General features: G+C 39.4%; 2 protein-coding genes across 9 annotated transcripts; one reads left to right on the forward strand and one right to left on the reverse strand.

Annotated features, from left to right (window-relative positions):
- Positions 1-558: 558 nt before the first annotated feature.
- Positions 559-23,703, forward strand: MFSD1 (major facilitator superfamily domain containing 1; the record flags this gene model as incomplete). Of its 5 annotated transcripts, XM_082687295.1 has the most annotated exons (16): positions 559-833; positions 1,397-1,449; positions 2,402-2,514; positions 4,615-4,657; positions 4,970-5,037; positions 6,601-6,709; positions 10,815-10,917; positions 12,724-12,822; positions 13,264-13,375; positions 14,478-14,534; positions 14,887-15,043; positions 16,540-16,637; positions 17,217-17,329; positions 18,799-18,846; positions 20,129-20,186; positions 21,887-23,703. In XM_082687295.1, exons 1-16 carry the CDS (start codon positions 662-664, stop codon positions 21,888-21,890), a joined length of 1,407 nt encoding a protein of 468 aa, XP_082543421.1. In that variant the 5' UTR covers positions 559-661. The 5 variants fall into 5 exon arrangements, with proteins under 5 accessions (XP_082543421.1, XP_082543422.1, XP_082543425.1 ...); XM_082687296.1 differs by lacking the exon at positions 21,887-23,703 and having other exon boundaries at positions 562-833; positions 20,129-20,190; XM_082687297.1 differs by lacking the exon at positions 2,402-2,514 and having other exon boundaries at positions 575-833.
- An 8,354-nt stretch (positions 23,704-32,057) lies between these two features.
- Positions 32,058-56,050, reverse strand: LOC309842715 (P2Y purinoceptor 2-like). Of its 4 annotated transcripts, none has more exons than XM_082687345.1 (2): positions 55,987-56,050; positions 32,058-34,716 (listed from the first exon to the last, which is right to left on the reverse strand). In XM_082687345.1, exon 2 carries the CDS (start codon positions 34,107-34,109, stop codon positions 33,006-33,008), a length of 1,104 nt encoding a protein of 367 aa, XP_082543471.1. In that variant the 5' UTR covers positions 34,110-34,716; positions 55,987-56,050; the 3' UTR covers positions 32,058-33,005. The 4 variants fall into 4 exon arrangements, 3 of the variants coding, with proteins under 3 accessions (XP_082543471.1, XP_082543473.1, XP_082543472.1); XM_082687347.1 differs by lacking the exon at positions 55,987-56,050 and having other exon boundaries at positions 32,058-34,075; positions 34,272-34,955; XM_082687346.1 differs by lacking the exon at positions 55,987-56,050 and having other exon boundaries at positions 32,058-32,617; positions 33,078-34,955.
- Positions 56,051-72,089: the final 16,039 nt, after the last annotated feature.

Below are 72,089 nucleotides of genomic sequence, written 5' to 3' on the forward strand. Positions count from 1 at the left end.
CTGCCCTGGCATGTCAATAAAATTTAGTGCTGATTTAAGTCACTGTTCTCACCACATTCATCCATTCATCCTAGTTCTTTAAAGTAGAAGTTTCAGTCACTGTTTCCAACTAAACCGTATACTCTAAGAGGTCTGAGAGCTCGTCTCGTTTTCATTTGTATCCCAGTACTGGCATGCCACTTGACATATCAATAGGTATTCAATCAAATGTGTTAATATGGAGAGCAAAGAGGCCGAGGAGAGCAACGCTGCGAGAAGGGCGGCGCGTCTTTTCGGGTCGTCTCCAGCCCACATCGGATCACGCAGGACCCTGGCGCCGAAGCGGACGCAAGGCCCGCATCTCTCCCGGTGGAGCTGCGCAGAGTCTGCAATGAGTGCAAGGCAGGAAACAGAAAGACAGTGTTCCCCACGGTGGAAGGCCGAAGGTGGGAACCTTAACAGAATCTCAGAGAGAACGAATGGCGAAACACCGTCTCCTCCTTACCTCCCGGGCGGGTGCTGCTCGCCACGTGATCATGGCCACTCACGTGATCTCAGCTTTGCTTGATCCGCCGCCGCGTCACGTGACCCACACTGGCCACGTGACCACAGACTTCACTGGATCCTAGGCGCCTGCTTTTCTCTCCGAGTTAATCTCGCGTCCTGGTCTTACCCCGGCCCAATGGAAGAGGACGATGAGGAAGCGCGAGCGCTGCTGGAAGGTGGCCTCAGTGAGGCTGGCAGAGGTGCCGCTGCCATCTCTCCTATCCCTGGAGCGCTGCCGGCCCTTTGCGACCCTAGTCGCCTGGCGCACCGGCTTTTGGTGCTGTTGCTGATGTGCTTCCTAGGCTTCGGTGAGGCATCTGGCCGGGTGGGAAGGGGCTGATGATCCCAAAGTTCTGATGTTGTGTGGTATCCCCGAAATCCGCACTGAGCTCAGAGCTGACACGCGGCCTCAGTGCAGCTTCCTAAACTCCTGAACTTCCTCCCCCACCCCTTCGCGACTCCATTCAAGTTTGCGGACGTTGCTAGCCCTTCGGCATCTAGGAGAAGTTAGGGGACTGAGCTGGGCGAGTTTTGTCCCACTCTTTTGCCCTTCAAGAAGTCCCCGAGGCTTGGCAGCTCGCCCCCTGGGGCCATAGATGTGAGGGAATCCCTATTTTGTCAAAGCTTTCGATACACTGTTAAGAAGGAATTCAGAGAGCTTGAACTACCCACCCCTAAGTAATATTCCCTTTTTAAATGACTAATAAGGAGCAGAAAATATTAGTGGAAGGGAAATGGTCAGTGGTGTCAGTCCTGGAGCCCTTCATATAAACATTGAAAGTAAATGTAAACATTGAATAATATTTGCAACCTGAAACTTCTATATGGGCAGTATTAGCACTTACAAAATGTTTGCTCTTCCTTATTCTAGGCAGCTATTTTTGCTATGATAATCCTGCTGCCCTTCAGACTCAGGTTAAACGGGTAAGTTGGTTTTTCACTTTGCTTCTCTGGAGTGAGCTGTTGAAGTATCACCAAGTCTCAGATTGCCTAGTCTGAAACATTGTTCAGTGAATCATTTTAACATCTGTAGTAAAATCCATATGTAGTAAGGAGTGTTCCTGAGTTGGAATGAGTGGCCACAAAGACTTTATAGCACTTCTGACTAGATACTGTTTTACACTTTAATTAGGTCCTATTTCCACAAAATTGCCAAAAATTATTAGCAGATTTTTGTTTGTTCACTTTCTAATTGCATAATCATCTGAATGACAAATGATTCGGCAGAATAGCTTTTTGTTTCTTAAATAAGTCTTTTTTATTCCTTCATTTTTATTTATTTATTTTTTTATTCCTTCATTTTTAAAATGTGGATGCCGACTGCAGAGGATTCTCCATGTCAGTATTTTTAGTTTGGTTTTGTAAAAATACATTTAATATTTATAGTTTCTTGTGTGTTTAGATAGTTTTTTTTCCTTTTTAAGATTTTTATCTTTGGACAGGAAGAAATAGATTGACCCTTCACATTCTAGAATGAAAGGGAAAGAAGGTAGGATTTAGTGGTGGGTGGGTAGAGATGGACTAAGATTATCTTTTTCCATGTTGGGGTAGGAGAGCACCAGTGTGTATAGTATAATGGGGATTAGAATGTAGAAGATACAGGCAGATGCAGATGGAGATGGTCCTAGTAATGGGGGATCTAATTGATCCTGGACTCCCTGAAGCCTCTGAAAGGCATGTGGATCCATCAAGTTTCCATGGATCCTAGGTGTGACCAGTTTTCTGGGGGAGGGGCCACAGCTGTCATGGGATTCTTAAAGCAGTTAGTTACTACAAATGATTATGAAAATGCCTGTCCTACACAAAAAGAATGTTTTGATTTGTTGATAAACGTAACTGTTTGGAAAAAAAATAGTTTCATTTTCTTCCCATATAGGATATGCAGGTGAATACAACGAAATTCATGCTGCTATATGCCTGGTATTCTTGGCCAAATGTAGTTTTGTGTTTTTTTGGTGGCTTTTTGATTGACCGAGTATTTGGAATACGGTAAGCTTGAAAAACATCTCACCTATGTGTAAAATATTACTAGAAAATCATAGAACTAGATTAAGGTATTTCTATAAAGAACTGACTAAAATTCTGTATTGACTATGATAATCTACATTAGTTTTTTTTTTTAATGGTTTTTATATATTCCTGGAATTGGCTTTTGAAACTTGGTTGGTATTTCAGTTAAGGTTGGAACTAGTAAGTACTACTCATGAAATATGGTAACTCAGTTATCTAAAAGTACAAATTATATTCTTATATAGGATCAGGCAAACCAGGGTCTGAATCCCATTGCTGCCACTTGCTCAACTTCCTATCCTGAGCTGTTGCTAGCTTCCTGAGTTTTAGTTTCTTTATTGGTAAAGTATGGTGATAATTCCTGCCTTACAAGGTAGTTATGAGGACTAAGAAAGATGTATAGTATTTGGCACATATATAGTATTTGCCTCTCACAGTCCCAGTGAGATTTTCTCTTTCTGCCCTTGGGCATTGAATTTTTTGTGGCCACTTCTGTTAGATGCTGAGGAAGGAATAGCGTTTTAAGCTTTGTCACTTTTCATCCTTATGGTTGTGTATATATTGTTAATGGAAACTTCCATGAGGGATGCAGAATATTTTCAGAAGGCAGAGGGAAAGATGATGAAGGATCTTCCAGCCATGTCTGATGGAAAAGGATTGAAGAAACTGAAAGTGTATAGACTTGGGGACTTAAAAATTTTGAAGGGTTAAGTATTAAAGAGGAATTAAATTTATTTTGCTTAGTCTGAAGGGATGGAATCAGGGATGGAAACTTCAGGGGAACAGATTCTGCTTAGTATGATGAAGAATTTCCTTGATCAGTTTGATGAGGGGCCATGAATTGCCTTGGGACTACAGCAAGTTTTCTAGTGCTAGAGAACATTCAGTAGAATGTGGGAATGGCCATTTCACAAGGATATGGAGAGGGATTTGAGTTTCCTAAGTATGGTTTACTCATAGAATCTTTAAGGACTCTTAAAATACTGGCGTTTTATTACTCTGGGGAAACAGACATTTGAAGTATAGAATGTGTGAGTAGGCAGATTCGTAATTGTATTAACTTGTATTTATCCTTTTAATTACTGTGATAAGTGGAATAAGTCAGACAGAGAAAGACAAATAGCATATGACCTCTCTGATATGTGGAATCTAAAAAAAAAATAAACCAGCAAATGAATAAACAAAAAACAGAATCATACCTGTACAGAAAACAAACTGATGGTTGCCAGAAGGGAGGGCTTGGAGGGTTGGCCAAAATGGGTTAAGGGAAGTGGGAGATACAGGTTTCTAGTTATGGACTGAATAAATTGCAGAAATAAAAGACACAGCATAAGGAATATAGGTAATATTATTGTAATAGTGTTGTGTGATGACAGATACTATACTTCTGGTGAGCACAGTATAATGTATAAACTTGTCAAATCACTGTGTTGTATACTTGAAAGTATTAAAATACCATATCAACTATACTCAAAAAACCCAAAACCAAAAATCAATAAAGAGTTTTTAGTTACCAGGAATTATGACCAGTTAAAATTACTTAATCTTGGAATAAATTCTAAACTCTTAATAGTAATTTTATAAAGAATGCCCATGCGCATGCGGGGGGAGGGGGGTGGCAAAGGGAGAGAGAGAAAATGTTAAGCAGATTCTTCACTGAGGATGGAGCCTGATGCCTGACCGATGCCAGCCTGATGCCTGATGCCACACTGAGATCATGATGAGCTGAAACTAAGAGTTGGACACTTAACTGAGCCATCCAGGTGTCCCAAGAATGTTGATTTTTAAAGTGGGAACCCTAGGAACTTCTTGAAGATTATTTGACAAGTTTTGTTTGTTTAAGAGATGATAATGGTTTAAATTAAACATGCCATTACTGAAGCCTTGAATCCCCTTAGAAGTCAAGACTTCTCTAGATTAACATTTAGCCTGGGAAAGCTGCTGACTTTAGAGGCAGACCTGTATTTCATTTTTCTTTCCTTGGAGGGAATATAGGGGTCAAAGAAGACTGAAGAATTATTACTGAAGGGTTTTGGTGACATACTCTTAATTCATACTCTCTCTCTCTCTCTCTAACAGATGGGGCACCATTATTTTTAGCTGCTTTGTTTGCATTGGACAGGTGAGAGGGTCCAAAACCTTCATTGATTATGTAACAGTGACTTTTGAATTCTTGTCTAATTCCACCAGCAAAAATGTGTTTATTGAATGCCTGACTTAATTAAGCAGAGTCCACAAATGCCTGTGTAGCATAATGTATAGTCCATTTTAAGCCTTGAGGTAGTTGAACATTAGTACTTAAATTTCACAGATTTACTAAGAGGGAATGTTAAGACTATTATAGAAGTTGTGATTCATTATAAGTTGCTTATTTCTCTTGAATACTTTTAAGTTTACTTTTTCATTGATTCTACATTTATATTCTACATTGTAGGTGATTTTTGCTCTGGGTGGAATATTTAATGCTTTTTGGCTGATGGAATTTGGAAGGTTTGTGTTTGGGTAAGTTATGAATAATTTCATTCATCCTAATATATTACTGTTTCACTGCTTAACTATCAATTTAATAAAGATTCACAAAAATATATTACTGTCTGTTGTGGAGAATTACCTCAAATCCTTGAAATCTAGCTATATATATATACAAGAATGTTTATTGTCTTACTTTTCCTTTAAAGTGAGCAACAATTTTGAGTGGTCATAGTTAACTCTGTTTGGGGTTTGAATATTAAGTTGTTCTCCAGAAATGATATTTTTCCTGGGTGTTTTGTCTTTTGTTGTACTGAAGACTGATTTAAACCTCATTTAGAAAAGTATAGACCAACCATTTCTAGGTTGGTGACTTATGGACATTTTGCTATTTCTTGGTGGATAACGTGCAGGTCCTTTTGAACCCTGTTAAAGAGGCTTGAATGAGCAAAATAACCAATAGAATGATTATTCTTTATGAATTTCAATGTCTGTTCAGTAAGTTCATTCTGAGTCTAGCCTTGGGCTTCCTGCCCTGAGAGATGCAGATGACATCACTCATTTAAGCTTTCTTGTAAGTACTGGGGACATGTAGACATATATGATATACCCACCAAAGTGCTCTAAGTGAAAGAGAAGAAAACAAACTGTATATAAAAATATGAAATGGATCCAGAGATAGAGATGTAGTCAGAAATGGCCTCATGGATGAAGTATGTCTTGACATCAGTCAGGGGTTTGGATTAGGAAAAGAGAATGGGAGTATTTTTGGATTAGGACAGAGTGAGAAGGACTCAGTGTTAGGATATGGAGGAGAATCTCCTAACTAAAGGCCTAGAGGGGGAGTGGTCTTACAAAAGTTATAAAACGAGAAGTTAAAACCCAAGAAATAGGAAAATTTGAAATATGGAAGGTATTGACCTGAAAAATGTGCCTTTTTGTCTTTCCACAAAGTATGAACCACTCTTCCCCCATGAACATTTTATATAGCATAGGTGGTGGTATAACCCAGACTCCTGTTATTACAGGTCATGCTTATTATTGCAACATACCACACTCCCCAAAACTTAGTGTTATAGAGCTGTTACAATGTGTTTGTGGACTTTGTGGGTCAGGAATTTGAACAGGGTACAGCATGGACAGCCTGTCTGTGCACCAGATGTCTAGAGCCTCCGCTCAAAAGATTCATGGAAGGTTGAGTGCTGGAATCATCTGAAAGCTTCTTGACTCATGGGTCTCATTCTGGGATTGGGACAGCTTGAAGACTAGCTCTGCTAGATGCATTTCCTAAATGCAGCCTCTCTCTGTGGCTTGGCTTTCTCATAGCATGGTGTGCTGAGGGTAGTTGGACTTCTTACAAGATGGCTAAAGGCTTCAAGTGTGAATGTTTGAATGAAAAGGCAGATGTCTGCTTTGATTACACAGTACCACTTCCACCATACTATATTAATTGAAACAGTCTCAAGCCCACTTAGATCCAGGGGTGGGGAATAGAGCCAACCTTTTGATAGGAGGGGTATCTAAATTTTAAATTTGCATTGCTAACTGTGGTGTTTCTGTAAAAGCAGTAATTTTTCTTCCTTTTCTCATTTTTAGGATCGGTGGGGAGTCCTTAGCAGTTGCCCAGAATACATATGCTGTGAGTTGGTTTAAAGGCAAAGAATTAAACTTGGTGTTTGGACTCCAGCTTAGTATGGCTAGAATTGTAAGTATGACAAACCTAATGAAGCCAAACAGAAAGTAAGAGATTTAATCTTGTAATCATCTCTTACAAATAATGGGATGAAATATGTTTTCGTTTGCCATATTAGGTCTTGATTTTTTATGTCTGTAGACTATAGTATAGCATTTACCTTTAGTTTAAGGCATTTCTAACCTTATTGCACTTAGGAAACAGTCTAAAAATACTATTAGAGCATTCATTAGTTAAAAAGAATGTGAGCACTGGGAGGGATCCTACAGGTTTTGTCATCTAATTCCTTTGCCCATTTTTGGACTCCCTGGGTATGCAAGGCCTCCGGACGAAACCTGCACATCTCTAGTGATTGGAAGCTCACTGTGTGATAGAGCAGCTCCTGTACTTCAGTCAACTTTGTAAAGTTTGGCCTCACACAGAGATAAAATCTGCCTCTGCAAGTAGCTTTTTCTCATTGCTCCCTCTTTTGCCCTCCAGTTAATATTTGTTTCCTCTTTCGTGCACTAGCACTTTGCTTATAAAGGCAACTTTTAAGTTCTCTGTCAGACATGCTCATTTCCTGTGGTTGTCTAAGCCACATAACATGGGTTTCAGCTCCGTGGTGCTGGTGCTCCCCTCTGCCTGGGCGTACTGTAGCCACTCAGTACTTTCCCCGGCATTTGGAACCTGGAGATGTTCATGGTGTTTCAGGTTTGGTCTGATAGTGGGTACCCAGGGAAACAACATTGTACTTTTATTAATGTAACCTGTGAAGTGTTTGGCCATCTCAGACCATGTTAGGTTTTTTTCCTTATAAACTTCTATGAGTAGAGGTTTTTTTAAAAAAATATTGCCTTCTGGGTGGCTCATGGGTTAAGCCCCTGCCTTCGGGTCAGGTCATGATGTCAGGGTCCTGGGATCAAACCCCGCATTGGGCTCTCTGCTTGACGAGGAGCCTTCCCCTCTCTCTCCCCACCTGCTTGTGATCCTTTTCTCTCTCTCTCTGTCAAATAAGTAAATAAAATCTTTAAAAAAAAAACCCTTGCCATTGAAAAATGAAGGTTCCAAAGACTAGCTAATGGCATGAAAATGGATGCACCATAGTCTTAGGGAAGAAATCCAGTACAAAAAGTTTTTAATGTACTATTTCATTATACATGTAATTTTCATAACATTTTGTGATTTTTATACATGTAGGTTCTTTCTAATTTTTCAACCATTGTAGATAGTGCTGTTGTGTGACACTATAAAACTTTTCTGCGTCTCTGATTGTTTCCTGAAGCTAGGTCGCTAGGAATGGGATTGAATCAAGAGGGTTTGTTAGGGTTTCTTAGGTTAGTAGTTTCATATTATCCTGTCAGTGATGTTTACATCTCCCATCTATGGGATATGAAAGGATCCTTTTTATTATAGCTTTGATAGTATAGACTATTATTACTTAGAAAAATCATTTTTGAGTGGAAACACCTAAATATGACTTTAATTTGTAATTCATAGCTAGTGTGTGGTTTCTCATATTGTCTAAATTTTATCCACAAGTACTTCATTATGTATCTTGTGGAGGTCAAGATATGTCTGTGACAGCTTGTGAATTTCATTGTCTAATAACTTATCGAAGAAGTAAGATACAATCTTGGTGACATCATTGTGGCTACTGGTGGTCTTCAGATTCTTTTCTGTGTGGTCACAAATTAGCTCTCATCCATTGAGCTGCATTCTGAGGAGCCCTAAGTTTTTAGAAAGGAATCTCAGGGGCTTTGATGCAGGGTGGAGGTTACTGGGGTGATGGAAGGACCTGAGGATGAGGTAGAGTAAACCAGACCTCAAGCAGCCACCTCCTCTTTAGCCAGGGCAGTTCAGCTTTGATCTGATTTCTGTGCTTAGGGTCTTTTTGAGAAGCATGGGACCAAAAGATTTCATTACAGAGCTGCTGGGGTAGATGGAATTTCAGTGCTTTTGTGCTTCCCTTTTCCCTGTGCATATTCAGAATGATCATAGAGATTCTGGCTTTACCTCTTCATTTTCCTATAGGCTGAGCTGTGAGTTTGTCTGGTTTTAGACACTTGATCTGTTATGTTACCATTCTACCTTTAGGCAGGGCATTTTTCATTTTTTATATCTTACTGGGGGTTGGAGTCCAGCACCCTTTGATTTTCATTTGTCATTTGTTTCTTTTAAGCTCATTATTTCAAAGTATATTTATTGAGGACTTGCTAAGCCATATCGTGTTAGGCGTTTTAGGATTAAAGGATTTTTAAGGCAACATCCTTGTCTTTGAGAAGCTTTTATTTTCAGTGATATTGAGGAAGGTTTCCATTAAGTCTCCATTTATACCTTTTTGCTCATTTGAGTAATGCCATAGGCTAGCATTTTTTAAGTAACAGCTGTGTGAAATTTACTACTGTGTTTGCTGTGAGAATATTGCTGAGGACATGTTCATTTCTCAGTCTTTAGTGTCTGACCTGTCAATAAAAGCATTTAGTGCAGTTGACATTCCCCCTACCTTGATTTCTTCTCTTCGGTTCCAGGACACTACAGTCTCATAGTTTCCCTCTTGTCTTTCTCTTTACTACTTGGCCTGTTTCACTAGATCTATCTCAGTCTTCTGAACTTGTAAATGTGGGGGTGCCCTAAGGCATGGTTACTGGATATCTTCTCTTTTCTTTTGACACTTCCCATCTTTTGTGATCTTACCTAGTTTTGCAGTTTTAAATAACATGTCTTTGCTCCTGTATTTATATCACTTGTCCAGGCCTTTTCCCTGAATTCCACACCCCTATAATGCAGCTTTCTACTTGACATTTCCATTTAGATGCCTAGTAGGCACATCACAGCTGACATGGCCAAAAGTCAGTTCTTGATTTTCTACCTATTACCCCCCCAAACCAGCTTATACTGCAGTTTTCTCATCATCAGTTATGGGCAACTCTTGATTTCCAGTTGCTTGGGCAAAACCTTAAGTGTGATCTTAAATTACTGCCCCTCTCAACATGTATTTTCCATTAGCAAGTCCTATTAGTTTTACCATCAAAATACATCCATATTGTGACCACTTCTCACCATGCCCATTGCTAGCTACCCTAGACCAAGACCCATCATCATTCTGGATTATTACAGTAGCCCCTTAATTTATGTCCTCACTTCTGCCTTCATTCCCACTTGTAGTCTCTTTTGACTATAGCAGCCAGAGCAAATCTATTAAAATGCATGGAATTCCTGCCACTTCTCTACTCAAAACCTTAGTGACTTCCCATCTTACATAGAATAAAAGCCAGGAGCCCATATTATTACCTATAGCCAGTCTTCCCACCATTTCCTCTTCAGGGATATCATCTCATGTTCTGTCTTCTTCATTTACACTGTTCCAGTCTCTGCCCTCCGTGCTGTTCCTTGAGCATGCTGCCGTATGCACTCTCACGATCTGTGCACTGGCTGTTCGTTCAGCCTAAATGCTCTGTCCTTCCCCCAGATCACATGTGGCTAGTTTCCTTCAAGTTTTTAACTCAGAGGCACAATCTCGCTTTATGTTCTCCTTCCCTGCTCCCCTCCTTTATTTTTAAAAATACTTACCACAATTTAATATGCTACATGTTTTACCTCTTTTACTCCACTGAAATGTAAGCTTTATGAAAGCTGGAGGTTTTTCTGTTTTGTCCTTTGTTATATTCCCAGTACCTGGAACAGTGATGGGCTCAATAATTGCTGAATGAACAAGCGAATGAGGATATTATCTTCTATAACTTTTAGTGTCTTTTTATGGATAGGATCAATTTTTTTTTAGATGAAACTATAAGCAAAGGCTGTGATTTTTCTGAGTGAAAGTTTATTTTATTCTTAGGTACCCTGTGAATTTTGTCACTTATTGTTTCATTTTTGCTTTTGCTGCTAGAAAATTCTAAATGTACTGTGCTGTTTTCGGTACTAGCATTTTCTACATATTAGCATTTTTTTGTGTGCAGTAATTTTATCTGTGGGTTTATCTTAGTTTGTTAGTTTTTTCCTAGTCATGTTTTTTAAAAAATGTATCTCTTGTTTAATCTGGATCCTGTTTGACCTGTTTCTCTTAGCCACCTCATATCCTTTATTGAACGAGGCAGAGTATATGTAAATGAAATGTTTTTTCTTTCTCTTTCAGGGAAGTACAGTAAACATGAATCTCATGGGATGGCTGTATTCTAAGGTTGAAGCTTCATTGGGTTCTGGTGGTCACACAACCCTTGGGGTCACACTTATGATTGGTTAGTGGATCCTTTTGTCCCTTGTTTTATCTTTTCTGAAAGTATGTCATAGGAACTATGTGGCAGAGCAGGAAGAACACTGGAATTGGGATTAGACCACTTTGTTTGTAGTTTTGCCTGAATAGTTCATGAGTTCTTGGACCTAACTAGAAATAGTGAATCATTCACGCAGTTTGTGTTACTATTTCCATTTTCTTAAAATGGAGGATTTTATCCCACCTTGTCTACTCCAGCTTTGTCATGGTGAGCAAATAAGAGAGTATATTTGAAAACTCTGAAAACTGACTTTATACATGTAAGGTGTTACTAGTCTGTAGCAGAGAGATGATTATTTCCTTTTGATCAAGGTTCCGTTACAGTACTATGGAGCTAAGATTTTAGAGAAGTTAGAAGGGATATAATGTTGTGGGAAATCCACTAAATTGAGAGTCAGGAGTCTGGGTTCTAGTACTAGCTGTAACTAGTTCTGTCATCTTGGACAAGGAAGTTAACCTCTGTGTCTCAGTTTTCTTTTTTGTAAAATTTCAGGTGTTTGACTAAAAGTGTATAGGTCCCTTCTCGCCCTAAGTTCTGTTAGGTAAGACTTGGTTGTGATGGTTGCTGGGTGGATCACTAAGAAACATACGAGGCCTTCTGGAATTCCCTGCGCTTTTCTCTGAGCAGTGGATTTTTGTAACTGTGCCCCATAATGGGTAAGAGGGTCACTTGCAGAGCCCTACAAAGACCTGTGGATGGTGAGGTGAACATTCTGTGCCATCTTTTATTCCTTATAATTCCTTGGTATAGCTTGGTAGAAAGAGGGCAGTGGAGAGGAAATCTTGAACAGGCAACCTGCATCTAGAGGCTTCTCCTTTCCTTCCTGCCTTCTCAGATCCCTTGCCTTATTTAAAGCTTCTTTTTCTTAACTCTCAGATGCTCTTTAGTATTCCTTCCAGTCTTCTCCACCCTGGAGAATTTGAGAATTTTAAAGAATTTTAGCACCAGAAAAGATCTGTGCCATCAAGTCAGAGCCTCTGATTTTACAAATGGAGAAGTTGAAGCCCTGAGAGATTAAGTTCTGTGTTCACTATCATTCAGCTTGTGGCAGAAGTAGAACCCGTATCTCCTGACTTTTATTTTAGCAACTTTCAGCTAGACTGTATTATGTAATTAAAGATTCATTTATTTTACTGAGCTTCTTTTAAAGATCTTGAGAAGTATAAACTTTATTTACTTTTTATCCTGATTTGCTTTAATGATATCAGGTCAGCATTAGTGAGTAATTAGTGAGCTGATTACACAAAGGAAGGAGAGCCTGGCTAGCTGTGCTGTGGGAGGGTGGGACTCTATGGGTTGCCAAAGGGTAGGAGCAAGGGTTACAGACTTTGGGAAGGAATCAAGAGGAAGATACGATGATCACAGAATCAGACTTTGCTTTCATAGTTTTTTTTCCCTTTGGCATCTGTCAATAATTAGTGCTTAGACTTAGTTAAGAGATTAGTACAGATTTGCTAGCTGTCATCCACTTTCTTAAAGTCTTATTCTGCATTACAAGACTAGCCTAGTATGTTCTAGTTTTTTCCCTCTAGTCTACAAACTTCTACTAGGAAATAATATAATAAGAGTGACTTTTGTTTGTTGAGTACTTATCACATGCTGTTTCTTTCCTTCTGCCCTGATTTAGTAATTGTAGGATTTTCTTCAGTGTGTCTAAATGCCATCCGTTTCATTTGCTAAGTTTTCTGTTGTTACTCTACGGTACTACCTCTTGGGATCCTTCAGTCGCTCTCTTTTAAAAATCTCTCTCTCTCTCTTTTTTTATTGTAGGGGGTATAACATGCATTCTTTCACTAATCTGTGCCTTGGTTCTCGCTTACTTGGATCAGAGAGCAGAGAGAATCCTTCATAAAGCACAAGGAAAAACAGGTAGGTCTAAATGCAGGAAAAGGGGGATTTTGGGGATTTGCAGACCTTTGAAGATAATTTATAACGAGCTAAGTTCCTAATGTAGTGTTATAAGTCCAGTGAGGCTTAATGCATGTTTTACTTTCTAATCTGTTCCTACTTATCTAAATTTTGGGGTACTTTTTTTTCCCCTTAAGTGCTTTTGGCAGAATTTGCATTCTTGATTGCACTTTGTGTATTTGCAAAATGATGAGTGTTCCTGGAAGACAGCAGGAGAGTAGACACTAATATTAGATTTTGTTTTTTCTAATGTCTTTTTAAGTTTTCCCATAAGCTATGTTCCAATAATTTACTGAGAAAAGTATTTTATAAACTGGATGGCAAAGGTTAATCACATGATAAAAACAATATTGACCTAGTTATGCAAAATTATGCTGATAGTTTCTTCCTTTTCTTTTCAAGGTGAAGTTATTAAGTTAACTGATGTGAAGGACTTCTCCTTACCCCTCTGGCTGATATTTATCATCTGTGTCTGTTATTATGTGGCAGTGTTCCCTTTTATCGGACTTGGGAAGTGAGTATTCTGTAGCATTGCATTTTTGTTGGCTAAATTATAATGAGAATTTAATCACACAAATACAATTTTGTTAGTTATAAGTTTTGATTTTTTGGTTATAGATTATATTTAAATAGGAATTATTTTATATCCTGGGATATAACTGATTTTCTTATCTTAAGGTTTACTATTTGGCATAATAACTTTCATTATTTTTTTGATGAAATACTTAATAGTTTTTGATGCCTAATGTAGATTTATTTTAATGCTTTGTAACAGATGGGTATTTTTTTTAAATTTCCTCTTTATTCTTTTGTTTGGAAGCCTATTCTTGAGAATGGAAACAGTACTTTGGCTCATTATGCCTGGGCACATTTCCATTTGCTAGGACTATAATTATGCCAGGGTTCAAAATCAAATTCTTTTTTGTGTTACCACTTACCTCTTCCTTTCCAATGGCAGCTGTTCGAACAGAGCAGTGTGTGAGTGTGTTTATAGGGGTGTGTCTTTATAATCAGAACCTTTAAATTCAGACTGTTTTCAATAATTTGAAACTCTGTTTTGCAAAGAACCTGTCCAGTCCCACTTTAAGGAAAAGAAGCACTCTTAATTTTATGTTGTAATAATTCATTTGGTTTTCTGAAAAGTTTGGTGCTTATTTAAAATGAAAAAAGTCAGGGTGCCTGGGTGGCTCAGTCAGTTAAGCGTCTGCCTTCAGCGCAGGTCATGATCCCAGGGTCCTGGGATTGAGCCCTATATTGGGCTCCCTGCTCAGTGGGAGCCTGCTTCTCCTTTCCCTCCGTGCTTCCCATCCACTTGTGCTCTCTGTGTCCCTCTCTATCTCTCTTTCTCAAATAAATAAAATGTTTTAAGAAAGAATAATAAAATGAAAAAAATCCACATCAGCGTATTTTATTTAACTAGTGAAATATTTATGTAAACCCTAAAGCTTTAGTGCCAGTTGCTTAAAGATGAATGTTATATAAGGTGGGAAAACAGTATTAAGAAGAAAAAGTTGAGTAAACTTAGAGTTACTTTTATTTAGTTTCATTTTGCCTTTAATTATTAAAAACAGAGTAGTTCTCTAAAGTGCTTATTTCTCTCTCTCTCTGTATTTTAGAGTTTTCTTTACAGAAAAATTTGGATTTTCTTCCCAGGCAGCAAGTGCTATTAACAGGTATTTCATTAATTCTCTTGAGTGCTTATTGTGTGCATAGTGTGCATCTTTAATTATAAGCAAATGTTCTAGGAGGCAAGGCATGTGACTTAACATCTGTAATGTGAAACCAAGAGCATATTGCCACTCGATCCTGAGAGACCATCTATGCATTAATGGAAAATCGAAGAAATCTTGGACCACTCTTTAATATTTAAATTTCTGTTTACTAATGACAATTTTAGAAGAATAGCTTAATTAAACGAGCTAGGATTTGCTTTGCCTAATGGTTTTAGGAAATTTTTGGATTTTTTTTTTTTTTTTTTGGTAGCTGTGATACATTTCATTAAGTATCTTTTGATTTTCTGGGCAGTATTGTATATGTCATATCAGCTCCCATGTCCCCAATATTTGGGCTCCTGGTGGATAAAACAGGAAAGAACATCATCTGGGTTCTGTGTGCCGTGGTGACAACTCTCGCTGCCCACATCATGCTGGCCTTCACGTTGTGGAACCCTTGGATTGCTATGGTAATGTCACTGCGGACGCTCACAGGGCACAGGGCTTTGGGGAGGACTCTGTCAAGTTTACATCAGGAGCCATACTCCGCTCCTCTGAAAACAGAGCTTGTGACAGTAGGAAGAACAAGACAGTAGTGAGAAGTTTGAGTTCTGCTGTGATTGCAGTCTCTACAAAATAACTGTTTTTAAAGTAAATAAATGTTAATTATTAATGAATAAGATATTTTAAATTTTATTTGGCTTATTTAACACAGTAATCTCAATGCTGAAATAGAATTTGAAATAAAGTAGTCTTTTAAAAGCCAAATTGCTTACCAGTTCCATTTATTTTCCTGTATTTCTTTAAAAAATTCTTCCATCATAGGTGGCGCGTAAAAAAAAAAAAAAAAAAAGTCTGTCAGCCCTGGGTTCATGATTTTGCATTCTTTTGTCTTTGACCTTTAGGCGATTAAAAAGTGATAATGAATTCATCATCAGGTTTTTGTTACTGTCCTTTAGAATATCAATTTAAAGACCACATGCTCAAGTTCTTACCTATTAATAAAAGAATATTTTGGGTATATATGTTTGTGGTACACTTAGTAAAATTTCTGTAAAACAGATTCCTGGAGGTATAAATGCTGTAGCAGAGGCTTTGCATATTTAACATCTTGATAGACATTGTGAAACTTCTTCTCTAAGAAGTTTTACCGATTTATAGTTTTACCAATAATATACGAATGTGTGTGTGTTTTTAGTATTCTAGCTATGGTGGGCATTGGCCCAATTTCAATCTTTGCCAGTATGATAGGTGTAGATGATCTTATTTAAACTTAAATCACAAGGTTTCTTTTTTTTTTTTTTTAAAGATTTTATTTATTTATTTGACAGAGAGAGATCACAAATAGGCAAAGAGGCAGGCAGAGAGAGAGAGGAGGAAGCAGGCTCCCTGCTGAGCAGAGAGCCCGATGTGGGACTCGATCCCAGGACCCCGAGATCGTGACCTGAGCCGAAGGCAGCGGCTTAACCCACTGAGCCACCCAGGTGCCCCACAAGGTTTCTTTTTTAACTAAAGAAAAAGTCAGCATTAGGTGATAGTTTTTTGCCTTGCCCTCCAGTTCGGTGTTGATGATCTGAAGTAAGATAATGGACTTTGGTGTGATGTTGCCTTGATTGCTTAATTTGTAGTTAATAAATACTGGAAAATTACCTTGCCTGAAACAATGGTAGTAACTTTTTGCAAATTAGCTTTATTTTCTTGCTTAGTCCTTGATTGTACCCTGGGACCAGTAAGTTATATGTGCATATAATATAAAATGGTTAAGATGGTGTGTTTTGTCACTAGAGGGATACTGTTAGTGTCTAGACTTCTTTCTATCAAATGAATTTTAGCAAAATTGCAATAAAATTTGCATGAATGTTCATATATTTGCTGTTATGTCACTCTGGCTAATCTGCATCAAAGGAAAATCACCTTTTGGTTAATGTTAAAAGACTTTTACATTTTTCTGTGTCACTTTCTGCAGTGTCTCCTGGGACTCTCTTATTCGTTGCTTGCTTGTGCATTGTGGCCAATGGTGGCATTTGTAGTTCCTGAACACCAGCTGGGAACTGCATATGGCTTGTAAGTGTTTACACCATAATGTCTCTCTGCTATAGCAATTTAATTATCATATGAAACTCCAGGTCTCCTGAACCTAGTCATCATTGTGCTTCTGGGACAGCTCTGAACCTGGAAACCACCAGAAAAGTCAGTTAACCTACTTGTGATATTATTGTGGCAACAGAAATGCCCCAGTCTTCCAGCAAGAGAGTTGGGATTAAGCTAACCCAGAAGTTATTTCTGACATTGCCATTGACTGCCTTTTTATCTGAGGGCTTCTTAGTGAGAAGTTTGAGTTCTGGTGTTTGACCCAAAGGGCAAAAGGGGGAAACTGCACCCATGGTTGGTATTCGCTTAGCTCTTAACTTTCAATCAATAGGAAAATGTTGAGCTTATATTGCATTTAATAAGACAGGCTCCCTTACCTCTGAGCATAACATCTAGTAGCAGAAATAGTCATGGGATGAAAATACCTGATCAGGTCGTCCCTAGGTAAAAACACCTCTTAACACTAATAGTATGTCATTTATAGATACTAATATTAAAAGTGAATTGTTACTGTGTGTATGAAGATGTGTCTTTATATTTCTTGAATTGTAGCATGCAGTCCATTCAGAATCTTGGGCTGGCAATCATTTCCATCATTGCTGGCATGATATTGGATACTCGGGGATATTTGTTTTTAGAAGTTTTCTTCATTGCCTGTGTTTCTTGTAAGTATGTGATATGGCAACATTTAGTTTCTTTTAATGGATAACAATGTTTTCATTTATACTTCTGGGTTTTTGTTGTTTTTCCCTCTTTTAAACCAAATCCCTAAGATGTATCTCCCAGATTGCCTATTTCTTAGTCTGTGCATCAGAGTTTCCCAGCTGGTGGCTTTCTGGTTCTGTGAAGATTCACAGGCATTTTTTAAAGGAGATTCTTATTTTTAAAAGTAGTAGTAGAGTCTGTTTCGTATTCTATTTTAGATATTTATGGTTTTTAGAAAACATTATCCTCTTTAAAGTGAATCCATTTTAAAGAGTGGTAAGTATGTCCCTGGTGTGAGTGTGTGGACATTGATAGGATTCAGGTGTGAGTGCTCATGGTTTATCCATAAGGCAACTTTACGTTGCTTTTATTCTTGGCCGTGTTACTTAACATTTACCTGTAATGATTTATTGGTTAAAAATAGGAAGTATAAGGAAACTGTTGAAAACTACAAAAATAAATTAACATTTTTCCTGTGGTAGGCTTCACCATACAGATAGTTGTGTTCATCTTATAAATTTTTATAAACATATCAAGTTGTCTTTTATGCTTTAACATGTGTTTAAAATGGCAAACCCTAGCAATGATTTTATCATTTACATTTACATGAATAAAAGACAGTTATACTTGAAATGTGGTTTATGATGTGTCTGAATACATTTTATTATCCCATAATTTTAGAAGTAAGCACATCAAATTTTAAAAATACGTTATTTGTTTTTAAAAAGTGAGTCATGTAGACTTCAAAATACTTAGGTCATGGAAGTGTATGTCTCTTTGATGCTGCGACGTGTGGTTTAATTTCAATCCACAACTCTCTATATATTTGGTTCTTAAACCAAATGCCATGCCATTTAAAAATGTTTTTGTTGCCATATTAACCTTAAGTAAATTTAGTGTGCCTTGTTAAGGTAAAAAGACAAGCCATGACTTTCTGAGGTTTCTACTGGCTCTGGGCTTTCTGGGCTTCTGGGAGTCAAATGACCACATTCTAACACTTGGTTAAATTGTAAAATGGACGTGGTGTTTTCAGACTTAAAATCCTCAAAGGATTGTTTCTGTTTGGTTCTCTGTAAAAGATAAACAGTCAGGGGGCTGGCAGGAGTTTTTGGAAGTACCAGGAGAACTAACACTTAAACTGGAGAGTAAAGAGCAGCGGGGGTGATCTCCGGGTGGCTCAGCTCCCTCCCTTCTCTCAGCTGCTTTTTTTCTGGTCCTGCTAATCCCTGGGCTCATGTAGCCCACAGGGAAAAAATGGTGTGTAAATAATTTTTAGTACTTTTTGGAATATAATGGGAATAGTGTTTTTTATTTTTAAATGCCAATCAATGAAGATTTATCTGAGTTTTACTTTGTAATTATGATTACATAGGAATTGTTGGGAAGAGGTACATGTTTTTTAAGGACCTTGTGATTTTTTCACTTGCAGTGTCACTTTTATCTGTGGTCTTACTCTATGTGGTGAATCGTGCCCGAGGTAAGTAGAATTCAGACATTTTCTTCTTCAACCATAGTGGATCATCTTGTGGGGTCCCTGGATTGTCTGCATGCCTCTTTAGAGGCCAGTGCTTTAGTTCATGTAATAATGACAATCTGTTCATATGTTCATGGAAACACATTTCATTATGTAACATAGAACTATGCATTTTGGAACTTCAGACTTATTAATAAAATCATTGTCATGTTCTTTCTGGCCAGTTCAATTTAAGTTTTGTAATAGAAAATTTTAGATGTTCTTTTTATGTTAGCATAAGGAGGTATGGCAGTTTTAAAATGACCTAAAGCCATTACTGTGTTATTGTTTCATATTTAAAAAAATTAGTAAGCGGAAGTGGGGGGTGGGTAGAGGGGCTGGGAGGGATGGGGTCGCTGGGCTATGGACACAGGGTAGGGTATGTGCTGAGGTGAGTGCTGTGAATTACGTTAAGACTGATGATTCACAGACCTGTACCCCTGAAGCAAATAATACATTTTATGTTAATAAAAAAATAAGTAAGCAAATTTATAGTTATAGTTTGTATTTTAAGGTTGAAAGTGTTTGATACAGAATGAGGTGTTACAGATTTTTTTCTTTGCTAGTATTTTTTAAATGCATTTGTACTTCTTTCTTCTGTATAAGATTTTGATGTTACTCTTATTAATTTTTCTAATGAGGTTGCCCCTAAAGGTTGTTAGGTACTTAGTAAAATGTGTATACCTGCTGTTTAAATGATTTTAGGTCATTTCCTTTCTTTTCTCTTAATTTCCACTATTTACTGATTATTTATACAATGCCCGAGTTAACAAGATGTAAAGAAGTATGTAGATCCAAACTTAAAAAAAAATGCTCAAATTAAGAAGTGGTTATTTGTATTTGTATCATATAAAGATTCTTTTTTTTAAATTTTTTAAAAGATTTTATTTATTTATTTGACACACAGAGAAATCATAAGTAGGCAGAGGGGCAGGCAGAGAGAGAGGGGGACGCAGGCTCTCTGCCGAGCAGAGAGCCCGATGCGGGACTCAATCCCAGGACTCTGAGATCATGGCCTGAGTGGAAGGCTTAACTCACTGAGCCACCCAGGCGCCCTCATATAAAGATTCTTAAAAAACATTTTTTCCCTTGGGAAGGCCCCAGGAGATAAACCATTTCTTTGTCATCTCCCATTGCCTTTTCTGTTACTTTAAGGTATACCAATGCATGTGTGTGTGTGTGTGTGTGTGTGAATTTTATTTTTAATAGTTGTATAGAAAAAGTTCTATGCTTATTTGTATTTTAGGGGGGAACCTAAATTATTCTGCAAGACAAAGGGAAGAAATAAAACTTTCTCATGCTGAGTAAGTACTGAAAGAGAAAAGTTCTCTCCTTTTGCAAATCTGAAACATTAGCATTTTATTTGCAAGTATTAGGTTTGGGCTTTTTTTTTTTTTTTTTTTAAGATTTTATTTATTTATTTGACAGGCAAAGATCACAAGTAGGCAGAGAGGCAGGCAGAGAAAGAGGAGGAAGCAGGCTTGCAGAGAGCAGAGAGCCGGATGCGGGGCTCAGTCCCAGGACCCTGGGATCATGACCTGAGCCAAAGGCAGAGGCTTTAACCCACTGAGCCACCCAGGCGCTCCGAGGTTTGGGCTTTTAAGAAACTAGTCTTCTTGAGATTCGAGAGCTAACGATTATCTGGGAACTACTACAAAATTCTTGTTTGTAGAAAATTTTTTTTTTTTTTTAAAGATTTTATTTATTTATTTGTCAGAGAGAGAGTACAAGTAGGCAGAGAGAGAGAGAGGAGGAAGCAGGCTCCCCGCTGAGCAGAGAGCCCGATGCAGGACTCGATCCCAGGACCCTGAGATCATAACCTGAGTCGAAGGCAGCGGCTTAACCCACTGAGCCACCCAGGCGCCCCTTGTTTGTAGAAAATTTAAATAGGGTAGATATCAAAGGTTAAAGTGAAGGGGGAAAAATAACTGGGTTTTAAATTGCTTTTTGAGAGAAAGGGAGACCTGTTGTATTTGTAATTTATTAGAGGAAAGGTCTTTGTCCTAAACTTGTGTTCTGGGCTTACCCTTCCATTGTCTGATCCTTTGTTTTTCTTAACTATTTGAGATAACTTTTCATTTTTCCCCGGTACTAATATTCTGTTCTTTGACTTGGAACAAATTAAGTATCTAGTGTGGCATTAAGTTAAACTTATTTTTTCAATGAGTGTATGCTAAAGCGTAATAGTGATTCTATTTCCTGTTATTATGATTTCTGATTTTTCAGATATTCAGTTTTTTATGACTTAAAACATTTATTTGTAAACATATACTATGTAACTATAAGTTTTGTGAATTTTATATAGGTTAAAATCTTGTAGAACAAAGGATTTTTTGGGAGGTGATTCTTGGCCATTTCAAATTTCCTTTTAACATAGTAATTCTAGAAATACATCTTGAGAAGATAATCAGAAATGTTATAGGTTTTTAGTATCTTTATGACAGTCTTGTTTGTTATGTCAAAAAACTGGAAACAATGTGAGTGTCCCAAAGTAGGGAAGTGGTTAAATAGATGATGACACATCCATATAATATATTGTTAAAACCATGTTTGAGGATTTTAAAAGTCAGAAGTAATTCCCTCCCTGCACCAAATCAGAGTTGCTTACCATGCTACATGTTAAGTAGACAAAAGATTAAAATGCAAATGTAATATTCTAATTTTGTTTAGGAAAAAGTATGCAGGCACATGTATTTCTTATTTATGTACTTGTATATAATAGGAGAAATACTGAAAGAAAAAAACCCCAATACTAACAATTCTATTTGAATGGTAAGGTTACAGGCATACTTTTTCCTTTTGTTTTTCTGTATTTTCCAGGTTTTCTATGTTGATCTTAATGTTACTTTTATAATCAAGAGGATTTAAAGAGTTTATTCAGCAAAGTGTGCAACCTTTAAAATTTGGCAGTATGTGTTTTGTAATGCTAATGGTTTTTATTTTGTACACCAGATGAGGCTGCTGTTTCCCCCCTTCTGATAATTTACTGCATTGTGTTTTGCAGATGAGAAACTTGAATGACTGTGTCATGAGGAGCTGCACACATCATTGGTCTGAAAACCTCACTTTTTTTTTTTTTTTTTTAAATCTAGAGTTTAATCAGGAATAATAATGGTCTGGAAATTTATATTTATATTTCAAAAGCACCTATTTCAAAGTATGTTTGTGAGGAATATCTTAGCTTGTGTCTTATATATTGTTTATTGCTAATGAATTCCACTTTAGACTAGGCTAATCAACAGTAAAGTTTAGAAAGTTCCTCTGGAATATGCAGGTGAACTTTGGTCAGGACAGTAAATAATGGAAAACTTGGATCTGGCATTGAGATAATTTTCAGAAGATGTTTCTTAAGGATATGGCTTTTTTTTTTTTTAAATCTTAAAAAAAAGCTTTTGAGAGGGTAGAAGGGATATTTTATACAGAATAAACAATGTCATTTTAATAGGCATTCCATGTTTCTGTACGGAATATTTGAAAGATATCTTTTATGCAGTCTCTTCATTTTTACAAATAGCAGATTGTATTCTGCTATCTTTAGTTATAAGAGGTTGCTGAGCAGTGACCCTCTTGAGCTTCTTTATCTCTCCATTACTGAGGACACTGATCACTTAGGGATGTAATTTTATGGTACAAACTTTCTGTACAGTTTTTTCTTATAGTCTAATTAATTACTAAAAAGTGTCCTTTAAATTATGATAGTTGCATATCTACCTGAATAAAAACACTGCAAAAGGAGTACTTGTCTTCTAAAACTTTATTTTAAAAAATACTAAAATACTGATTTTAAGTCTTATTTATTTGGAAGACTATTTCTGTAAGATAATCAACGTCAGAGTAAAGAAAATTTGTCTTTGAAAATCAATGGAGTACTTTTTTCTCCAGAGTAGAACCTAAGTAACATGTATGATTTCCAAGTTAAATAAAATACAAGTGTAAAATTTCTTTTGACAAACTTAAAAACTTTTTAATTGACTTAGCTTTAGCATAAAGTCAGAGAATTTTTCATGTGTTTTGTTCTCCAGGAGTATGCAGGTATTTTAGACAACTGTTAAACTGTCATATTTAGCTAGTTGTATTGTTCAAAATAGGACATAACATTGTATGCTTGAAAGTTCTGGAACAGATTGAAAGTACATTCCTTGTTCAGATCAAGTTTATTTACATCCATTTTTCTGATTGTAGTTTTATTGTGTCATTATTCAGTTGTTTGTTTTTTTGGCTTTGACTGTCATGTGACTTTTGTAGCCCAGATTATTGAATGTTGGTTTTACCAGCTGGTGAGAGTGGAAGAAGCCAGTTGCTACTGCTGCTGGAGGGCTTGTGTGGTCTGGCCCCTGCCTTACTCTTTCCATCGCCTCTGTGCCTCAGCCATAATGAGCTGCTTCATTACATTTTTTCAGATGGGTCCTCTTTCTTGCCTTTTCAGGGGCTTTGTCCTTGCTGTTCCCTTTGCCTAGAATATTTCATCCGGGATTCTCTACAACCTGGTTTTACCTGATTTACAACAGAAACCTTAGTCCCAGCTCAGACGTATTTTTCCCAGGGAAACTCTTCCAGACCTTCAGGCTATATCAAATTCTTCTAAAATTTTTGTGATTTTTTAAAAGCCCCATATTTTTCCTTTGTTGACCTCAGCTTATAATGAAGAATTTGTAATAGTGTGGGTGGGGGCATCTCTCTCTTCCTTTAGATTGTAAGCTCCATGAGGGCAGGGACCGTGTCTAATATGTTCATTATGATTGTGTTGATAGTTCCTAGCGAAAGTAGGCACAAAATAAATATTTTTTTGAATGACATATAAATAAAAAGAATAAAATGAAATAACTTTTTGGAGGATAATTTGACAATATGAATAAAAAGACCTATAAAGGGAATGATGGTGGGCTTCATGCCTTTTGGCTTAGCAGTTTCATTTCTACTAATTTATCCCAAGAGAACCACCAGACAAATATACACATAAATGTATTTTAAGAAAGTATTTTCAGGGGCGCCTGGGTGGCTCAGTGGGTTAAAGCCTCTGCTTTCGGCTCAGGTCATGATCCCAGGGTCCTGGGATCAAGCCCCGCATCAGGCTCTCTGCTCCGGGAGAAGCCTGCTTCCTCCTCTCTCTGCCTGCCTCTCTGCTTAGCTGTGATTTCTCTCTGTCAAATAAATAAATAAAATCTTTAAAAAAAAAAAGAAAGTATTTTCATAGCAAGATTGCTTTATAATAGCCTAAACTAGGAAATCACCCACATTTATAAGAATAGGTGATTTGTTAACTACATCATATCATATGCTTTAAGTGAAATATTAAAACAGTCATTAAATGGTTTCATTAGAGAGCATTGACATGGAATGATGGCATTATTATATGAAGACTCAGAGTGCTGCTTTTTTTTTTTTTTTTTAAAGATTTATTTATGAGGGAAAGAGAGAGCCTGCCTGCATGGTAGAGAAACCCAAGCAGACTGCGCTGAATGTGAAGCCCGGTTTGGGGCTTGATCCCACAACTCCCAAGATCTCGACCTGAGCCAAAATCTAGTCAGATGCTCAACTGACTGAGCCACCCAGGTGCCCCCAGAATGCTGATGTTTTTATAAAAACAAACAAACGTGTCTGAAGGATATGTATGTAAATGCCTCTGGATGAAGACTTTCTTTTGGCTTATTTATATTTTCTAATTTTTCAACAGTAAATACTGTAGTAGAAGCTTTTAAAATCCCACAAAGAAGAAAATTCAACACAAGGTTGAGCGCTACCTTTGAGGAAAGTGGTAGTTGGTTTTCAGAAAGGAGGAAGGTAACAGATAGTGTTTCTCAAAGAACTTTGGAGATGTAGGTGGGAATTAACAGGCCCCTGAGTTAGAAATAGAATTTGCATTGACTGGAAAAAAATTGCATGTGAAGGGAGCCTTGAGAGACAAAACAGAATAGAGAATGGAGTAAGGGCTAATAACACTCTTTCTGATCTCATTGGTGGCACAGAACAGCTTCAAGTTGTCTGCAGACTATCTGTGATTTCTGGACTGCCTCAACCTCAGCCTCATACTCCCTGGCTTCTTCCATTTACTTGTTCTTGGAATGCACCAGGGGAAAATTGAGTTCAGGCCCCGAACAGAGATTTGCTCTCTAGAGGTTAATGGGGGGAAACTTTGATCTTTTGTAGGAAATATTGAACAGTCCTTGACATCATGCAGGTAGGCCAGACAACCAAACTGTTTACAAACTTATTACCACATAGTCCCATGAGCTGTTCCTATATAAGGTCATGTCTTCTCCTTGGTGGATCTTTATCAGTACCACATGTTGTCAGTGACCCTGCCTAACTCACTCAGCTTAAAATGATTTTTTCCCCCATATCTTTGCAAATTAATTGTGTAATGAAAATCAGTGGTATTTCTGTTTGGGATTAGTCTGTCCTTCGTAGGAGTGTGTCTTTTTTTGTCTCTTTGAAGAAGATCATCTATGCTTGTGTCCTAAGTTTTAGTAGGTAGCAACTTTCTGTGCTTCCATTTCCTGATCAGTAAAATGGAGTATCATTAGAGTTTCTTCTAGCACTCATGTACTTAATTTATGAAACATACGGATATGGTTGATTACCACATATTCGATACATATTCATTGGTGGGTGATGACCTGAAACACTGTCTAGAGAAATACCCATCCATTCCTTGCATTTAGTTGATGAATTGGAGAGGATGGCTCTCCTAGGATTCTGCTCAGATTCCTTTGGGCACTCTGGCAAATAAATAGAGCATGCTGAGAAATTTCTAGGACACAGTGGGTTGTTCACGAACAGATGAAAGTGTGGGCTGATGACACTTTTAAGCTTCTTGCAAGGTTTATCCAACTCCTCCCCTCCTCCCCCAATATTGAAGCTTGTTCAGTTTTCTGAGGGAAATCTGACTATTTCAGGGTTCTCTGTCTTATCATGTTCAGTTAGTTTTTAACCTTTCCAAGCAGATCCTGCCTGCCCTGGGGAAGAGGTAAATAAAAGTGTCAGGATGCAAGGTGAACCCCTCTTCTTTTTTCCCCCTCCTGCCTGCATTAGAGCCCAGATTTCACAGGGTACAGTGCACAAGAGTTGGATAGTTGATGGAGTGAGTGAGGAGGAGGTTGAGAAGAGAACGGCTGGGCTTGAGCAGCAGCTGCGCCGGGAGAGAAATGACTGGAAGGAGAACAGGCTCTGTATTAGCAAAAGGAAGCCTGGGCTGGAACACAGAGGAAGTGGGCAGATGGGCCTGGAGACAGGTTATCACAGATTTTAGGGTCGCTGATCAATAGATGGAGTGAAAGTGTCAGAGGAGAAATGTGTTTTCTTTGGGTTCTGGTGGAGTCTTTGGAGGTGGAGTACAGACTTGGTGGATGGAAAGTGGGGGAATGGGCCTAAGAGGACAGTCATATTTAGTGGATGTTTAGAAGTATTTTCCATGGCTTTAACTTTATTTTACAGTTCTGTGAATTTTAATAGGTAGAGATTTGTGTTCAGGCTACCACAATTAGGATACAGAACAAACAGTTACTCAGTGATCATTTCATAGGAAAAAATATTACAATATTTTAAGGTAGTGTACATGTGATATCTTCATTTAAGAATTAAGTTTGATTTATTTTCTGCACTTGAACCTGGAAAATGCTATTCTAGTCTGATGGCTACATAAAGTTTTTAATGATCATGTTACTTAATATGCTGTATCTTATAGACTATAATATTTCACCTTAAACATCTCTGAAATTGGGATGTATGTTTGACATTATCTTATAATTCAAAGGAAAGCAGTTGTGGGAAAAACCAAGCATGATGCTGTAACAGTGTGATGAAGCTTGATAATATAACATATGCATAGATTTCTGTGTCATCATTTGTTTCTGGCATCACTGAACCTAAAGTTCCTTACTGGAGGTGGCTGTTGAGAGATGTGGAAAATGTAGACTGTCTTCCTCAAGGGTTGCGTGGATACATGGGGAAATGGGCAAAGGATCAGTGGTTCTGTGATTGTGTTACAATGTGATGAGCACTGTCCTAGAGTGATGGCTAATGGGGTTCAGAAGACCTAGAATACGTCAAAGATTCCCAGAAGAGATAGTCTTTGAACTGTATCATAAAGAGTAAGGAGGATGATTCACTAAGCAGGGAAGGAGTGAGGAGAGAGTGGGGAGGGCAAGAGGTCATGGAGCTAATCCCAAGTGAGCCTGCTGGTAATGAAAATGGAATGAAGGGGATGCTGGGTGAGTTTAGCTTGAAAGTTTTGATATGAGGCAGGTTGGTGAAGCCCTTTCATTCCGTGTTCAGCATGGTTTTTTGTTTTTGTTGTTCTTTTTAAAGACTTACATATTTATTTTAGAGGGAGTGTGTATACAAGTGCAGAGAGAGACAGGGTGGGGGAGAGAGAGAAGTAGACTTCCCACTGAGTGCAGAGCCTGACCTGGGGCTTGATCCCAGAACCCTGAGATCATGACCTGGGTGGAAACCAAGATTTGGAGGCTTAACTCACTGAGCCACACAGGTGCCCCCGTGTTCAGCACGATTTTAATCCTGAAGGCAAATGGAAAATTTTGGAAGAAAACGGGAATTTTTGGAAGATACTTCTGTTGGGGATTAAGAGAGGGTTTACATTTCAGAAAGGTGACCCTAGGAGCAGAAGGAAGGAAATGAAGTAGAGGTTGAGGGAACAGATCTAGAGTCAGGAGGATGTTTAATAGGTTGGAACAGTGACGCCCACGAGAGTTGATGGGAATTTGAACTAAAGCAGTGACAAGGATATGGAAAAAACAAGTTCTAGTGATGCTTGGGAGGTTGAACTGACAACGTGATTATGGGAGATGAGGGAGAGGCTGGGATTGAGCACGACTCCCAAGTTTCCAGCTTCAGTAGATGGTGGGGCTATTTAACTGGAAAGAGCCACCAGCTTGTAATGATCTGGAGTATGAATCCATGGTAGAAATTACACTAAAGAAGTATAGCCTATTCTTGCAAGAAAGTAGGCTATAAAGTAAGAAAACATAAGGAGGAGTCTTTAGTGGCTGTTTTTTGTTTTTTGTTTTTTTGATCGTTGTTAGTGTGATTCTCTACTTGTAGAGTGGAACATTCTCAGACTCTGTGATTCTTTAATTTTCTTGAAGTGGCTCTTTTTGCTTTTTGTTCATGGTTAAACCACTTTAAACATTCCCAGCTATAGCTAGCTGCAAGAACATAAGTTCTGTTTCTCATCATGAATTTCTTCTTAAGGCCATTACCTTTGAAATTGTTTGATACGTTAAAAAAAAATCTCAACAAAACAAAAAGTTGAGAAACTGGAATACTAAAGAGATTTGGCTGGTTTACAAGAAAGTAAAATATAATGAGAATACATAACTTTATAAGGTTAGGTTAAGTTATGCTTAAATGCAAACAACTTTGTGAAACATTTCCCTTCTTTTTTTATTGTTTTTAAAACATGGGCTAAAAAGTGACCATGCTTACAGGTGTTGTGTATTCTGGAATTGCTTTGAATTGGAGTTGGTGAGTGTTGGAACAAATAAATCCCAGACAACTTATGATTTAATTTTATAGGCACACATTCATAAATTGGATTTAGGCAGTAATTCCAGAAAAGCATACACAGGAGTATCATTTGCTGTGTGTTCATTTATTCTACAAAGATTTAGTGGGTACCCATATGTTGAAGTCTGCTAGATCCTGTAGGAGGGGAAGTAAGAGGATTTAAATATTGCTGCTCATACATGGTAGAAGGGTAGATGTTTCTTGGTAGAAGGGGAGATGTTTCTTGGGTGTGGATGGTGGGTGGGAGAAGGGAAAGGGTGTTCCGATGCAGGATCAGGGAAGGCTTCTTGGAAGAGGTGGCATTTGAATTGTTTTCTGAGAGACAGCTGTTTATTCTCTTTGACTCATCTGTTTCATGTGACATCTTTGGTTAATTACTCTCTTTCTTGAAACTCTTCCCTCATTTGATTTTCTAGCACTCTAGAATCCAGCACCACCTCCTATCCCTGTGTTACCTGTCAAGACTTTTATGGTTCCCTTATCTCCTAGGTCCTTCATTCTTTCTTTCGTTCTTTATCAGTGGTACCCTTTACATCTTCAGCTTTGAATATTTCCCTGGATGGTTAACTGTAAATTGAGTTTGAGCCTAAGCTGTCTCTGAACCTCCATCCTGCATTTCCCGCTGAGGCCTCCCTAGCCGCTCACATTCAATTTGTCTGAATCTGAACTCTCCCCTGCAGTGCACAGATTCCCCCCTTCCTCCCCCTCTTCCTTTTTCTTTGCCCATTGACTGTTGAGTGCCTACTATATGCTAGTTTATCATTCCTTTGATTCCTTAGGCTTGGAGTCTCAGAGTCATTTTTGTTCTGTCTCCTTACCACCCGTCTAAAGGAGTATTTTATTTCTCTTAATTCTATCTAATGTTTTACAGTCTTTTTAGTTCTGTTCAAGCCCATTATCTGTATGCTTGGATCACTGCAGTGGTCTTCTAAATGTGGACTGCCTTCTTCATTATCAGCATCACCATTGCTTACTGAGTGTCTACTGTTTTCAAAATGTTGCTAACATGGCATGTTGTATAGATTGGAAAATGGACTAGTGGGTGAGAGAAAACAGACCTGGAATGAGAAAGGAGACCATCCTCAACTCCACGGTGATAAGGCAATGGCAGAATTAGCAGTGCAGAGTGAGACTGATGGCATCTAGAGGAGGAAGGGTACTTAAGCATGTGGAGAAGGTTTGGGGGAAGGTATTGAGTGGTCAACATGTGAGGGGTAGAAGTCCACATGGTGTGGCAGGAGAGCTGTGAATTGAAAAGTTCAGCTGGGACTGGACTGTGATAGGTGTAGTATGCCTGCATGAGAAGTCTGGGCTTTGTCCTGTAGAAGTGAGGATATAGAGAAGGCACGGACAGAGCTGGGGAGAATGTTGTATAAGAAAAATGCTCTTTTAAAGAAAATGTGGAGGTGGTGTGTAGGCTGGCTTTGAAGGAAAGGAAGGCCAGTTAGGGCCTCACACAAGTTGGCTGTGACAGTTTTGTTTCTTTTCTCTAATTCATTCAAAACATGGAGGCTGCCAGGTTAAGTTTCTGGGTCACAGCTTTGATCCTCTCCCTCTTCCACTTAAATGCCCCCAAAGATTCCCTGTGCCTTGAGTGGTTCTTTAGCCGGCTCTGGGGTGGCCTTTGTGATCACAGTTCAGCCCACCTTTCCAGCATTATCTTATCCTCCTCCTCTTCAAGCACCAGCATGGGCTCTCACAGATTTTCCTTTTCTCGAACACTGTTTGGGAAATTGTGCTAATTGAAATTTCACCAGCCTTCTGCATGCTCATGATGCCTTCCATGGCCCTCTCGGTCAGTAGTAGTATTCTTACCCTTGCTCTTCCCTAATATGTACTGCTTGTACTGTTTATTTTTGGTTAATCAACAGCTGGCATGGTTTCTTCTGTAGCTGCTGAAACTGTTGAATTAATGTTCATATTGCTGTTGAACATTTCAGTTTTGTTTCTCCAATAGTCTGTAATGTCCTTAAGGGCTGGCCCCATGCTTGACACTTTTGTATGTGGCTACAGCCAAGATACGGGTATCTGCTACTGCCCCAGTCATGCTGTTTGGAACATGGTAATATTTGCTGACCTTCAGTTTTTTTCCGAACAGCCAGACAGATTTTGCAAGATTCTTGAGGCCCAGGGCAATAACATATTTGAAGATCCCAGCTTTTATCAGGATGGTAGGCATTGGATGACTAGATCCAGAAAAAAACTTTTGTTTCTTCTAGTCTTATTGTACCTTCTGTGGGTGAGTTTTTTTTCAGTGACTACAGAGGAGTTGGGAACATCCCCTTGACTTATATTGGGTTCCCAGCTCCCATTACAAGTGGGTCTTTTTTCCAAAGGGAGTAGTCTAGTTTGATTTTTGTCTTGAGATAATCGTCCCTGAAACCCAGGATGTGATGTCAACCAAGTTAAACTTTTTTTATCCCAACTATACAGAACTAAGTTAAAAATGGATGCTTATACTTTGCTGTTAAGTAGGTCGGAAGACTCTGCAGAAGCAAAATTAACATTATATAGATCAGAGAAATAATTGCAAGCACCTAAGTTAACAAAGACTAAAGGCTGGAAAACTTTGATCAGGGGTGTTACAGCACGTGCTTTTTAGATAAAGGTGATGTAACCTGAGGATTCTAATTAATTTTCTTCCCACCTTCAGGGTTGGCAGGCTAGTGTGCATTCGAAGTAACTGCTAAGGGGACACACGGGATGGCTTTATGTTTTTATTGAGGAGTCTCGTGCACCATTTTTCCAGTAATGTAAACCGTATTAATTTGTAAGGTGTGACAATTGGGACTTTTGGATACCTGACTCTTCTGTGTGTGCTATGCAAAGGAAGGGACAAAAGTGAATAATAGAAGCAAGAGAGCTGAGAATATTCAAACGAGCAAACAGTTTTAAGTTCTTTTAGCTGCTATAGAGACACTTATGTGGAAACAGCTGACCTACTAATTAGAAAACATCCTTACCTATTCATTAAATTAATTATCCTAAAGAATTCTGCTAGGCGATACTTTATCTAGTTCTAATTATTGTGTGCCTTTGAAAGCAATAAACTGCACTTTTAGAATGAAATTTTATAATATAGACATATACGTGGCTTACTCAGAGACTTCCTGTAATTAGAGTGGGGTAGTAATGATGGGTTATTTTTTGGTTTTTATTAAAAAGGCTTATCCACCTCCTCATAGGGAGATTATAATGAATTATTAAATAATGTATATTTAGATCTGAGAACTCCCTGGAGATCATTATTGTTCAAATATGAGAGGTTTTTAAGGTTATCTTTTCAGATTACCATGGATTTTTATTTATTTATTTTACAGATTTTATTTATTTGTTAGATTGAGAGAGAGAGACAGAGAACACACAAGCAGGGGGAATGGCAGGCAGAGGGAGAAGCAGGCTCCTCACTGAGCAGAGAGCCAGATGTGGGAGTCAACCCCAGGACCCTGGAATCATGACCCAAGCCAAAGGCAGATGCTTAGCAGCTTAACCAACTGAGCCACCCAGGTGTCCCCTTATATATATATTTTAAGAATGAACATCATATTATGATTAAATACAGTGGTAAAACTTTTCTGTCATAAACATTATGTTCAAATAAGAATAAGGAGAATCACCATTCATGCACTTGTGGTGCCTTGCTTTTTATTTCCCACTTTGCCCTGCAGAGCTTTTATTCTAACCTTAGAACCCTGGTTAAGAAGTATAGTGAAAGATCGCACACTGTATACCCAGTGGTCTGCACCTGCGATCAGCTATGTGAGAGCTGAGCTGACGTGAACAAGTAGCTGGTGCTGCCGAGGCACGCCTGGCTGGCTCTTGACCAGCGTTTGGATTGGGCCATATGCGTCCGTCTTAGGAGCCTATGCTTAAGAGGCCAGTGCCTGGCTTCAAAGCTTCCATCCAGCATGAGGATCTAACCATTCTGCAGCTGGGTGACCTTGGGCAAGTTACTTAAGGCTCTTTGCTTATCTGTAAATGGGGCTAACAGTAGTTCACACCTCCAAGGGCTGTTGTGAGGAACAAATGAATTACTGCATGTAAAGTGCTTTTCCGTGGTAAGGGCTTTGTTCACTTATCCATGCATCCACTCATTACTTATTCATTCCACTCCTGTCGATTGTACACTCACTGTGTGCTGGGCCCTGCTGCGGAGGCGCCTTAGGGGTACAGCAGTCAGATGAGGTCCCTGTCCTGTTGGAACCTAATTCTAGGGGGAAGAAACAGACTGTACATGAGTAAACCAGTTAACAAGGTCAGGCACTAATAAGTGCTAAAAAGACAATAGATAGGGAAATAGTGACTGGGTTATGGGGAAAGAGGTCAGTATTAACTAGGGTGGGTAGGAGCTTCTGAGGAGGTGATGTTCAAGCTTAGGCCTGAGTGATAAGAGATAAATTTCAGCTCTGATTAAAATGAGAAAGTTTTCCTTTGTGTTGGTGGCTGTCTCCATACTCTTCCTTTACAATCTCTTAACATCAGTATAAAATCCTTTGTAGCAGGATACTGCTCAGAGATCTTAAGCCCCTCTCCTGATACCACATGACTGTGTTCAAACAAGTCATTATCAACATCTTGGAGCTCATTTTCCCCAAACTTCATCTTGTCAGTACCCAGATCTGGCCATCCCTGGGTCTCTCTCCCTTGGCTCCAGCTGGTTGCTCACCCACCTTATTATGCCTGAGTTCCTGGAGGAGCCTGACTCTGTTATTCCCAACTGATAGAAAGTACAGGACTGGGTTAAGGCAGCTGCTCATGCTCACCAGAGGCCTCCATATCTTATAGGCCACGCTGGCCACCATTAAGAGCTGGCAGTCCTGTGAAGATAGAAAGCGGAGTGTGAGGTAGAAGGAACGTGTGATGTGGAAGGGGACAAAGCAGAGGGTGAAGAGGCCGCACACCAGCAAGATGGTCCGGATGGACTTGGCCCGGGCTGCATTGCCCGTCCTCCTGAGGGTCTCTCCTGGCTTGATCAGGCTCCTCACCATCAGCGAGTAGCACACCAAGATGACCAAGGAAGGAAAGGCAAAGCCAGACAGTGTCAGAACCATGCCATAGGCAAAGAACTGATCAAAATTCTCTGGGCCGGTCATGTCGTAGCAGACCATCTGGCCATCGATGTAGTCTGTGTGGGAGAAGAAGAGGGTGGGCAGTAGCTGGAGGACCACCAGGGCCCAGGTGGTGGCTGTGCCCAGGAGGGCGTGTCGGCGGCTCCTGTAGGGCAACGAGCGCAGTGGGTGGCACACGCCCAGGAAGCGGTGTGCGGAGATGCAGGTCAATAGCAGGATGCTGCCATAAAGGTTGATGTAGAACAGGAAGCGCACCAGCCTGCACAGCAGCTCCCCAAAGGGCCACCTGTCACCCAGGGAGTAGGTGATGATGAGGAAGGGCAGCGCCAGCACGTAAAGCAGGTCAGCTACCATCAGGTTCACCAGGTAGATGGTGGCACAGCTCCAAGGCTTGGTTTGGCGCCAGGAGAGCCACAAGACCGTGCCATTCAGGGGTAGCCCTAGTATGAGGATGATACTGTAGGTCAGGGACAGGTAGATTTGCTTGTAGTCCTCCGAGAACTTGCAGACTTGCTGGTCCCTCGAGAAATTAGTATCCAGCGTCTCCATTTCCTGGGATGCTCCCTCTGGGAGCACAGCTGCTCCTGCTTGTGCTTTACCTGGAAGGAAACAAAATGGGCAGCATAGCATCATGAACTTGGCTGCGTGTGTCTTAGGCTCTCCCTTGATCTGTCATTCCACTCTGTGTTCCCAGTCTGGTCAGAGTCCTTGTTTGACATAGGCCAGATCCAGGAAGAAAAAAAAAATTAAACCCAAGGGCACAGGAGTCTTTTAAAGCAGGGCTTATAGACTTACCAGGTCCAAAGGCTGGCCTTCCACTATCCTGTATGCTTTCTGCTCTAGGCTGGGATGTAATAGGAAGCTGGAGTACACATGCTGCAGGGAGGTGCTGTAATTTCAACAGGGCATACAACCTCAAGCACTGTGACTCCTCTGCCTAGAATCCTTTGCATAGAGTCAGGAAATCTCCAAGGGCATTTGGATTTGTATCTCTTTCGAGATTTCTTAACTGCATATTTGAATACTGAGGCTGATTTTCTTATTAACCACCTCAGCATCCCGAACATCCAAAACCAAATCTAAGCCATGAGGTCAGGTGCAGATTCTTCCGTACTCCCATCTCTGCTGAGGAAGCAGATCCAGTAGGCAGATCCAGATAGCAGAGGAAACTGTGTGTGGAGCCTGCACGTTTCTGTTACGCTGGGAAGCCAGTGGGTTGGTCAGCCAACCACCATGGAGCCTATAGGAATGAAAAGGAATTTATTTCTAGGGTTTGACATTCAGAAAGACAAGCTAATACAGGGCAAGAGAGAAAGGTTTCAAAGAGGTAACTGGCATAGATTGAGTGTTGACCAAAAGCTATAGCACAGCATTACCAAGGGCTGACTATAAGCTGTAACACAGAGCTTTATTCACAATAAAAGGAACAGAGACCTCATTCACTCTGTCAGTCAACAAACATTTATTGAGCATCTATTGGGTCTGGCACTAGGGATACAAAGATGAATAAAATAGAGCTCTTGGGGCACCTGGGTGGCTCAGTGGGTTAAGCCGCTGCCTTCGGCTCAGGTCATGATCTCAGAGTCCTGGGATCGAGCCCCACGTCGGGCTCTCTGCTCAGCAGGGAGCCTGCTTCCTCCTCTCTCTCTCTGCCTGCCTCTCTGCCTGCTTGTGATCTCTGTCTGTCAAATAAATAAATAAATAAATATTAAAAAAAAAAAAATAAAATAAAATAAAATAAAATACAGCTCTTACTCTCCAGGATTTCAGTCTGGTGGGGAAGACAGAAACCAATACAGCTAATTGTAACAATGTGAAGAATGGTCAGCAAAATGCTGTGAAGACCAGCAGGATCAGCAGTTCTCTGCTGAGCTGCCGTTTGAGCTGCTTGGGGAAAGAACAGAGGAGCTAGCTAGGCAAAGAAGGGTGAGGGGCCTTCCTTGGGGTTGGGGAGGCAGCCCACGAAAGGCAGTGGAGCTTAAGGCCTCTGCATTTCCTGGGGTGGCAGGGAAGCCAGCGTGGGGGTGCCCCCAAGAAGGAGGGTGGGTGTTCTTCAGCAGGATGGTGATGGGATGGGCTGTGTGTGAGGAAGATCCCCAATAGCAGCTGAGAGCCGGGCCTGGAGCGGCCAGACTGTGATGGAGCTGTAGCAGTGTATGCAGGTGAGGGTTGTTCACTTCCCCAAGTGAGGCCGTGCGGGGTGGGGAGGGTGGGTCTCTGGAGATGCTGCTGAGACAAGGACAGAACTGCATGGACATGGGGCACGCACCAGAGGAGGAGTCGAGGGTGTCCCTGAGATGGAGTGAGTAGGTGGTGAGGCCAGGGCCTGAGCCAAAGCCTAAAGCTTGAAGGTTGGGCCTGATGTTCTGAGGTTGGGGGACAGTGGCTCTCCGGCTGCAGCTTGCCAGAGGGCTCGCCTCCTTGTTAACTGGCTTTACACTCTACCTGACTAAGGAGAGCAAAGCTTTTTGGCTGGGTGAGTAAAAGGAATGTAGTTTTCTCTCATTTTGTTCCCCGTAATCTTTCATGTGGGGGGTTGGCAAATGCCTAGTTATTTTCGGCGTAGCTGCCTTCCCAGCTTGGTGTAGGCTCTCGGAAGACAAAGTGGGGAACCAACTTGGCTTAGTGCAGGCTCAGCCAGTTAGTTCACACTGTGAGCTTATTTAATCTTCAGAACAACCTTGTGGAGGAAGCATTATTAGCTCCAGGTTACTGCTGAGGAAATTGAGGGTCAGAGAAGACCCCTCTATGGGGCTCACTAGGCCCTCTAATCTAGTATGCTGGTTCTTGATGTGGATTGTGGGTTTCTGCTCCCTCAGAGCACCTTGTAGCATGGTGGAAAGTGCTCAGATCTAGCTCTGCCAGGAACCACTAACGCAGTTTGAACTAAGCCACCTTGTCTCTCTCAGCTGTGGTCTCTTCAGCTATAAAAATGAGACAGTCTCTCTGTGAGGTGAGGTTGCCGTGAGAATTAGCTAGAAGAAAGGCACACAGCACCCACTGGCCTGCCGCAAGGGAGAAACCCAACATATTTTAGCTCTCTTCTCACACCTTCCTCTCTCTTTTGCTCGGGACTATGGTACCCTGAAAACCTGAGCTCTTTTGTTTGTGTGGGAGGATGGGAAGGCATCTCCAATTATGCTACCCCATAATTGGAGAAAGTCCTTTTTTCTCTGTGGCTATTACCTTCTGCTGTGGTATGAATTATATCCCTACAGATTCAGGTGTTGAACCCTTAACCCCTAATGTGACTGAAGTTGGAGTGAGGAAGTAATTAAGGTTAGATGAGGTCATAAGAGTGAGACCTTAATTCTTTAGGATTAGTGTCTTTGTAATGAAGGACAGCAGAGCGTTGACTTTATGTGAGGACTTAGTGAGAAGGTGGCCTGCAGGCCTGAAACAGAGATCTCACCAGGAACCAAACCCTGCAGTTCTCGATTTGAGACTTCTCACTTTCCAGAACTGTTTCCACTATTTAAGCCACGCAGTCTGGTATTTTGTTACAGGAGCTTGAGCAGGCTAAGATACTGTATATGTACTTCAAGGCCTACCTATTGTGGAGGGACAGCTTTTCAGGTGAGAGGATGACCATCTTAGTCAAGGGATAAGTGTAGAGAACTTACACTTATCGTGTTTAGACTAGTGTATCATTGAGGTTGCTATTATGGAGAAAGGAAGAGGAAGAAGAAAAAGGTGAGGTCATAAAGGGTTAATTCACTAGCTGAAAGCCCTGACAGTGTTGACCACCTCCCCCTCCCAGAAGCCTCCCTTTCCTGGCTTGTGTCACCCCTGGATTTTTTTTTTTTTTTTTTTTTTTTTTTGGCCTCCCTAGAACTCCTAATTCTCCCATTCACTGGGATGCAGAACTGAAGGGGCATGTAGCTATTCATAGAATAAAGGAAAGGAGTGGAGGAGAGGCAGGCTGGGGTTTTAGAATAGATGAGAACTGAGGGAGCATCTGCCATGATGAATGGAATTCTAAGGAGAAGTCCACACTTTTGGAAAGTGTGTACTGCAATATACAGTTTCTCCTCTTTATCACCATTTCCCCCAAGAGCTTTCAAAAAGACTGACACAATTTAGGGTTGGAATTTGTTTCTTTTAAATGGGCTCAGCAGGAAGATGGGCCTTATGGAAAGAATGAAGCAGCTGTCCCCAGTGTATAGTTAAATGGGTATGACAGCTTCTGACCTTGAGCCCAGGGTCTTCCCACTGTGAGTCTCCAAGAGCCTGCGTCTCTTTGTGGCCCCCTGCTGTACAGACAGGGGCCTCATCAAGCCTTCCCAAGAGCAGTAGTGATCTCGGTATCACACTGGACATCTTTCAAAAGGGATGGGAAATCTTCGTCATCTTAATGGCCTAAAATAGCTATCATCCCCCAGGGAAAAGCACACCTATGATGAAAGAACTGTGCTCTCTCCTTTAACAAGTTTATAAGATACATATTTCAAGAGTTCAGAAAAAGGAAAAGTGACGAATAAATTTGAGTAACGACAAAATGTTACTTAAAAAAAAAAAGATTTTATTTATTATTTATTTGACAGAGAGACAGAGGTCACAAGTAGGCAGAGAGGCAGAAGCAGGATCTCTGCTGAGCAGAGAGCCCAACGTGAGGCTTGATCCCAGGACTCGATCCTAGGACCCTGAGATCATGACCTGAGCTGAAGGCAGAGGCTCAACCCACTGAGCCACCCAGGCACCCCTATGTTACTGCCTTTTGATTGTGGAGGAATGATTGTTGAATGAGAAAATCTTTAAAAAAGATTCTAGGCCAAAGGAGTGAGCATTGCTCATTTTCATTTTAAAATGCCACTATTGTATTATACATGTTTAAAATCTTAATATTTAATATTTTACCTATATCTGGAGAATTTTCTTGCTTAAACAGATGGAACTACTTAATAGAGTCTCATAAATACCTTCAGACAGTAAAAGTTCATTTTTACAAGTTATTCTGCAAAACTTTTGATTAATATGTGTATTTCTTAATTTACAAAGATGAATTACACAGATGAATTTACAAAGATAAACTACAGAGATGAATACCACAGTGTAATTATTTGATTTTTTGACAAGTTTTTTTTGGAAAAAAAAATGAGGCCCCCAGGTACATTCTATGAGGTGGTGGATGAAGGTTGGTGGTTTACTTTGAATTACTTTTCCTATGTTTCAAATTCACTAGATAACTTGGTGTTATTTGGCCAGCAGACCAGTGGGTGGCAATGAAGACCAACTGGTTACAATCCCCACCCCCTCCCGCGGAAGGAAGTAGAAACTGGGGTTGGGCTCAGGTCCAGGAATAGCAGCTGTGGATGAGGTATAATTCATTGAGGACATATAGGAAACCCCACCAAACAACCTCTTAATTGTCTTATGTCTACAGTTACTATGCTCGGTTCACACAATGAAGTGGAGATACAGACAGCCAAAAGCAGCCTGGTATTGTGATAGATTTTTAAAAAGATCTCGTGAGACAGGCAATGTGGCAGGTATTATTCTCCCTCACCCCCCATTTTACAGCTGAGTGAGCTGAGGTTCAGAGAGGCTGATGGAAGTCCTGTCTGTGATGATTTGGGGGAAAGTCTGGACTTCTTTTACAAAGCAGAGACTCAGCTCATTCCCACATTTCCAGGAAATGTTTTCTCTCCCCTAACCCCCAAGTCATACAACAAAGAAGACAGGGAAATAAAAGAGCAGGTCATCCCTGAAGTAACTTTATGTAGTGCCTTTGTTATAGATGACAGAACCCTAGTTTAAAAAGCATCATCTGACCTGGCGATTCACAGACCTGTACCCCGGGGGATAAAAATATATTATATGTTTATAAAAAATAAAAAAACTTTTAAAAAAGCATCATCTGGAAATAATGGCAAAGAGAGAACAGAATAAATAGAATTTTAAAAAGCCTATCAAGAATAAGACCTATATAGCAGCCTTCTATCCAGTTTTAAACTATATCCTAGTCTTAAAATGAAAGGCACTGACATTAGCTATTTAATGATTTTTTACTATATTTTTATACTGTAGGCTTTCCTCAGCTGTGTACCTGGATTCCTCTTACATATTTCAGTTGTCCCAAAACATTGGAATCCAAGGGCTTTTTTTTTTTCCTTCAAGGAAAGCAAATTGGATTCTTTAAATAATTTAGAGGACTGTCTAGAGACAGTGAATACTTAATTTCAATAATTAATTTATATAGCAGCTTGCACATTTTTGTTTTCTGTTGACAGGGATCTGACATAATTGGCAGCTTCAAATTAGTGTAAACATGGGGAGTGATTGGGAAGCATTGCTCTGACATTGTAATGTCACAACAGCCTAGGTGGCTGCTCTGAAAGCGAAGTTACTTTGTCTAAAAAAATAATCACTACTAAAAAAATAATTTTTCCCCCATCTGTACAATTGTGTGATCTCCTCAAGCTAACTTTGAAATTGGAATTTTTAACATTAATGTTGTAGTAAAAATAATTGTAGCTATATTGTCCTGTGCTTGTAGAAGTTCATCATTGCCTTTGGGCTCACAACCTTGAAAGGGGATCTTTATGAGACTTTTTCATTTTCCTTTCATTTGGCATCAGACAAATATCTTTAAATGCAGTACAACTCAGTCTGTCTTTCCCTGTGTTCTGTGTCAAGAAATGTAGAAAGCTGGTTTAGTTTGGGGCAAGAGCAGAGATCAGTAGCAGAGCCTGGGGCTCTAGGACTAGTGGGGAAAGTTGCCTAAGGCATCTGCTGAGTGGAGGGCTTGCATCTGAGGACCCCTCCTTCCATTCACACTTACCCTCAGGCAGCAAGTTCCCCTCACAGATTGCTGTTTAAAACCAGTAACATGCTGACATGCTGTCCATCACTGGAGCCCTTCCTGTTGCTGTGGTGTTGCTAAGGTGGGGGGCAGTGGTAGAAAGAATCCACAATGGCTGTGGACACTGAGCACATGGGGGAGTTGGGAGAATGCTGTTGTCTTAGCTTGAGTCTCCCAGAAAGCAAAGTGGAGGTTTAGTGTGCAACTATTTTATTAGAAGTACAGTCCTAGGGAGCAAGAGTGAGGGACAAAGGGGAATTACCTGGTGAATGAGGGAGAACTAATAGGAGGACTCAAAGATGGGTTATTGAGTTGGCCCCCACAAAAAGCAACTTAGTGCTCAATCCCAAGAGACTGTCATCTTGAATCAACCATATCCAAAGGAGGTTCTCCCAGGGCCAGAAGAAAGGAGGCATTTGTCTACCAGTTTCTATCTCCCACTGGCCAGACCATGGTGGTGGGTGTGTCCTTTGAGTGGAGAAGAACATCAAAGAGGAAACACACTGAAGAGAATGCATATTGTCTCCAAACCCATTTTTCTTCTGCCCTATAAGGTGTTGGCTTCTTCCTTTACATGCACTTCTGTGTTGCTTTTGCATGGGAAATGAGGGTCTCTTGCTGTATCTGACTCCCTATCTGTGTGAAGCAATTCTTCCAGTTTTTTCTTGTTCATTTTTCTATATTGAGTTGTCTTATTTTTGTTGTTACTGATTTTTAGGAGTTATTTACACATTTTGGATAAGTCTTTTCAGTTATTCTTAATATATATATATATATATATATATATATATATTTTTTTTTTTTTTAACTCTGTGACTTTGCTGGCTTAATGACGTGTATGTATATATGTATTATATGTATTTTTTAAGGAATAGAAGTTCTAAATTTTAACATAGTCGAAATGATCAATTTTTCTTTTATGGCTTATCTTTTGTGTCTGGCTTAAAAATCTTTCTCTTTTGGGGAGACTGGTTGGCTCAGTCAGTTAAGCATCTGCCTTTAGCTCAAGTCATAATCTCAGGGTCCTGGGATCGAGCCCCACATAGGGCTCCCTGTTTAGTGGGAAGTCTGCTTCTCTCTCTCCCTGTGCCCCTCCCCACTGTTTGTACACTTGAGCGTGTGCTCTCTCTGTCTCTATTTCAAATAAATAAATAAAATCTTAAAAAAAATCTTTCTCTGTCTTGAGGTCATAAAGATATTCCCCTATATTAGCATATTAGCTTTCCACATAGATCTAAGTGATTTTGTCCCATTAATGGGTTTAATGTTTGTATATGTGTGTACACATAAGTGTATGAGAAATGCACAGCATTAGATTAGATACTTTTTGAAGAGTGGAGAACAGGCAGAATTGTAAAGTAGTTCGGAGGCATATGCTCTAGTTTAAGAGGAAAAAGATGGTAGCTTTAGCTTGAGTGGTAAGGGTGGCAACAGACAAATGATGGATTCAGCTGATACTTAGGAAGTAAATGAATGTGATCTGGTGATGATTAAATATGGAGGTGTAGGAGGGGTTAAGGACGACCCCAGTGACTTTACTCTCTGTTGCTACCAGCCAATGCCTTCATCCTTTTGTTTATTATTTTTCTATTTTATTGCTTCTCTCTAGTCAGTTTCTGCTTCTTCCTTGCTTCTTCTGACTCCGGTTTCCCTCTGGGCATCCTTTGGCTTCTACTACTATTGCAGATGGCTAACTCTGTGCACAGAGCCAAAGAAATGTTCCAAGAGACTCTGATTGACCCAGGTATTCACTATTACTCAGAAAGAGAAGACCCACTTATGAGAATGGATTTTCACCAAGCATTCTTTAATAATGTCTAAATTATAAACTTGCTTTCTAGACCACATACTTATAATAGAAACTTCTCATGATTCTAAAACAATTGTGGATAGCAAATATAATATTTGAAGCTGGTCTCCAACACAGAGAGTTTCAGTTATTAATAGTATGCCTGTCAGAGCTTTGACTCTGAGATATTTCGTTCATACGTAAACCATAAATTTAAGTTGATAGTTCTACTAATGATGGAATGCAGTTATGTATGTATATGGTAAAAGAACAAAATGGATATTTTTGAACCTTATTATATGCAAGACAGATTAAAAACAGTAGTCATAGAGAATGAAAACAGGGCTTGATGTCATGTTCAGTAAAACATGTTAGAGGTGAGGTCTCAGAAAGTACTACAGTGAAATATGAGGGGAAGGTGTTGGAGTGGCAAGGGGTTTCATTTAAACATGAGGCTCCTGTATTAATATTTTCATTGATTTATTTTCATGCCAATATGTTCTGACATAAATATGGTGATCTATAATGTATCGACCATAAAAGTCAACATTATTTTTAAAGCTGACTCAGGGAAATAAAACCTGATTGTTAGTGCTGATATATACGGTATGTTACCGTGTTGAAAAATTAACCTCTCCTCTTCTACTCCCGATTGCACTAAATAAGGAAAATGCATTTCTTTTTTTTTTCTTTTTAAAGATTTTATTTATTTATTTGACAGAGAGAAATCACAAGTAGTCAGAGAGAGAAGAAGGGAAGCAGAACCCCTGCTGAACAGAGAGCCCGATGCGGGACTCAATCCCAGGACCCTGAGATCATGAACCGAGCCGAAGGCAGCGGCTTAACCCACTGAGCCACCCAGGTGCCCCAGGAAGATGCATTTCAACACTGCTGACCTTTTGTGTATGTTTTCCTTCATGGCCAAAGCTGAGTTTGCGATGGGACCAGTGTGCGTTGTGAAGTAAAGAGCAATGCACATTCAACATTCTTCAGAAAAGACTTTGACAAGAATGAAAGCTGATTTATTCAGCAAAAATCTTTGCCTTTCAGAGGATCAAAAGACCTGTAAAAGTCTCTGGGTGAGATACTGCGGAGCTCATTACTAGTATCTTCAGTAAACTCTGAGACCAGCATGAGACCCTAAGACAAAGAGGATACTGGGGATGTGTCAGCCATGGGTGACCACAGAGGAGAGACTCAGACTGGAATGCCAGAGGCAGGGGCACAGCCTTGTGGTCTACACAAGCCAACCAAAATGATGATAAGGCATTCAGTGAAATGATTCTACAAAATGAAGATTGAGCCAAGGAGAGTTTAATTTAGCAGCAGAGGAGAGAATGCTAAGAAGACCCAGGTGGATTTGGATGACTACTTCTTCCCCTACGTTCCAGAACAGAATAAATTTGCTGAAAATAAGAACATACTAAGATTTTTAGAGCCTTAGGGGCCCCTGGGTGCCAGGCAAGTGTAATCACTTGATAGATGAGGAAACTCTCAAATGAGCAATTTGTCCAAGCTCAGGTAGATGGTTAATGACTGAGCTGTGTCTGATTCCAGATGTCCCGATTCTCTGTCCAGGGCCCTTTCTGCTCCGTTATACCAGCTGGGAGCCATGACTAATAATGCATGTGCTGGGAGGACATTCCATAGGACCACTCAAATCTGGTTTCCAACCCGCCCCTGTACTGCAGCTGATCTTGTCAAGGCTCTCACTAGCCTGCATGTTGCCAAATCCTATGGGAACTTTTCTGACTCCATTTAAATCTCTAATCAGCATATGCTGCAGTCACTGAAACAGTTTTCTTCACTAGTTAGGATTTCATTCCTGGTGAGGGAAACCCATGCCAAAGGTGACCAAGTAAAACAATAATTTATTGCTCTTATAATCACTGACCTCATAAGGCTGGCTTTTATAGATGGTGATACCAAGACTGCTTTCTCTGTATATTTCCTGGCCTCACTTTTTCCAAATTGGCTTCATTTTTATATGTACTCTCTGGTTTTAGTGACAGGATGGCTGTCACAGACCACTCTTTCATTTAATGATGTGCAAATCCAGCAGGAAAAATTATGCCTCAGCCAGGAGTTCCTGGGATTAGCACTGATTGCTCCTCTTGTCTTGTTTTAAGTTCTTTGTTTATCTCTGAACCAACCATTGTGACCGCATTGATTGGCGGAGGCTTTGGTTAAATGCTCCAACCCTCTGACCCAGTGGAGAGAATTGGCTTCATCCAAATTCCGTATATTTAGAGCGAGGGAGTGGTGGCTCTCCTAAAACACATATGGGGTCTTCTTACAGGAAAGGGAATGAATACCAGGCAGCAAAAACAACAAATGCCTAGAACAACTTCTCTGGTGTGATAATGCCTTAGTATGCCTCCTACTTCACTCTTTTCAGTCTTATTCACTGTATTGCCCTCATCAACTTGATCCTCAGGGCCCAGTTCCAGACCTTGTCCCTTCCATGTCTATATTTACTCTCAAGGTGATTTTATTCAGTCCATTGTGAAAGCAAATTGGCATAGCCCAGGACATTTTGAGTTAACCTTGACTAACATGGTAGCTGAAATTGTAGGCATGGAATTTAGTAAGAGTGTTGAATGGGAATTCTTGATAGAAGGGATAATTGTTGACATAAATGTATCTGAGAATGCAGAGGACCAAGCTTTTCCTTATCCTTTGCTCCAAAGATAAGGGACAAGATTGGAAAATATTTACAAATACTTACGTAAATGCACAAAGAATAAACCGTATTAGTCAGGTGGGTTAAAACTCCTCTTAAGGTTTTATCTATACATATGTGCTTTTCTCTATGTGAAATTGAATTTCTAGCTGGTTTATTTGCTGGGAAGGTAAAGAAATCTGGGATATTTTCTTTCTTTATTGCAGAGGTTTATTGTGATCATCTATGGAATATAATCTTTAACCCTGAGGCTATGGTTACTGCAAAGCTTGTTTTACATATTTCTTGTGGGGCATTGCATTTATTCACTATGTGTCTATTATAAAAAATTGTATATATTAGAATATGTCAGGGTGGAAGATTGGATTTATGTAGCTAAGTTGTTGCATGCCAACCTGCTCTGTTGAAGACCTCACTAACTTTATTCCGTAACTCTATTTCTACATAAATTCATAAACCTAATTTCTAGTCAGAAGCCATTAGAACCCTTTCTTGGCTTTCTTGTTATAGGTTTGAGAAAAATAAATCTGTGTTTTTTCATGCCACTTAAATATATCTTGATAACTGCCTAATCGATACCCACAGCGCAGTTTTGTCTCCTGAACTCCAGACTTGTTATCCAACTGCCCATTTGGCACTATCTGGATATTTACAGATTTTATCAACCTAGTGTGGCCAAGAATGAGCTCCTGATTTCCTCCTCCACGCCCCCACCCCCGCCACCAAATCTGTCTCTCTGCTCAACATTCTTCATAATTTCTGTAAATGGGACTGTTTCCCCATAGTCCACTCCCTGACATTCCCTTAGTCCAGATTGTTCTGATGTTGCGTTTGGTCCTAGGACTCAAATCACAAGGCCATTTCCCTGAAAGCCTGTCTGTTCTTTGAACATATCATGCTAGTTCATGCCCTAGAGTCTCTACAATTCCTGCCCCCACTGCTTGGAACACACTTACCATAGCTTTTTTCTCTGCATGGCTGAATTCATCTTATCCTTCAGATTTTAGCTAAAATGTTATGTTCTGAGAGGGCTTTTTACTATCTGAAACAATTTGTGCTGTAATCCCTTACTAGAAGACCTTGTTCCTTGTTTACTTTATGTGTGTGTGTGCGTGTGTGCATATTACATACATATTGTTTGTCTTTAATGAAATCTGTGTTTGTTTATTCTTTTGCTTGTTTGTTGTGCATTTCTTACTAAAATGTAAATTAATTGAGGTTAGGGACCTTGTCTGTCTTGTTCTTTGTATCCTTGGGTCTAGCCGTGCCTTGCACATAATATATACTCAGTGGATCTTAGCTGAATGAGGGATTGTTCTGTTTACTTTCTTAGAAGGGAAGGAGACAAGTGGCTTGCTCTGCTGAGGGTCATGTCACCTCTCCCATCCCAGCAGGATGGACTTTATTGCTGGATTCATACAGACAATAACGGGCTTGTTTCTGAGACAGTGGTTGTTGGATGACTACCATCATGAATGGGCATAAAGAGAAGTAGCTTGAGCCTTCATCCTCCAAGGCCTTGACTCTGGGGGTGTTGGGCTTCTCTCTGGCTCCTTCTCTTGAACCTCCAATTTAGAGCTCTAAACCAATTTAGGACAGTTTAGAGTAATCTTAATTTCATGCAAGGTCTTGTTACCTTTGATATGAGATGTGCATTCCTGAGAAGGATAAGTAAAAAGCACCGGGAGTAATCCCACCACCAACTTTTCACACTGCTCTTGGAAAGGAAGTTCTGTGCAATGTGGAAGTGAATACATAAAAGAAAAAACATGAATTTTGGCTTGTTCTTATCTTTAAAAATAGTGTATTGTGTTAGTCTCTCTATTCACAATTTTTTGAGTTGTTTATGGTAACTGACCATTTTGTTTTTGCTTTTGCTTCTTAAAAAATGTATTTTTTTTTTTTTTGTTTTAGAATGAAAGAGAGAGAGAGAGTGTGTGTGTGTGTGCGCACGCACACAAGCAGGGGAAAGGGCAGAGGCAGAGGGAGAGAATCTCAAGCAGAGTACCCTCTGAGCATGGAGCCCAATGTGGGGTTTCGTCTCAAGACCCTGAGATCATGACCTGAGCTGAAACCAAAAGTCAGATGTTCAACCTGCTGAGCCACCCAAGCACCCCTGTTGTTTTTGCCTTTTGTTGGTAACTGTAAGAGCCAGTTTTTACCAGATTATGCTGCAATAACAAAGAACTCTAAAATCTTACTGGTTTACAATAACAAAGTCTTGTTTTTCACTCACAATGTGCTAATTGTGAGTCAGGTTCAGGTCTTCTTTGTGTCTCTTCTTCATCCTGGGATCCAGGCTGAAGGAGTAGTCCCAATCTGGGACATGCTTATCTTATAGCAGAGAGAAAAAGAGAGATAGAGGAAACATGAAATAGCTTTTAAAGCTTCTGCTTAGAAATAGCATGCTTCACTTCTAGTCACATGTCATTGGTCAGAGTAAATCACCCAGTCAAACCTGATGCCAATAAGGAGGTTTAATCCTCTCACAGAAAGGCAGAGCAAATGATTGAGAATGTTAATATAATCTTCCACAGGAATTTTCTACTGAAGACCTAAAATACTCTTGCTGAAAAGTTATGGCAATATGTGGTGAATGAAAATTTTAAAAAGAATGAGTATTTTTAACTGTTATGATGTATTAGCATTATGTGCAAGTCAAATAATGTAGGACAAGAGAGCATGAAATGGAAGATCTGGAGTCTTCGTATGCCAGCAGTTTACTGTGTGAGCTTGGACAAAACATTTAATACCGCTGGGCTCCCATTTCAGCAAAACAAGGGGTTCAAATGAGATTATCTCCAAGTTCATTATAAATAAAAAATGTCTGTGCTCCTCTGATAGCAAGTACATGATGAGTGGTGGTCTGAGTGGTGGCAGGATTGAGGGCTCAATTTGTGGAGCATCTTAGGGCTGTTTGAAAGCATTACTCTGTACTCTGTAGGCATGTAGGAAGATCGAAGACCTTCACCCTCAGCCAACTTCGAGGGGATGGATCCTGTACTTAATTTCTTCCAAACTGAAGCCTTGCCATTTGCCCACATGAGACTACTGTTCAGTTTAAAAGGATTTTTCATTCTCAGTTCACTTAGCCAGAGGGCAGGTTCTGACAAGGTGGTTGTTTGAATATTGTTGATGAGTGATGATAAAAAAAACAGCAAGCAGTAAGATGTGATGGAAATCCTGATGCCAGCCTGGCCCTAAACTGTTAGTTTTTGGAAAGAAAAAAATTAAATGAAATTAGACTTTGAAAATGTCATCCATCTGCAACTAATTCTGTATAACTCTTCATGTTGGATGAGCCTCAGGGGTTATGGGAAACTTGTTCAGTGAGAAGCTAACCTGAACCTGTCAAGATTTTTTTTTTCTTTCTCGGTACATCTATTCCCATTTTTCCTTGCTATTTAGGTCTAGTTGGCATGTGTCTTAAATTAGAAACACTCAGCTCTTTTCAAACAGATTTTCAGCTTAGATCAGACACTGCAGAGCTTCAGTCACTGAATTAAACACTTGACCAAGTTCTGGTTGACCTCTACATGTCCATTCATCTCCATATAGTGATTTCATATATTATCCCATATGTTTGCTGAAAATGGTGACTTTGAACTATTTCCAGCAACCTAAACATATCACTGTCACTGTTGTCATTATAGTAATTAGGATATTAGTTTAATTTAGTGGGCTACTTTTCTCCAATGTGTTAAAACATTTTTACAAAGATACTGTCCCTTGGGGATACTCTCCTACATGTGCATCAGGAGATAGATAAAGACAAGATATTTACTGCAATATTGTTTGTGATCAGAAGAAAAAAAAGAATGCCCAAATATCAATAGGAGAATTGATGAATATATTATACTACGATTATGCAATATTCATGCAGCAATTAAACTGAGTGAGCTAGAACTATGTGTATCAATATGACTTTATCTCAAAAACACATTGGGTGAAAAAAAAGCAAGTTTAAGAATTATATATACAGTATGAAATCATTTATTTAAAGTTCAAAAACAAAACACAATACTACATTATATATAGATATACACATTTATAATAATACTAAAAATAAAATGTAGAATAAGGGTACACAAGAATTTTGGAATAACGGTTACCTCTGAGGAAGGAAGGGAAGTTATAATAGGGGGAATAGTTTACATCTATAATGTATGATTTCTCAAAAAACAAAACCCCAGTATTTGTAGGCTGTTAACTGTAGCTAAATCTTGCTGGTGAGCATGAGGGTACTTATTATTGTTTCTTTATGCTTTTTCACAAATGGGAAATATTTAATAATACAACAGTTCACCCGCCGTACCTATTAGCTCCCTTTTCTTCCAACCAACCTCCAAGCGATGTAATAGCATCGTGTGTGAAAAACAACTTCTAGTAGTCTGGGTTTACTTCATGTCATTTGGAGAGGGTGACCTTTTCTTTGTATTAAATTTAAAAACATCACCTCAAACTTGGATTCGAGATTGGCTTTGAAAAAGAGTTGGGCAACCGGGGACTTTTTGTTCACAGTGATTTGTTTCACATATCCCAGAGGCTCTTCCCTGACTTCTACCACCTGTGTGCTCAAAATTCTCTAATGACCTCCTGTTATCCTTAAAATGAAGCCCCCGGCAACCTGCAGCCCTGCAGCATCCGGACCCAGGCCTCTCCCCTACCTGTTGGACTTCTGTCTTCTCCTATCATATTCCCTGTTCTCTCCATCCAGGGTCTTCACAGATCAGCAGCTCTGCCTGGTTTACTGTTATCCCTCATCTCCCTTCAGCTTTAAGCTCTAGGTGCTTCTTTAAGTCATTGGCCCTGACCCCCTTTCTGGGGTCTGTGTTGGTCTCATTCTCTGCTCAATCCCCACAGTTCCTAGGACACATGATCAATACATATTTATTAACTCTCACTAACCTGAAATTAGAATTGTAGAGATTAAATGAATCAGGTTGCACCCTAACACCTACTTATCCCTCTTTATGAATGGTGATATGTCTATTTATTCTGCTATCATAAGACAATAATAGGTATAAAGTTAATTATCTTACCAGACTAATGGAAATTCCTACCATGGGTTTTGGACATCCCTAAATTAAATGTTACTTAGTATTTAGTAAGTGACACCTAAATGTAAAGGGAATCATGAAGTAAGTATTAATCATTGTTTTTTTTTTTTTTAAGATTTTATTTATTTATTTGAGAGAGAGACAGTGAGAGAGAGCATGAGTGAGGAGAAGGTCATAGAGCGAAGCAGACTCCCCATGGAGCTGGGAGCCTGATGCGGGACTCGATCCCGGGACTCCGGGATCATGACCTGAGCCGAAGGCAGTCGTCCAACCAACTGAGCCACCCAGGCGTCCCTTAATCATTGTTTTTAAGTCAAGTGCCTGTAAAGCAGATGATCGGTGCTCCAATTCAGGAGCATAGATGGGTAATAAAAAATCCTTAGCATTTCTTCTAAGTTTAATATCAGTATTGGCAAGCACTAGGCATGGGGAAAAAGTACTGAAACACAGTCTAGGAAAGTAGAAGTCTATCTGAAGGAGTGTTGTTTTAAATCAAAGAGCTTGACTGTTAAAGTAAGGATCATTTTTTGATAGTTTTCTTTTATCATGTAGTTCCTTGAAAAGGATTCACAGGGTGGTGTTAAAATCAGAATGCTCTGAGCTTAATAGTAAAAGTGAAAATTTATGTAGCGTTTCTCTTGCCTTTGTGTAAGGGGCTGGAAGTCTGCAAATCTTAGTAGGGTATGTCTAATAACATGTTAATAACTCACAAATTGCCAGCTTTGGACTATAGGCCTTGAGTGAAAGGACTTCATAAATTATACATGTCTGACAAATAGGTGATACATTTTTCAAATCACATAAGCTCCTCAGAATCAAGTCTGCTCTGTGGAGATAATTAAAGAAAATCAATGTGTGTTGATTGATAGATATTTGACTTGAAAACACATTCTCCACGCTGCCTCAGACAATGGGGCGCCTGAGCTTGAAGCCTGTTCTCTGAGGATGGTATGAGGAGTGCGGTGGAAGGCTTGAGTGTGTTGGGTGTAGTGTTCATTCCCCTACAAGGCAGTTCTCACCTCAGCGCTGGCCCTGACCCTAACTCCCCACACTGCTGAGGGCAGCTAATTGGACCTCTCTCTACCTCCTTCCCCGAGTGAAAGAGTAGGACTCTCTGTTTTAGTCTCACTGGGACGGTGGGGGGTTTAATTCATCAATGTTGGTAAAGTGCTAGGAAGATGAGAAGTGCTGTGTCCACTCTAAGCAACATTATTGATTCAATTTTTTCCTTGTGGTTAATATAAAATTCTCCACAGATCAGATAATGGCTCAGCATTGCATGAACAGCCAAGAATTGCTGGCAGAAGAGATGTGGCCTTTGTTTTCCCCAAGGAAAACTGATGTCTGTAAACTGCCTTCAGTTTCTCTGAAAAAAAATTATTACATGATTTAAACTAATTATGTATTGTTATTGTATTTGTATTTGCCTACCAGAGTATTTTTTTTTTTTTTATTTGTTTCGTTTGGTTTGCTTTTTAGTTACCATGTATAGTAAAAGTTGAGCCCAGTAAATGCTTTACATTATGGAGGGTCTGGATTGGTAAATATTTTGTTTATCCGTTCTGAGTTATCCTATTCATCAGATAATAGGGGGACACGATGTGTGTGTATTTGTGCAAATATATATATATGTGTGTGTGTGTGTGTGTATAGTATATATCACATATAATATTTATATTTATGCTATATATATTATATATAATATGTATGTGTGGTATATGTATAAACATATATGTATATATAAATTTAAATTTAAAATCTAATTTACATTATCTATAGTGCATAATCCTGTTCATTAATAATAGGACAAATAAATATATATATCATGTTAATATGCTTATCTATGTCTGAATTATTATTCTTCTGAAATAATAAATATGATAAGTAACTACTATTTGTGACATTTAGGTAATTCATCATTCTTGAAAAGATTTCGGAATTGCCCTCCTAAAATTACTTCCCACAGGCATTTTTTTTAGTATTATTTAAAAAAATTTTTAAATTATTTTCTTATCATGAATATGCTTTTATTTTCACATCCAATGTTAGATGCAAGTGTACAATATAGTGGTTCAATGATTAAAAAACCCAAAACAATTCTATAAATTACTCAGTGCTTTTCACAATCTGTGTACTCTTTTATTTTCTTTGTCCCTCCGGTATTTTTAAAGCATGTGAGATATTTGGCCCAGTTACTTTACCATTATCTAAAAATGTAATAATATAATTATTAATGTAATTAAATGTATTATACTGGATGATCTAGCTTATTATTTATCAGACCTGGTTCTGGATGCTTTCCATGCTTCCAAATTCCAAATAAACCCTTGGAAGATGGAAAATTCAACATAATTGGTTATTGTGAGACAGTGTTCATGGGGCTATAAAGATTGCATTGACAATAAAGACTCTGCTTTGGGTAAACAGGGGCTGGTTTGTTTGTTAAAAAAAATTCTGTTTCAGATGGGATTGGGAGGGAGACAAACCATAAGTGACTTTTAATCTCACAAAAGAAACTGAGGGTTGCTGGGGGTGGGGGGTTGGGAGAAGGGGAGTGGGATTATGGACATTGGGGAGGGTATGTGCTTTGGTGAGTGCTGTGAAGTGTGTGAACCTGGTGATTCACAGACCTGTACCCCTGGGGATAAAAATATATTTTTATAAAAAATAAAAAATTAAAAAAAATTCTGTTTCTACTGATATTATGATTATGGCTCTTAAAGTCTTTATCTTCCCATGATACATACTAGAAAAAGAAACCAGTTTCATTATGATATGGTCACACTATTTGTGTGTAGCTCAGCCATGAAAGTAGAGTCTACCAAGGTTTTATGAATTTTCTTGTTTAATTTGTTATTCATCAATTTATTTTCTACATCATTTATTGGATTCTTGGTATGTACTAGGTGCCATTAAATGTGTTAAAGAGTAGAAGATAGTCTTTACTCTTAAGGAAGTTGTGATCTAGTTGAGTCAAAGAAAATGTTCTAGGCCCTTGAAACAAATAATACCTTACATGTTAATAAAAAAGAAAATGTTCTAGAGGCAAGCAAGATGATACAAATTACTTTGGAGAGGCTGGTACTTGTCCCCCAGCATCTATGTTCCTCTTCTCTTTCAGTAACAGAGTTCCTAGTTTTTAGCTGGCACATGGCCACTCAGAGAAAAGATGCATCTCTGAGCCTCCCTTGCAGATAAATGTGGTCAGTGCTAAGGCTGGACAATGCTGTGTAAGTGGAACTGTTTTGTGACAGCTACTGAGATCCTTATTTGTCCACCGTGTCCCCTTTGACTCCTCTTCTTCATGTCTTCTTCTTGCTCACTGGATGTGGATGTAACTGCTGGAGCTCCTGTGATCATATTGGACCTTGCAGATGAGGGCCTCACCAAGGAATGGAGGAGTAAAGTCTGGAAGGAGCCTGGGGTGCTGTGTTTATGGAACTGCCTTGGGCAGCCTACCTCTGGGCTTCTATGTGAGAGAGCAATAAACTGCCATCTGTCTGTTATTTTAGGTATCTGATACTTCCAGCCAAATATAATCTTGGCAGGCACATCCTGCAAAGTGAACATTTTAAGTGTGGAAGGGACTATATACAGAGCAGTAATCAGAATGGGAAACTGCCACAAGGGAGGGCTTCTTGGAAGCATTTTGCTATCCCTGCCCCAATTCTTCTCTTACCTATTCATTATTTCTTTCACCTCATCATTTCTTGACTGTGACAACACTTTCTCTCTTCCTTACCTTTGCTCATGCTGTTCCTTCTTGCAATGCTTTCTCTATGCATCTTCCTGCCTGTCAATTTCATTTTATAATTATATTACATTATATAATCCCATAAGCACTGAACATATTAATTAAACTGTGTAAACACTCAGTACATTTAGTTGTTATCCTCATCATTATTACTGGCCAGCTCAATTTTGCCTGTGTTCTAAAACTTCTCTTGAACACTCTCCCCCTTCCCTCAGAAAGAACTGTCCCCTCAATATGTAACCTGGCACTAAACAATACTCAGGGAACTAAATTGTTTGGGGAAGTGACTGGCTAGTTATTTGTGTAGGTACCTCTCAGGAAGAATGAAGGGACAGGAGGAATGTGGCCTTCCAGCATTCCTTCTTTGCTTTCTGGCTGCTGCTTTAACATTATGCCCCCTCCCTATCCCCAGGCTGCTGTTTCTATAGCCATTTCTCAGAGTGAAGGTCATAGCAACTCCTGGATCCTGAGCTTTGCCAACATGAATTCTCATCTTTGCTGTTTGGGGGTCAGGAGAGTGGCAGCAAACAGATTATAGAGAGGGTCTGGGGACAGGCAAGCTGTGTTTGTAAGATTACCCCAACTTTTTTTTTTTTTTTTTTTTTTTTTAGGATAACTACAGGACTGGCATTGTAAGAGCACTTTACGACCCTGTTGTGCTCCTCTTTGGTTTTCAGGTGTTTCTGCTCTGGGATTGCTAGGCTAGCATGCCCCACTTGTGGGGCTTATTCTCAGACACACTACCCTCAGCTCTGCTCAGGTGTCCTCCCTGTACTTTTCTCCCTCTACCCTGTCCAGTTGCTGTCCTATGGGCTGGGACATGGTCACACAGGAGGCTGTGCAGCAGACTATGGGAGGTACAAGGAGGCACTATTCTTGCATCTCAATTGGGCTGGCAAGAGATTTCTTGCTTAGTCTTTGGGAGTTCAAACACACTAAAAAAAAATCTGTCAGTAATAATGAAGGCCTTGTCACTCACAGAATGAGACAGATTTCATTCCAGGTGGTGGTCTTTAGAAAAGGGAGCTGGTACTGTCAGATTTGAGGCTTTCAGTCATTGAAAAAGAAGGACTGGGGGGTGCCTGGGTGGCTCAGTGGTTTAAAGCCTCTGCCTTCAGCTCAGGTCATGATCTCAGGGTCCTGGGATCGAGCCCTACATCAGGCTCTCTGCTTGGCGGCTAGCCTGCTTCCTCCTCTCTGCCTGCCTCTCGGCCTACTTGTGATCTCTGTCAAATAAATAAATAAAATCTTAAAAAAAAAAAAAAGAAAGAAAGAAGGACTGATTTTGAGAATCATTTCCACAGTCCCTCCCCCATTCCTTGGTCTTGTCTCTGTTTAGAGAACTGAGTGAAGGAAGGTGTCTGCTCAGTTTTCTCTAATTGGTGCTAACATACCTATGTTGGTAGGATTTTTGTACAATGTTGCATGTCTTTTTCCTGAGCCTAGCATACACGGGATGATATTTCATTGTAATTGCCTTTTTCATCCAGGACTTTTTTTTTTAAGATTTTATTTATTTATTTGGCAGACAGAGATCATAAGTAGGCAGAGAGGCAGGCAGAGAGAGGAGGAAGCAGGCTCCCTGCTGAGCAGAGAGCCCGATGTGGGGATCGATCCCAGGACCCTGAGATCACAACCTGAGCTGAAAGCAGAGGCTTTAACCCACTGAGCCACCCAGGCACCCCATCATCCAGGACTTTTAAATCTTACTTGCTTTACCCAGTAGGGCAAGTTCTTCCTTATTTAAAAGCTTTCTCCTGGTAATAGGTGATTATAATATTTTCTTTGCCTAAGCCTATCCACCTGTGTTTCCTGAAGAGTAAAGTTCTCCCGATGAATATTGGCTTTCTTTCTTTCTTTCTTTCTCTCTTTCATAAAGGGTTTAGGAAGACTGTGCTATTGTTTTTTGAGTCTACATTGAGAGTTAAGGACGTATTTCTAAAATACAGTTAGACTAGGATATGTATATATGTACATATGCATACATACATCACAACTTGCATTTAGTAAGCAATACCAGTTGAAAAGTAGAACTGAAAGTGTTTCTGGAACTGTTAAGCTAGAAAATATGCTTAAAAAACAACAACAACAACAACTCACCAGTAAAAAAAAAAAATTCCTTAGCATATAGTGTGTAAGGAACTACCTAATAGCTGAAATGTAAACTAAGTACAACTGATACCTTATTATATGTTTTTTTTTTTTTTTTTAAACTGGATTAAGTAGGGTTTGCAGAACTGGGGGAATATCTGTCCTCTAAATACTTGGGAAAATGCTTTCGAGTTTCATAGCTTTGATCTTAACAACCCTGCACAGACATCTCATGATCTTCCAAATAGCTCTGCTGGTTCACCAAGACGGATAAGCCCACAAAACCTTTGCGTCTCTTACATACTAGACACATAAGATTAGGGGAACTAACCGTTTCCGTTTCTGAGGGAAGACATCGCCTCGCCCCGCCTCGCCTCCTCGCGTGGGAGGCAGCCCTCCTCCCGGCGGCCCTTGCGGACTGCGCCGGGTGCGGGGCATTGTGGGAGTGAGGAGGCGGCAGCCAATAGGGCTCGCGCTCCGCCGCCAGGCGCGACGCACGAGGATGAGGGCGGAGAGCACCTCGGTCTCACAAGCCGTGGCTGCGGTTGCCTTGGAGGAGGAAGTTCATGGCTGCACACTTCTGTGTGCCTGTCGCTCAGGAAGGCATCCTCCAGGACGGAGGCAGGTCATGAAGTTGCTGTTCACAAATAACGGGTCCTGGGAGAGCGGGTGTGGTGTTGGGGTCAGGTGTGCAGCGGCTGTGGTATTCTCAGAAACTTCTTTGTTGGATTCCAGAGTACCCCCAATTGCAGTGAAATGTGCAGGGCAAGAGATGAGCCGGCCCCATTTAACTATGCCTGAACGGGAGTTAACCGGTGAACGTCATTGCATTCACGCTGCCAGTGCGCCAGCCATCCTTCGGGCCTGGTCTTTAATGAGCCCCGAATCTCAGAGGTTAAGGGGAATGCTGGGAAATGCAGTCTGTTAGTTCTTTATTAGGAAGCCAGGTGGCTGAGGGGCATGTTTGCAGCGGTGTTCTGTTTGTCGTCCTACTTCAAAATCCAGGGCCGTGGCGGCAGGGGGTAATGGTACTACACTGATCCGAGCCAAAGGAAAACACTGGTAAACGTCTTTCTCAGACGGTTATGAAAACTAGCGTTTTGGTCAGGCTTCTGAACACTCCTGTAAGGGAGTTGTCAGCTCTAGCTTACAATCTGGCTATCTTTGTTTTGGTGTGACATTAGAAAGTGCCTAAAAATAGTCTTCTCATTGTGATTTGGTTTTTCTCCCTTTGTCTTCTGGGTTGGCACTATAGTGCTAGCAAAATGGCAGCTCTAGAATGGCTAGTGGCCCACAGACTTGTTTTTTATTTCGCTTGCAGAGGATTTAACATTTTGGGGGGAATTAGTTCCTGTTTAGTAAGTGGGGAACTTCACATAAAAATGACTTCCAACTTCTGAAAAGTCAGTTTCATTTGGTGACAAATGAAACGATGTCTCATTTGATGACAGTCAGCTAGTACTGGACAATGACTGCTTCTCTTAGTTGATGGATTTGCTTGCCAGTTCAGCATTGCCCACATTTGTCTGGTTTTGTTTATGATCTCTTCAGCCTGAGAAGGCAATTGAGTTTGAGACCCTTGACACAGCGTCCCCCCAGCCCCCACATTTTTCAGTGTCCCCTTTGTAACCCTTACTACCTCAGGAGCTCCCTCACTGAGCCTGGTCCACATGTGCCACTGATTGATCCTCTGTAGCAGTCCTCTGTTGTCTTCCTGGGGAAGAGCTCTGTGCTTCAGTGTCCTGCAGACTTTGTTGCAGGTGAAGGTGTTGGGAAGCCAAATGCTGACCCTAGGTGACTCTTGGGGGTAACTCTTGCTGAGTGCAGGTGCTGTAGCATATGGGTCTGGCCCTGCAGTTTGCTCCTGAACTCCCTGGAGGTGAGCTCAATTGCAGCCTAAAATTAGGGGCAGAGAAGTCTTTTTTTTTTTTTTTTTTTTTTCTTTTTTAAATCCTCTTGGAAAACTGTGGACCTTCCCATATAAAGGTTATAATAATAATAGAATTATATATATATACACACACATGTACACAGACACACACAGACACACGCAGACACACACACACACACACAAACACATTTATTTAAAAAGCTTTTTTAGAAATCACTCCTTTACACCTGACCATGACCTGTTAAAGTGGGGATTATTATTGCCCCTGTTTTGCAGATGAGCCCTTGGGAAGGATCAGAACACCTGCCCCAGGTCTCAGCCCAGCAGGGCATCAGGAACCTTTTAAATTTTTTTAAAAATTGAGAACTAAAAAAATTTTTTGCCTGCATTGTGCATGACCACCGTTTTAAGCTTGAATGTTTCTATATAGAGAAATGTATGTAATGTCTCTGTATTTACATATATGTAAAATGTATTTACATATATGTTATATATGTAAATGTCTGTACTCACAGCTTAGCACACAAATATCAGGATTATTACTCATATTCACCCTATCAATGAATAGGTCATTAAGGGACCCCAAGGGGGAAAATTCCCCAGGACTGCTTACACCTGTAAATTTCTCAATTTAAACTTTTGGCATCTTTAACATTAAATATTAAAAATGAATACATTCTTAGTAACAACAAAAGGCCTTGGCACTTCTAAATATTCAGAAATTTGCAAGCCATCATCATCTTTTAAGCCATATCCACCTACTATTACATTCTTAAAATTCTAAAATTCAAATTTAAATTAACATATTTTTAATTTTTAATGTGTCAACTTATATTTGAATTAAAAAATTTTAAGAATAGTCACATCTTAAATAATAAAAATATGAAGTTGGTTTGATAGTCATATTTTTTAAATGTCCTTGAAAATAAATATGTAACTACTAATTTCATTTGAAGGTTCGTTTGTGTTTTATCTAAAATCATGGCACATTTGCTACTGTTTGGGAAACTCTGCTTCTGATGGAAAAATTATGCAAATTGTAGCTCTTTATGTTTATGTCACCAGTGGGTTTCTTTGGTGCAATGTTGGAATGTATAATGTATAATATAGCAGGCATGAAACAAAATCACTGGGGGACTTGGCAACATCTGTGTAGTTCTCATAGTCTATCAGGTCTTCCTAGGATTTTGTTTGGTGATGGGAAAAACTGGTGCTTTGGTGGACATGGGATATTCTGGGTACATATAATGACCTATGCGCTTATGGTGATCTTGTCCCAAGACTGAGGACCTGCATTCTTCACTGAGCTTTGTAGAGAAATCTAAGTTCATCCCTGATTAGTAACCTCCATCTATAGGAACTCACAATAGGAACTGTCATATGAATATTTATTTTCTCTGACCCAAAATGTTACCTTGATTGGTTTAAGAAATGATAGGAAAATATTCTTCATGTCTTGAACATTGAATTTAAATGCACTTTAGAGTTGTAGCAGTAATTTATTTATTTTATCTCATATATTTAGACTTTGAGCCTTCCAACTCAATTAAGCAAATTTATGCACATCATAAGCTAGTTATTAATTTGGACAAAAGGTCCTGATCCTTTTAAAAATAGATTTCAAGTACTAAAGATAAAGTGAGAAAATTTTTATGTATTTATTTAAAAATATCTGGGTACTGAAAGTAACACTAAAACAAGCAGGAATTCTTGTGGTTTAGGTGCTAGAAATTCACATTGCCTGGATCCCAGTGTCTTTCCAAGCACTGACTTTATTGAGTTATCTTCATGGTTCATATCGGTAGGGGAAGATGGAGTCGTCTTACAAGACCCAGGAAAATAAGAGTTTGGGAAATGCTATTTGGTCAATTTGCAAAGAAGAAGGCTCTGATAACTCAATATCTATCTCTCTATCTTTATATATCTCAACTCAGTCTTTGGAAGACCAACAAAACAATCACTGTGACATTTCTTCTTTTTTTTTTAAAAAAGATTTGACAGAGAGAGATCACAAGTAGGCAGAGAGGCAGGCAGAGAGAGGGGGAAGCAGGTTCCCTGCTGAGCAGAGCCCGATGTGGGGCTTGATCCCAGGACCCTGAGATCATGACCTGAGCTGAAGGCAGAGGCTTAACCCCCTGAGCCACCCACGCACCCCATCACTGTGACATTTCTTAATACAGTTTTTAAAAATCTCTAATGTTCTTTATTTTTTTTTCCAATTTTGTCATGACCAATTTTTTAATTTCTTTTTAGCATAACAGTATTCATTGTCTTTGCACCACACTCTAATGTTCTTTAAATATGTTTACTCATTATAATAGCCACTGTAGTCTTTTGAAAAATAATTCATAATTTATAATTTGGGAGTGATTATATTTTTTAAATGTATGCATTCAGTCTAGAATAGCTCTCAAAGGATATGCTGCACATATTAATACCAGGCTGCAGACAGGGGCTTGGATTAATAGACTGTGGAGGGCTACTTTTATGGAAAGTTTAAGTGCATATTATTATTATTCCTAAAGTGTATTAATATCCTACACATGTCCAGCATGCATATGGCACTTTACTGTTCTACAGAGTGCTGTTGCATACATCCTCTTGTTTGTTCCTCGCAGCAAGAAAGCTAGGATATTTTCAAGTGTTGACATTGAAATCCTTTGCTGGAGATAAAATCCTAGTAATGCAGGGGGGGAAAAGATGCTATAGAAACACAAGCTTTTTTTTTTTTTTTTTTTTTTAACTGTATTTTTGACCAGTGTCATAGCAATTGCTTAGATTGGCTCTGAACATGTTACTCTCCAGGGAGAGACAGTATTTCATCATTTCTTCTGCCCATTAGGAAGAAAAAAAAAGCAAAATATAGGAGTGCTTTTTTTGGAGGAAAAACTGCAAGATTAAGGGATCCCCTTCCACTTCACAGAAATTAACAGCAAACCCTTGGGTTCCCTGTTGAGCACTTTATATCCTTCTTGTTTAAAAACACTTTTTTCTGTATCCCTCTTATGCCAGACATGGAAAAATCTGGAGAATCAAGTAAGCACGTAGAGATTGTCAGATGAAACAAACTATTTTGTTCTTATCGTCAATAGTGATTAAATCTAGACTTATATATTATTTATGTAATATTTTGCACTTTCCTGTTTTATCAACAGCACCGTGGGAAGTTAGAGACAACAAGCTGCATGCATATTGATAATTGGAATTATCAATGATCACTGGAATAGTGAACCCAGGACTCTGGTTTCCTAGAATCTGTGCTGAGAAATACTTAATAATTAATCATAATGATTATTTCTACAGGATACAACTCTAGGATTAAATGATAATTTTATTTGACTTACATAAAGGGAAATTATTACTGCAGTTACTTTTAAAGAGCTCCCTGGGTTTGCAGGGAGTATCTGAATTAACAGAAAATTGAGCGCCATTACTTATTAATGGGGTCCAGCTGATTTATTGGTGGTATATCTGGCAATTAGCCATTCTGCATAGTGTCTTTTATTTAGCCATTACTTTTTCACTATTGAGTGCAAGCTCAGAGATGAACACCTTGAACCAAAGGGGAAGTCTGCCTGTCAGCCTAATAGGGCCTTGCATCATCTTAATGGTGAGTTATGATCTGTCTTGAAGGATATTTGGACACACTTAATATCTTTTGGATGACAACCATTGGAGGCATAAGTGAATGTACATATTGTCATTGAACAACTAAAACTCTTTATTCAGTCACTAGATAGCCATTATATTATATGAATCTCTTTGGACATTTTTTTTTATTTTTAAAAATTATACACTTGCCTTTGGCTTTTGTGGCATTTATAGAATGAATTGCTGTGAGTGAACTGTAGCATAGCAAGTTATGGCCAAAAATATTTATTTGCAAGAGTCACTCTGGGGTGCCTAATTTGTCCTCAGGAGAAATATCTTTTGCTCAGCCTGCAAAATGTTGTAATAAAAATTGATGATTGATGTTGATTATAAGATTAAATGGCTGGGCCACAGTGGCCAATGTCATAAATCAAAGCAGCCCGAAGTTGTGATTGGCCACTAGAGAAGGCTCTAAGTGGGAGTGTTTTTTTAATGAGTCACTATATTTCAAGTCTTTATAGTATTGAGTCCTAAAGTTTATTGAAACTGTATTTAAAACGTCATTCTACAGTATTTTAAATAAGTTTCTAGTACAGTTTTGTTTTGCTTACCTAGGCATGCAGTAGTGGAAGAAAATAGAAGAAAATATTCTTGTGATAGGGAAAACAATTTAAAAGTGGTTAGCATAATGTTGATTGTTCAGCAAAAAACTTGATTTTCTCAATCTATATTTATTTTTTTCTTTTTTGTGTCATGAAGAATACTCTTTTTTTTTTAATCATGTTATGTTAGTCACCATATAGTACATCATTAGTTTTGATGTAGTGTTCCATGATTCACTGTTTGTGGTGACACCCAGTGCTCTATGCAATATGTGCCCTCCTTAATACCCATCACTGGGCTCACCCATTCCCCCACAACCCTCCCCTCTAAAACCCTCAGTTTGATTCCCAGAGTTCATAGTCTCTCACGTTTGTCTCCCTCTCTGATTCCTGCCCTTCATTTTTCCCTTCTTTCTCCTAATGTCCTCCATACTATTCCTTATGTTCCACAAATAAATGAAACCATATGATAATTGTCTTTCTCTAGTTGACTGATTTCACTTAGTATAATCTCCAGTTTCATCCATATTGATGCAGATGTTGGGTATTCATCCTTTCTGATGGCTGAGTAGTACTCCATTGTATATATGGCACATTTTCTTTATTTGTCTGTTGAAGGGCATTGCGACTCTGGCCATTGCTGCTATGAATACTGGGGTGCATATGGCCCTTCTTTTCACTATATCTGCATCTTTGCAGTAAATGCCCAGTAGTTCAATTGCTAAGTCACAGGGTAGCTCTATTTTTAACTTTTTGAGTAACCTTCATACTGTTTTCCAAAGTGGCTGCACCAACTGGCTTTCCCACCAACAGTGTAAGAGGGTTTCCCTTTTTCTACAACCTCTCCAAAATTTCTTGTTTCTTATCTTGTCAGTCTTTGCCAAAGAATGCTCTTTGGACATTGAAACGTAGAAGGGACAGTGGTAAAGGTTTGAGGGGCGGGAGATGGGAGGTGGTGTTATAATACCACCTCTGGCTTTTTAAAAGGGGTTGTGTTATATTCAGGGTCATAGAAGAACTTCTCTATGAATTTTTAAACTGATGCTCGTAATTTCTGAGGAATTATTCTGCTCCCAGCTATAAATAAGAGAAGTCTGATAGTCATTGTTGATCTGGACTTCAGAAAGGCATGAGACAATGCTTTTTCTTATAGCTTCTGACAGTTTATATATTCTGAAAACACTTATTTATCCCTTACTGTCTTAGTTGATTTAGCTGCATATAACAAAAATGCCACAGGCTGGGTGGCTTATAAACAACTGAAACTTGCCACAGTTCTAAGAAGTTATGGCACTGGCATATTTGGTATCTGGTTAGAGTTGTCTTCCTGGTTCATAGATGGCTGTCTTCTTGTTGTGTCTTAACAGGGTGAAAGAAGAAAGAGGAAGCTCTCTGGGATCTTTCTTATAAGGGTGCTAATATTATTCATGAAGACTTTACTGTCATGACCTAATCATCTTCTAAAAGCCCCATGTCCTAATACCATCACATTGAGGACTAACTTTCAACACAGGATTTTTTTGGCGGAGGCTGGATACAATATTCAGTCCATAGCACTTATTGTGTGTGAATCACAGAGGATTCAATATGCATGTGATAAGCTGTCAAGGAATATGTAGGATGAGTGAGAGATAATACAGAAATAAATATGATATCAAGCAGGGGTTGGAAAATTATGGTCCATAAACCATGTCCATCCTGCCACCTGTTTTTGGAAATAAAATTATTGGAACACAGCCATGCCCATTGATTTATATATTGTTTATGGTTGTTTTTATGGTAAAATGGAAGAGTTGAATAACTGCAACAGAAACTACCTAGCCCTTTATGAAAATCTGCTGACCTCAATATAGACCAAAATTGCTCTTAGGAATCATACTGGAAATGCTACAGAAACACGGAGTCAATTAATTGTGGTGGTGAGGGGGTACATTTGGGAAGTCTTCAAAAGATGGAAGCAGTTGAATTGGACCTCAATGATAAGATGAAAATTCCTAGAAGGCCATAACCCCTTCCCTCTTTTCTCTTTCTTCAAGCTCCAGCCTTCTTAGTGTTCTCTGTCTCTATCTCTATGTCTATCTCTCTATCATTTTGTTAAAGTTGCCTTTTCAGTATTTCATAAAGGTTTATTTCTCTATGCTTCATGTTCTGGTCAACTTGGATATGGAAGTCAGCAAAAGTCTGTGAAGTGTAAGGCCAGGAAGTGGTGTTACTATGAAGCAGGTGGTCAGAAATTCTTCATTTTACTAGGCAGGTATCTGCAGAGTACTCCAGAGTGGTTTCTGGAAAAATTAAAATTACCCGAGAGTTTTGTTACAGCCACTCCTTGAATTTACTGTTGGTGCAGAGTTGGGTGCTATTCTTTGCTGTGGTAGACCAGTGTGCCTCCAGAATTTCTTGAAATTCCATGTTGTAGTACCTATGACCATTTCAAACTAGTGAATCATTTCATTAACTGTGCTATAACTGCTACTGAAGCCATTATCTCATAATTCTAACCTAGTTCCCTTTAGAGTTTCTTTTCCATCTTTAACAGAAGCCAAAAGGAAAGGTAACATAGTGGTGGGGCCTTCATCTCTGTCTTTCCCAGGTACTCTTCTTCCCAATCAGTGGGATAACGTTGTAATCTCTCTTAGCAACTAAGATAGTTTCATTCTCCCTTCCATCTTGCCAGGTGCTAGTTGAAATTTTCAGATAATTTAAGTACAGTGGTTAAATGTACTCATTAACCGCTTCACTGAAGCTCAAAACTCATAAACCTGGTTCAGAACACAAACAACTCTCTATTAGAGGGCATATCACTTCCTAGTAACAAATCCAAGCTTAACCAGCACACATAATTCTAAAACACATTCAGAATGAATTTAAAAGTTTATAAGAACTGGGGCACCTGGGTGGCTCAGTGGGTTAAGCGCCTACCTTTGGCTCAGGTCATGATCTCAGGGTCCTGGGATCAAGCCCTGCATTGGGCTCCCTTCCCCCTCTCTGGCTGCTGCTCTGCCTACTTGTGATCTCTCTCTCTCTGTGCCAAAAAATAAATAAAATCCTAAAAAATATATAATTTAAATATCTTTTTAAAAAGTTTATAAGAACAAAACTATAAAGTTTCATGCCAATATATTATTATTTATTTCAGATTATACTCTTGCCTTTTTATCAGATGCTTTCAGGGATTGAATCCAAAGCAGTAAACAGTGGAGTAATTTATTGGAATCTGGAAAGATTACCAATAATAAGGTTTCAGTAGGAAGGGTTTTGTTGCCCTTCAGTTGCCATTTTGGCTTGTTATTTACTCATATCCAGGTCTTATTTAGAATCCCAAATATTAACAGAGTAAAAATTCTCTTGCTCATGGTTCCTGAATTAAATATGTGAAAGCCACCAGAAAAAACCCAATGGTTCTATAGCTTTACAAAAATAGAAGTTATTCCCAGTTGAGAAAACCTAAGCAACAAAGCCTTTCTTTTCTTAGAACTAAACCACCAGTCAGCTGGCAATTGCATATTCCACGAGACATAAACACATTGATCTTTTATTGTTGAGAACAAGGAAGAAATCCTAGACTGCTGCAAACAGCTTTTCTCCCTCACCAAAGGAGTACGCCATGTAGGTTAATCTTCTCAGCATATATGAATACCAGCTTTGTGCAGGGGCTGCACTAGGCAACGTGAAGATGGGAAGGTAAGTCCTAGGTTAGTCCTGAAGAAGTTTTCTTAGTACATGGCTTTGCTGTGTGTGGTTCCTCAAAAACCTAGGAAAAGTGAGAGGAAGCTCTTGGTAGTTGAATCAGTAGACCTTCTCTCTCGTGAAGAACAAGTCAAATGTAATTTGGTGGCTTCAGTCTTAAGGAAATGGGACTGTCAGAATCATCATGACATTGGCCTGAGCAACTAACTGAGCTAGGCTTTCATTTAGCTTTGCACATCTTTTCTTCCAGTGCACTAATTGTTCACTATGATTCATACATTGTTCTGACAAGATGGCAAATGGACAATGTAGAAAGTAATTAAAATAGGTGTGTGGTTTAAATTATCATAATCTATTGCCCTGAGCTGAATGCCATTATCAGGGGGAACAGGGAGAAAGGCTGCATTCAGGCATAGAGAATAGTTTCTGGGTTTTTCTTTATAACAAAAATTCAACTCAAGGAAATGAACTGAAGAGAGAGACTTGGAGCTTACTATCATAGTTCTCAGAAGTTGAAATAAGAATTCTGTATCATGGGTTAAGGTCAGGTTTTCTATACTATGGATATTTTAGAAAACAGACAACTGTACAGAAAAAAAATTTCTTTGCATTCCCATTAGGCTGAACTAATCTGTGTAAATCTGACCTTTTTTTAAAAAAAATAATGTGTGTATATATGTGTTGTCTGTTTATATAATTAATTTTACATTTTACAGTGTTCTGTATTATGATTTTCTTCACTTTCCATTTCATTGAAACTTCTAGAAAAGTTTATTTTTAGTGACTACATAATATTTGATTTTGGGTCTGTGCTGTAACTTACTCAACCTGTATATAGACATATGGGTTTTCCCATGTTTTTGGTTCATAAACGTTTGCACCTTATTGACTTTGCTTACTTGGATTCCTTAAAGCAGAATTTCTGGAACAAAAGGTTTGATGCCATCTTAAAATGTTACTTTAGTATAAACAGACAAATGTTGAACAGTTGAATTGAAGTGGATCTCATTTTTAGGGTCAGAGTATTATTTTTGGATTATTTTTCTTCTGTTCTCATTTGTTTTTCATGGTTCTAGAATTCTTTGGACTTTAGAACCATGACGACCAAGATTCATATTCTAGCTTGGCTGCTTATTAGCTACTTGATACTGATCAAATGGCTTAAGCTCCCCTAGCTAGTGTTCTCATCTATAAAATGGGTCAGTAGTAGGTTTTCTATGAGGATTGAGTTCCTGTCTTTTGCTAGAGGCTCAAGAAATGCTCTTTACCTTTTCAAGGTAAATGTGAACATCAGTTGGATGATGAGGACAACAAAAATGCTTGTAGAGTCATATTTCGAGATATCTGCTTCACATCATTTAAAATTTACTTTAATATGGATATTTACAGTAGACAGGGATCAAAACCATATATCATTCAGGGGCATCTTGGTGGCTGTTGGTTATGTGAACAACTCTTGATTTTGGCTTAGGTCATGCATGATCTTTGGGTCATGAGATAGATCCCCATGTTTCGCTCCATGCTGAGCGTGGAGCCTGCTTAGGATTCTCTCTCTCCCTCTGCCCCTCCCTCCCACTCTTTCTTTATCTAAGAACTTAGGTGCTGTGCTGTGCTGGCAGAATTGTTGGAAATATGCCCTTTGAGTTTTAGGAAAGCATCCATAGGAAGGTACCATACCTTGGAACTCGCCTCAAGGTGACCCAGAGGGAGGCTGGGGAAAGCCATTCATGGACATATGTGATGCTGCCTGATGGGGTTCTGGGGAAAGCTTTTGGCCACTGGGGACTACCAGATGCTGCACATCATGGGAACTGGGTGCTGGAGAAGCTGCCTATGTCATAGGAGTAGATGCTAGTGAGGCCGTGTATGCTGTAGGACCTTTATGAGAGGAGCACACCAGACTAGAATAGGAATTGCTTCCTTCTTCACTATGCCTCCAAAACCATCAATTGACTAAGCCTGTTACGCCAGCTGACAAAGGAGAAATATTTACAGACCTCAGTATCATAAAGGAGGCAATAATGGGTTTATCTGCTCCTCAGGGACAGCACATTGATAATTGCTACAGTATAGTTCTTTGGTTACTCTGCTTCCATATACACTCTTCTGTACACATTTGAACTTCCGTACAACAATGAACAAATCCTTACAAGTGAAGAAGATCTTTTTTTTTTTTTTAAAGATTTATTTATTTGACAGACAGAGATCACAAGCAGGCAGAGAGGCAGGCAGAGAGAGAGGAGGAAGCAGGCTCCCTGCTGAGCAGAGAGCCCGATGTGGGGCTCGATCCCAGGACTCTGAGATCATGACCTGAGCCGAAGGCAGCGGCTTAACCCACTGAGCCACCCAGGCGCCCCCAAGTGAAGAAGATCTTATCCTTTTCCCAAAATGAGGGGACACACGGCCTTAACAGTCATTGTATCTATCATTGACTATATTCATTACTCATCAAATTCTGTCAAAGAAGAAAGAAAATTGTGTCAAAGACCCACAGAATATTTTGTTACTTACAAATGAAATTGTAAAGTTAACCTCCAACAGCTCATATATAAAATGAAGATGAGAAGGAGGTAGAAGAAGAATATTGTTCGCATATATAAATATACACATACATATGGCAAGCAAAGAGAAAATATGCAAAGCTACTTTAAATCTTGTTTTTCTAAATGGTGTTAAGCCTGTAATTGATACCAGTGGCTTCCTTTTTCTACTACAGTTATTATATTTCCTCTTCCTTCCTGTTAGAACCTCGGGTGGTTGGGGTTCTTTATCTGGTGGAGTAACCCACGCCTTCCTGAAGACTGACTCCTCAATTATCCTGCCTTTTGTTTGGTTGCTGTAGTTTTTACATTAAGCTTTGCTGTTGTTCTTGGACATATGGAGAGACACTGTAAAGAATCTCCTGTGTTCCAGAAAGAGTTCTTTTTGCCCTCATTTGTAGCATCAGCCTAATTCTCCCTTGGTGATTGGGATCAATCACTCTAGCCAGAAGAGTAATCTTTTCTTTCTTTCTTTCTTTCTTTCTTTCTTTCTTTCTTTCTTTCTTTCTTTCTTTCTTTTTTTCTTTTCTTTTCTTTTCTTTTCTTTTCTTTTCTTTTCTTTTCTTTTCTTTTCTTTTCTTTTCTTTTCTTTTCTTTTCTTTTCTTTTCTTTTCTTTTTCCTGTTGTTGGTTTAGTGTCACAGACCTAAAATGGCCAATCTAATTTTCCAATTCAGTGAAACCATTGTTGTGCCCTCTGCTTGAAGCATTGCCTCCTTGTGAACTAAGACCTCCAAATTAGCAGAGCTCATGTTGCCAGGACAAGAAGCAACAATTTGGGGAGTGATTTATTAGCTATAATAATAAGCAGATCCCTTCCCATGTGTAGGGTCCTAACTAGTTAAGTTATGAGTCTTCAGTAAATTACTTTACCTTTCAATAGCCAGTTTATTTTATGGGTATAAGCCCATTGCTGCACTTTGCTGCGGAATGAGTTCATTGGTCAGAAGCAACAATACAGAAAATGCTATGACTATGTATAATGTATTCTTTGGGTTTATGGATTGTAGTGCTCCACTGCCACCTTCCCATTTCAGCAGGACAGGCAAATCCATATTCAGAATAGACGTCTCTTGCAGTGATGATGAATTTATGCTCCATCCATTTTGGATGGAGTTTAGTGTAATCAACCTGCCACCTGGTAGTAGTCTGTACTCCTGGAAAATGGTGCCTTAACTCGTGGTCAAGGCTAATCTCAACTCTTGACAGATTAATCACACTTAGCCTTTTCATTTCTAGGGAAAGTCCATGTTGTTGAGCATATGCATAGCCCCCATAGTCACTTTGTTCATGGTCACAGTGAGAAAGCCCTGGGGTAACTGGGGAAAGAGAATGACTGGTATCATTTTGCCATCTGATTACCAAGAGCTTCCTCTATAGTGGATAAGTATGGGAATTCTTGTGGAACACAAATATCTTTCTCAGTCACTGGCATCATAGGAAGCCAAGGGTTGAGAGAGAGAAGGCAAAGCAGCTAGAGTTGTGTTAAAGTCTGAGTGACTTGTTAATACAGCTTGTTGAATAGAACACTATACTGCTAACCAATACCAGGGAAGGACTACAATTGCTTGGATAATAGCAAAGATCATCACAAATGCCAGCCACCAAAAATGGAACTCAAACAATTCTATCCCACTATATCTTAGCCATTGGAGTCACCAAGGAAGAACAACACTGTCATGGACTGGTTAGAACAGTGCTTTTCTTACATAGAGAAGGGACAGAGCAGGATTAGCTCTGGTAGTGTGCTTCTCATGGCAAGGGGCTTCCCTGGCAGCCAATGAGGGCGAGTGTCTTATATGCACCTCTATCATGCCTTAGCAGAAGGATTTCTTCCCCAACACCATGGAATCTGAAATACTGAAAGCTAGGGCCATGCCTTTGGGCTATTGATGCACACAATTTTTTTTTTTTTTTTTTGTGAAGCTTAATATATTTTAGTAGCAAACTTACAGGAACAGCACAGAAGAGAGACAACATTAAAAACATGTACTTGGATATAGGACAACTCAGAAGACTGTAGTGAATGGGTGGATCCGCTGTATGATAAAAATGTTACAAATACCATTAGTTGCCGTCATAAGAAATGTACTTGTTTTTAAAAAAATCCATATGCTGGCATTGTCCAGAAAAATTTAACAGGTTTATTTATAATTGTTATAAATTTGAACTGCTGAAATGTGTTCGCTGAAACATTTTGTCTTGCATTAATGTTTTATGTCCCTGCTTTTACATTAAAAATTCACACACAAATAAAAATGGAAAAACTGCCAATACCTGATTTCTGTCCCCAGTTTTTCCACTTGCAATCATATACTTAGCTACCTTTTGACTTCATGAGAAAAAAATATCTAACATTCAGAACTACCAATAAAAGGAAGAAGAGAAAATTTTTTTCTTTTTTTTTAAAGAATGAAATGTTTTCCATCATAGTGGATTCTTAAGCATGTTCTCCATATATGCAGTGTGCTAGCTGGATGTCTTTTGGCATAATTGTGACACATGGATATGTTATAGGTTGGTGTCTTCAAAGAAGCCCACCAGATAGGCCTCACTTGCCTCCTGAAAAGCACCAGTAGCTGCACTCTGGAAGTGTAGATCTGTTTTGAAGTCCTGAGAAATTTGTCACACCAGACACTGGAAAGGAAGTTTTTGGATCAGATGTTCCGTGGACTTCTGATAACATCTAATTTCACGGAGTGCCACAGTATCAGGCCTGTTAATGATGAGGTTTCTTCACCCCTCCAGCAAAGGGCGCACTCTTGCGAGCGGCTTTCATAGCCAGTTGCTTCCTTTTTGCCTTACCACAGGTCGGGTCGATTTGCGGCCTTTCTGCTTTATAGGAGCCACGGTACAGAAATCTCCATACGTAACCCCCTTCTCCTTTGGCTGGAGCTTGGCAAGCTAGAGGCTGGCAAGCTAGAGGCGGTGCTGGCGTTGGCGAGCAACGACGGCGCAGTGCCGACTGCGAACATAATTCTTGATGCACACACTTAAGGAGAACAAACAAGCAGACATAGAGCCTAAAACAGGAAAAGATAATACCACACAAGGCAGTAAGCCCAGCACAGGCTGCATGAGAGCTCTTTATGTTTTGAGAAGGGCATGTTCAAGACCTAAGGCCCATTCTAACTTGGCTACTAGGTAGAGGTCAAAAGACTGTGCTCATGAGACTGCCTTTCCAAGAACAACATTTTTATACCTTCCAAACTTGCTTCATTTTGGTTTATGATAGGTAGATTGCTACTGCACATGCTTAACCTATGACTAGATGGCACTCAGTTCATCATGGGAGGCTCAGGCCTCATGCTCACCTGCTGTCCTATGGTTAGGAGTTTTCAGTCTCTATCAGTGCCAAGTAGCAACCCAAAAGATTTTTCTCAAAAGGATAATAGTTATCTACAGAAAAGGGCATTTTTTTTTTTTTTTTTAAATAATCCTATTGGCTTGCATTGTGAGTCCCCTGTTGGTACTTGCCAGAGGTTCTAACCAACATCCCTATTTGCCTCAGAGATTTCAATTGTCATTGGATTTGCTTGGCTGGATAATAAAGCTCAAGTGGTAGAGAGGCTTGTACTGCATCTTGAACCTACTGCAGTGCTTTTTCCTGTTCTGGCCCCACTTGAAATTGGTAGACTTGTGTGTGGCTCTCTAGAGGAGAGCCACTAAAATGTGGTGGTATATGTTGCTTCCAAAATTAAAGAAAGGCCTCTCAATCATTGTGCCTTTTATTTGGTAGTAGGTGGTATGAAGTGCAAGAGCTTATTTTTAATCTTGGAGGAAATATCTTAACTTGTTCCAGACTGTTAAACCCCTAAAAACTTCACTGAGGTGGTGGTGTTGGGGTTCTGAAATTTTCCAGGGTTTATTGTCCATATGTCTTACTAAGACATTAAATACTTGCTCCTTCCTGCTCATTAGATCCCATCAGCATAATCTTGTCAGTGTAGTGTGAAGTTAGTGGGACATCGAGGCAAACAGGATCTTTATGTGTTTTATTATGGCACAGAGCAAGAAAATTTATTAGGTATTTCCTTTTCTTCCAGTGTGCAGACACTCTAGCAAATGACTATACATCTTTTGGGGAAGATTTGGAGGAATTTATAGCGAGAAATTATGGTCTC

Source organism: Mustela nivalis (assembly GCF_964662115.1).
Source record: "Mustela nivalis genome assembly, chromosome: 1".
NCBI classification, from domain to species: Eukaryota; Metazoa; Chordata; class Mammalia; order Carnivora; family Mustelidae; genus Mustela; species Mustela nivalis.

Bases quoted from the DNA above. Each gene is read 5' to 3' on its own strand.
- LOC309842715 (XM_082687345.1), bottom strand. From the start codon at position 34,109: ATGATGCTATGCTGCCCATTTTGTTTCCTTCCAGGTAAAGCACAAGCA.